The sequence below is a fragment of the Anomalospiza imberbis genome, chromosome Z (genome assembly GCF_031753505.1).
Source record: "Anomalospiza imberbis isolate Cuckoo-Finch-1a 21T00152 chromosome Z, ASM3175350v1, whole genome shotgun sequence".
NCBI lineage: Eukaryota > Metazoa > Chordata > Aves > Passeriformes > Viduidae > Anomalospiza > Anomalospiza imberbis.
The window spans coordinates 9187230-9240444 of record NC_089721.1 but is presented as its reverse complement, the minus strand read 5'-3'; the positions used below and the strand labels follow the sequence as shown (position 1 = coordinate 9240444).

Sequence of the window (53215 nt, the reverse complement as noted above, 5' to 3'; positions counted from 1 at the left end):
GGGGAACAACACATAGGCTCCATCAGGCCTTGCTGCCCCTCGCATGCTTCCAGTCGAGCCCCTGCGGAACATCCTGCGGGCTGTGTCCGACAGCCGAGGTCAGCGAGGAGCCCATCTTGCCCCTTCGTCCTGGCAGAGCCCACGCTGCCTGCGCAGTGCCTCAAGGGCAGACGCAGGGCTGGCACCACACCGGACGGGCTGTCATCCACGGCAGGATCCCACTCCACCGCCAGGATCCAAGATCCCCGATATCGGGTAAATGTGTATACAAAGTAAAATTAAAAGTATCTATAAGTCGTAGTCAAACAAATAAAAAGAAAGACAAAATAAGAAAAAGTTGGAATAGTCATAGTAACAACTGCCTTCGGTTTTAGAAAGTAGATAGTGGAAGCAAAGTGTTAAAGGCAAAAATCTATGGTTAGCAGATCTAGGAATGAAAAGGTAGACAAAAGAGTTCCCGGTTGTACTGAGGATCCCGCTACTAGTATTGTTTTGTGACTGTATGAGAGTAACAGAACAGAACTGTCAAGAATTCATGGAAAGCGGGATCTCAAGTTACTTGATGTGTGCATTTGGGGAAAGCAAGATGGTAGTCGTATGACATGATGCAGTCCTTTCAACCAGTTACACAGCAGTGTATTAAAGTCAGACATTTTAAAATCTGCTTGTTTAATTAACTTGCATCCGATAGTTTTAAAAAGAACTATCAGAGGACCGCCGGGACACTGGATTGCCGCGGCGCGGCTCCTTCGCGTCCGCATCTCCCCACTCCGCCGGGTCTGCCCCGGCTCCTTGTCCCGGTAAGACGTCCCGGTACGCGGCTACGGACTGAACTCCGTGAGGAAGAGCAGTGCCAGCAGGGCGAGGGGTGATCGTGTCCCTTTACTCAGCACGGAACGCTGTGTCCAGTTCTGGGCTCCTGAGCGCGAGAGAGACGTGGAGCGCCTGGAGCAGGTCCAGTGGAGGGTGGCAAAAATAATTAAGGGGCTGGAGTGTGTCTTAGGAGAAAAGGCTGCGCGAGATGGTCGTGGTCAGCCTCCAGAGGAGACTGAGACAGGACCTCACCAATGTCTGTCAGCGTCCGCAGGGTGGGGTCAGGGGGATGGACCAGGCTCTTCTCGTGGAGCCGAGCAATAGAACACGCGACAACGGGCCGAACGTGGTGCACAGGAAGTTCCACTTGAACAGGAGGAACTACTTCTTGACTTGTTCGGGTGACCGAGCACGGGAGCGGATTTCCCGGAGAGGCTCCGGAGTCTCCTTATCCGAGATACTCAAGTACTGCATGAACGCATTGCTCTGCCGTGTGCTTCGGGACGACCCTGTTCAAGCAGGGAGGCGGGACCAGGTGTCCCGCCGTGGTGCCTTCCCAACCTGACCCGTTCCGGGACTGCGGGACTGTGGCTGTGACTACAGCTCCCGGCGCGCTGCGCGGCGCCCGGGCGCTGCCGGGAGGCGGCGGCGGCGGCGGCGGCCGGGCCGTCGGTCGATCGGCGGGATGCGGCTGTCGGTGGCGGCCGCCATCTCGCATGGCCGCGAGTACCGACGGCTCGGGCTCAGCCCGCGGTCGCGCCTGGACCTGCTGCGGAACCTGGTGACAGCGCTGGTGCGCTATGAGCGCATCGAGACGCCCTGGGCGCGGGCCGACGAGATGCGCGGCTACGCCGAGCGGGTGAGCGGCGGCGCCGGGCCGGGCCGGGCCGGGCCGGGGGGTGGCGGGCGGTCGAGGCACCCTGACCCACCGCCTCCTTCCTCACCCGCCGCCTCTCTCCTCACCCGCCGCCTCCTTCCTCCCCGCAGCTCATCGACTACGCCAAGCGGGGGGACAAGGACGAGCGCGCCATGCGCATGGCGGATTTCTGGCTGACCGTAAGTACCCCCCAGCCCCACATCCGTCCCGGCCCGCCGCGGAGCCGGGGCTGAGCGTGCCGCCCCGCAGGAGAAGGACCTCATCCACAAGCTGTTCAAGGTGCTGGCGCCCCGCTTCCAGCCGCACCCCGGCAGCTACACGCGCCTGCTGCAGATCCCCAACCGGGACGGGCTGGACCGCGCTAAGATGGCGGTGATCGAGCTGAAGGGGAACCCGCTCCCGCCGCTCGTCCGCCCGCGCCGCGACTCCGACAAGACGCTGCTGAACCAGCTGCTCAAGGGATACCGGCAGGACGCGCGGCCCCGCGGCACCCCCGTCTAGGGCACCCCCGTCTGGGGCACCCCCGTCTGGGGCACCCCAGGGAAGGGAAGGTGTGACACGCAGGAGGGCTGGAGGGTGATGGAAGTTGCCATGGCCAGGGCTGAGTTTACTGGCTGCTTCCAGTGGTTTGAATAGACATCAGCAGGAGAAGGAAATCAAGCTAGGAGCCCTGATGATTGATATTTTCTGTGTAAATAAACTTTGTTCAGAAAGTGAGTTTGCTTGTATTTGAGTTGTGTTCAGAGAATCATTTAGGTCAGAAAAGACCTCTGAAGTTATCAAGTCCAGCCTATGATCAAACGCCACCGTGTCAACCAGACTATGGCGCTAAGTGCCATATCCAGTTTTAATTTTAACACCTCCAGGTGTGATTGGGACTATGACTCCACCACGTCCTGGGCAGCTCATTTGTGTCTTATTCACCCTTTCTGTGAAGAAATTCTCCTTAATGTCCCACATAAACCTCCCCTGACTCAGCATAATTCCTATGCTTGTAAGTTAATTGCTTATTCCAGAAAAATGGATTTGCTAACAGTATGTTCTAGGAACCAGTGTTCAGCATTTCAGGGCAGGCAGTTTGGTGAGAAATAAGATAATTCTGCTGTTTAAAAAGCACTGAATAGCAAATAGGATAGTAACACTGAGCTAAGAACTATAAAGAGACAACAAAGGAATCTTGTCTTAAAAGGTGGTGACAGGCATGAGTCATAGTAATCTAGCAAGAGCTTGACAGACACCACAGTGTCAGAGGCAGGAGTGCAAGACATCTCTATTATTCTACCGGAAACAAATGGGGAGTAGCAAAACTTTTTCAGAGTGGTATAACTACTGAGCAGTAAGAATCTTGATTTGTTAGCTTTGTCTTTAATTTCAGGCACAGCTAGTACTTGAAAGTCCTAACTGTAACTTCGAAGTGAAAAAAAACCCCAAAACAAAACCAACCCAAACATAAAACCACAGGATAGAAAACCCAGTTGGAAAGGACTTCAAGAACACTTGGCCCAACCCTTCCTGGCAAAACACAGTGGAACCAGTGTGGCTTCCTAAAGTTTGCTGCATTTCTTCCTCCCAAGTTTCACAAACTTAAGAGATTTAAACAAGTGGCCCTGTGTAGCAAGCTAATTGTATAGGAAGACAACCCCCATTATGTATTCTCTCTTCAAGACATTTTTCACACAGTACCAGTTCTGCTTTAATAAACGCCAGTGAGAAATTGAAGATGGGTGGTACTGCTTAAGGAAGAAGAAAAAACAGTAGAACCGCTACGAGGTCAGTGTTCAGACAGACTTTATGTTTCTAATAACCTTGAAATTGTCCTCTTTGCAGTTGGCCATATTCAAATAGATGTTTTCTGAACCAAACTGCTGCACAATTTCCACATTATTAAAAGTCCATGCTGAGGCTTTAACAAAATACAAAAATACCTCTTAAAAACATTTAATGAGGGAAAACAAGTCACACTCCCATCTGCTTGACCTTAAGTAATCTTGTACTAAAGTGCAAAAAAGCTGGAAGATTCTAAGCTAAATTGAAAATCCTTGATACATCAGGTTTTTTTGTGTACAAATGCATATTTTGCATATCTTTATGAACATTAGGGCAGCTAACAAAGCATTCATCATCTCACACAGTGTGTAGTCTTTCTCAATTCAGTGCTACTATATGTCCCTGAACATTTTAGGAGATTGTGGAAGATTCTGCCTTGAGGGTGGTTGTCCTGCCAGTCTGGCTTGTACTCGGGTGGGTCAGGCTTTCAGCTGCCTGTAGAGGAAAACAAAGGGGAAATGCACGGTTCATACGGGAAATCTCTCCTCATTATTCCCTTGTGTCCTGGCTGCCAGGATCAGGCTGCTTCCATCGCCCTTGTAACCACACACAGGTCCAATGGTCACTTCTTAAATCCTGTCCTCTTCCACATCTGGAACCTGGATGCCTACCTGACTGCAGCTGTGAGACTCCGGTACCAATCATTGATCTCTTGTTGGTTGCTGGACATCAACAGCAGTGTCTTGTGTGGAAAGGAAAGCTGAAAGACAAGCAGAATCTGTGGCATTCCTTGCCAAGGCAGCAACTGCAGTAAAAGGAAAATCATCACCACTGAATTGAGTCACTGCATGCTAATTTTTACCCTTTTTCTTCCAACGCAGAAAAATTTAGTCTTAATATTGAGTGAAGCCAGAGACTGTAGAGTACAGAACAAGTGCCAGTCTTGTCTGTTGTTTCCAGTCAAAGTTGACACCTCATTCTAACCTGTTTAGAGGTGAGCAATTAGAATTCTCCGCAGCTCATCCAGTTTTATACCATATTCCATGTCCCGTGGGGTTCTTTGACTACCATCATCTACAGGTCACAGCTTGCTGAAAGAGTTCTTTGTCATAGCCCACAAAAAAAGAGCTAATACAGCCACAGGTGCAGCCTTGGAGGAGCCAACCTTGAAACCTCTACAGAAGACTCTAGTCCCTGTCAAGGAATCTGCAGCCCTCAAGTGCACAACATCTGTTGCAATAACATCCACATCTTTTTCATTCTCGGTTTTTCTACGTGTTCAGTCTGTAATCAGTGTAATTCATTGTCACATGAGTGTGGGGCTGGCCCCCAAACCTGTGGCTCTGATGAGGGCATGTCAGAGTGGAGCCTCCTTACCTGAGCTAAGTGAAGCAACCAGCAGCTTGTAACCCCAGAGTGTGCAGAAGGCTCCACGCCATGAAAGGAAAAGTACCTGCATCACTCAAGAAGGGAAGGGTTGTCCTAACTCAGACTTGCTCACTGCATTTTGTCACCACTGTCATCATCTCGGTCCCTCGGCTGCTGAGACAGCTGGAGACCTGCTTACAGACCTGACTCCACTGGCACCTCTGCCTGGCACAGGTGGGAAGACTTACACTGAGGAGCCCTCCCTGGCTCCAGGTGTGGCCGAACACTTTATCCACTGAGCACTGGTGGAGCGGGTAGACAGCCTGGCAGGACAGTTTGTTGGAGTTCAGCAGGTGCAGTGGGTGGCAGGGCTTCGCTACAATGAGGATATCAGAGAACAGGAAGAACATCCTGCGCTTCAGTTCTTCTCCCTTTGCAGGCACCACCAAAAGCCAGCCTTCCCGGATATACCAGCGCCCTGGGCATGCCGGGGAAACAGAGACAGCTGTGAGATCTGAGGGAGGGCGGGCAGGAATAAAAAGGATGTAATGAGACAAACAGGAATACAGGGTGAGCCACCCTTGTAGGTTGCCGTGTTCTACATCAATTCCAGCCACTAGAAGGCACTGGATGTCAGCTGGGTCCGGCCCACCAGCACGGAGTGTGCCGTGCAGAAGCAGTAACCGGCCCAAAACCTTCAGTATATGAGGAGCAGCTGAAGTTATTATAAATCTGCTATTTTAACTAAGAGTATATTATCATATGCAAGTCTGTTTAAAGTGATCAGAACAAAAACACTGTTTGAGAACGTTATGCATACCTTTAAATTAACATAATCCTTCAGAAAACATAACACAAACTATCTCAAATTGTGTTGCCCGGTTGTTTGTCATTTGTGGCATAACAGAAACTAGCTTCAGCTTTGAACACTTATCATTTTTTCCTTGTTTTGTTTGTGTGTCCTAATTAAAAAAATAAGCTCAAAAAACCTCCCAAAAATAAAACAAAACCATATTTCACAGGTCATCTAACTACATACAGACCTCCAGTAGCCAAGAGAATGCAGATTGCAGACTACAAAAAGATGGAATTCTCTCTGTTCTAAAGAGAAGGCATGAAAGGAAATAGAAAATGAGGAAGGTCTGAATAGGCAAACTTATCAACCTCTCTTGCAGAATAGAGTCCAGTGTTATCCACCTGTGAAATTAATTGTGATAAGAGCAAAAGAAAGCAGGAATGAAATAATCAAAACAATTTGATAAACCCAGCTGTGAGCAGCAATTTAAAAAAAATAATGAAATAAACTAAATGAAGCAGGACTTCTTACTAAGATTATTGTGGAAGATAGCCATCAACTCATGGGAATTATGAGGACACCTGCCAGTAAGATTGTTATGAATGAGCACAAGAGGCTATCTATGCCAATTAGTGAAATTTATTGATTACAGTCTATGTATGAGAGCAGAAGCAAAAACAGCGCTGGACGGCAGGGGAGTCAGCGCTCCGCCAACAGCCGTGCCGCCCCCCCCCAGTCCGTCTCCTTTTATCCCGCCGTCTTTCCGGATACGCGCCAGTATGATCTGCGCCTGCGCCCCCCGTTGCTAGGTGGTCGTTCCTCTGCCTCTTGGTGGTCGCGGGATGAAGGCGCCTCCTTCTCCTCACGGTTGTCCTTGGAACCTGGGGATTTTCTCAAGCACATATCATTGCAGCATAGGTCCGCCCACATGCCTTTGCGGTTACACATTTACAGAACAAACTGACCTCAGTCTGTTTCTTATCTCAGCCTGTTTCTTGAAACATTTCAGTACGAACAAAAAGGTCATTTTCTTACAATTCCCCCCCCTTTTTCTTTTTTTAACCTTCTTTTTGTTCGTTAAAGCGGATTAGTTCTTTCCTGCTAAGTTCTAAGTAATCTTCACCCGCCTCCCCTGTAAGGGGTTCATATTTAGTATGAATCATCAGCAAATGGGCTGCTTCTAAACGGCTCTTCACTACGGCTACTACTTTATTAAGAATACAGGGGCCAAAGGTTAACGCCGAAATCAGTAAAATTACAGGTCCTGCAATTGTGGATAAGAGAGTTGTGAGCCAAGGGGAGTGAGTAAACCAGGTCTCGTACCAGCTTTGCTGGGACTCCCTCTCTTTCTTCCTTTGCTCAATTTGCTTGCGTAGCTCTGCCATAGTATCTATTACAATACCAGTGTGATCTGCGTACGTACAACATTCTTCCCGCAAGGCCACGCATAGGCCCCCTTGTTGTAAAAACAGTAGATCCAATCCCCTCCTGTTCTGTAGCACAACCTCAGATAATGATCTGACCGATTTTACCAGCCCATCTATTGCCTTCTCTATTCTGCTTAAATCCTCGTCTACTGAGATGCGCAAATTTCTCATACCTTGCTGTTGATTTACCAGGGAGGCTACTCCGGTCCCAATCCCAGCTCCCCCAACGCTTAACAATACAGCTACAGTGAGAACCGTCAAGGGCTCTCTTTTTACTAGGTGGTGCTCAGGAGTCATCTGATGTTCTAATACATAGTCCCTGGGGTGGTATGATATGCGGGGGACTATTAGTACTTGTATACAATAGTCTGAATCCTCATTGAAATGGTCTATGGACAAACAAGGGGTAACTCCGAGGGTGTTACATACCCACTTGGTATTGGGTGCAGGTAAAAGCCATTTGGCTGCTTTATTACCCCCTCTAATGTTGGTTGTTGTGTTGCATAAATGCTGCATATCCACAGGCACTTTTCCCACACATCTCCCTTTCCCGCTTACTTGTGCTAAGGTTACTCCTGGGGTCTTATCTTCTTTCTCTTGTTTCCACAAGCATTCTTTAGGGTTTATTCCGTTCACTCTTCTAGCTTTGGCGGAAATTCCTATGGCCTCATAAAAGGGAGGGTTTATCATATAGCAGAGCCAGCACCCCTCGGTGAGATTTGGATAGGTATGATTTAGGACAGTAAAGGTGGCTTGCATTACTTCCCACAATGCCGTATATTTTTTAGTAGGCACCTGCTGACCTGAACCAGTAGTGTTTTCAAGGGTACTCCCCGAACTTTTGTTACCACCTGAATATGCTTCTTTAACGCCTAATTTTCCATTTATTGCTGGGTTCGGACCCACCGGGCTGGGATCATGGGGAATCGGCTCTTTTTTTATCTGGATTAAATTTCCCAAGTCTGTTCCCTCTTGCCAATGTCTAATTCCCCAAGTTTTTCCTACCAACCATCCCACGTCATCAGGTTGGGTGACATTGAAATAAAAATGCGTGCAGTTTCCCCAACACTTGTCAACCTTCCCTACACAACCAGGAATCCATGCCGCAGGCTTCTTACATCCGAAAGGGCCATAACTGACCTTCAAGTACTTGTCAGGTCCTCCTCCTGGGGTAAACCCAAATGCTATGGTTTCACATCCCCAATAGGCACAGTAATAATGCCCTGGCCAATGACAGTACGCCTTCCCTGGGTTTGAAGCCGGGCACATATAGAACGATGTTATATTCAAAAGCTTCCCACAAGAGGGAGCTCGGGTCATGTTGCATACTCCTGCAACAAAGTTCGGAGCCCCGGAAGAAATGATAGATTGTAGTTCATGTAGGGTGTCATGAGTCTCCCACCTGCTTAAAGTCCATTTAAAAGGTTCATGCGATTTACAAGCACAAACATGCCATCTTAAGAGCAATATAACTAACTGCAGAGCTAGGTGGAATCCTTTGTAGGATATGGTCATTGGTGACATTAGCTTCTTTTTTTCCCTCAAATTCTCTCTTGTGCTATCTCTCTGTGAGCCTGGTCGGATTTCTATTATACAGGTCGACATTCTCCACTGGATAGAGGGGCATTTCTTTTCCCCACCGTGAGGTATCCCTCTGTCCTGCCTGTCAACTTGGTTGCTACAAGCTACAGGGTAAACCATCTTCTCGACAGCAGGGATATTCTTCAGGGGTTATGCCTTCCCTCTCCCACTTGTATCTTCGAGTATTCCAATTATGCTCTCTTAATTGTGGGATGTCACACCTGAGCTCTTTAAAGAGCTTCCGACACTTGACTATTACTATGTCGGTTAGGAACGGCCCCGAGGGTTCGTTGGAGTGATAGCAATGAAAGTCAGGATTTATTCCTTTTGTATAAATTTCCCACCAGGCAGGGGTACCTGCCTTTAATTCCCGGTTGGCTACTTTCCAATTTAGTACTTCCTGAGTTATTTTACGCTGCACCCTCCAGCAACGCTGACACACGCTTTTAGGAGCCCTCCCCCTCCTACAATGGGTCCACCACCGCTCGTTACAAATTTTGCAAATAAAGCATACAAATGGATAACAATTACAGTCTAGCCAACTACATTTCACTCTAATGTCGTCTTGATTGGCGTGACTCTCTCCAGTCCAAGGTTCCCCTCGGTTCTCTAGTCTTACAGGCCTATAATAAGGTTGATTTGCTAAATCTTCTAAATATTTACAATAACCTGGAGCTTCGGAGTCTCCAATGAGCCACTTCTGCAAATCCCAATTGTTCCCCACCCATAGGTCCTCAAAACCCGCAAGGTCCATCAAAGCTGTGAGTTCTCTCTCTGTAAGGTAAATTTCAAATCTCCTGGTCTCCCTTTAACTCTCCATTCCTTCTTTTGCTGGGATCTAGGTTCGAACTGGGTAGGATCCACTGGTCCTTTAATTCGGCTGGCATGCGTCTATCCTTTTTCTGCTGTTCGGACTGCCGAATCAGTGGTAATTAGGACGAGGTATGGTCCTTCCCACTTCGGAGTAAGTGAATCGTCCCTCCAGCCTCGGACAAGGACCCAATCGCCAGGTTGTACCTGATGTAATACAAGATCTAGTGGTGGTCTTTGAGCCCACATTCCTTTTTCCCATAATTGTTGTTTATATTTCATTAGTATGCTTAAATATTTATTGATGCTTTGATCTGCAATATTCGGATTGGTATGAACTCGTTCAAGGGAATAGGGCATCCCGTATAGCATTTCAAATGGAGATACCCCCACATCAGCCCGTGGCTGAGTTCTAATATTTAGCAATGCCAATGGAAGACACTTTACCCATGACATTTTAGTTTCCAATACTAGCTTAGTCAGTTGCTTTTTAATTTCCCCATTCATCCTTTCTACTCTTCCCGAACTTTGGGGGTGCCAAGGAGTGTGTTGTTCCCATCTTATACCCAGAGTGTCTGCCAGTAATTGTGTTATCTTTGAGGTGAAGTGGGGGCCTTTATCGGAGTCTATGGTCTGGGGAACTCCATATCGGGGTACTATTTCTTCTAATAAGATTCTAGTTACTGTTCGGGCTGTTTCCTTCGCCGTGGGGAACGCCTCCACATAGTGGGTTAAGTGGTCTATTATAACCAAAAGATACTTTACTCTCCCCACCCGAGGGAGTTCGGTGAAATCCACCTGCAGGTGCGCAAAGGGCATCTTTGCCACCGGCCTCCCTCCCAGAGGCAATTTCCTTAAATTTCTCCTATTTACCCGCAAACAAGTTGGACACCCCCTGGTGATGTTCTTTGCCAGGTCATGAAGACCGATGGTCATATATTGAGTGGCAAAGTGGTCTATGAGCCCTTGAGCACCCCAGTGCGTTTTCTGATGCATTTTGTTGAGCATTTGTCGAGCCACTGCCTTCGGCAAGACTTCTCTACCATCATTCAATTGCCATTTTCCTGATATCTCTTTTATTCCCAACTTTTCGAACCTGTCTTGTTCTTCTTTAGTAAACACAAGCTTTTCTTGATAAGCTACTCCCAAATCTCCTGTGGCTTCCCCTGGATTTTTTTGTTTTTCTTTTTTTAAGATGAATATCTGTAGTGCAGCTCTTTTGGCCTCCTGGTCTGCTGCATTATTGCCCCTGCTCCGGTAGTCCATCCCCCGCTGATGTCCCTTAAGGTGGACTATGGCTATTCTAGTGGGGCCCCTCAAGGCTTTTAGGAGGTCCACTATTAGCCTTTGATGCACTAAGTCTTTCCCTTGTGAGTTCATTAAGCCCCTTTCTTCCCACAGTTTCCCAAATGTATGCACTATTCCATACCCATATTTAGAGTCTGTATATATAGTGCCCTCTTTGTCTTTTAGTAATTCTAGGGCTCTCAATATTGCATATAATTCACAGGCTTGGGCAGACCAGGATTTATCTAAGGCACCAGATTCAATTATTTTCAAATTTGGCCCTCCCACTATAGCATATCCCGATTTTCTCTGGCCTTCGATTACCCTAGAGGAACCATCCACAAACAACTTCTCTCCCCCCTCCAGCTCTTCTTCTTCTAAATCGGGTCTAATTTTAGTCTGTTCTTCTATAGTGATTACACAATCATGGGACAAGGTGTCAGTTTCGGGTTCCCCGAAAAGAAACGAGGCTGGGTTTTGCAGGGAAGTGGTTTCTAAAGTGAAATTCGGGGTTTCCAGCAAAATTCCCTCATACTTGAGGAGCCTCGCATCCGATATCCATTTTTCTGCCTTCTGTTGCATTACACCCCGTATATTGTGTGGGGTCAGTACCTTCAGTGTTGCATTGAAAGTAATTTTCCTCGTTTCCTCTACCAGCATCGCGCTTCCTGCAACTATTTGCAGGCAGCCTGGCCATCCTCTACTCACAGGGTCTAAGATTTTTGATAAATATGCGATTGGCTTCTTTTTCCCTGCCCATTCTTGAGTAAGTACCCCATAAGCTACTCCATCTGCAACATTCACAAATAGAAGAAAAGGTCTGTTCAAGTCTGGAAGACTAAGAACTGGGGCATGAACCAGGGTTTCCTTTAGCTCTTGGAATTGGGATTCCTCTTCTTTTGTCCACTTAAGGTGTCCACCCTGGGTCAACTTGTGATACAAAAATTTTGCCTTTCCACTATAATTTTCAATCCATTGTCTACAATACCCAGTGAGCCCCAATATCTGCCTAATCTGTCGTTTGCTTTGTGGTAAAGGAAGGGAGAGGATCGCTTGTACCCGATCCGGGTCGATCCTTTTTTCGCCTTTCTTTAAATAATGCCCCAAGTATTTCACCTCTTCTTCTACAAACTGCAGTTTTGCTTTAGACACTTTTAGTCCTTTTAGTCCTAGGAAATTAAGTAATTTTATACTTTCCCTTCGGACTTTGTCTTCACATTTTCCTGCGATCAGCAGGTCATCCACATATTGAATCAATTTCACTTCTGGGTCTGTATTATAGTCTTGCAAAATTTGCTCCAGGGCCTGTCCAAATAAGTTCGGGGACTCGGTGAACCCTTGGGGTAATACCGTCCACCTTAATTGTTGTCGCCTCCCCGTGTCGGGGTCTTCCCATTCAAAGGCAAAAAAATCCCTACTGGCCTCATCTAGAGGACATGCCCAAAATGCATCTTTTAAATCAATAACACTATACCACTGATTTTCCGGCCCCAGATTACTTAACAGGGTATATGGGTTAGCTACCACTGGGAATCGGGCAATTGTTCGTTTATTGATTTCCCTTAAATCATGCACTAATCGATAAGACCCGTCTGCCTTTTTTACTGGCAGTATAGGGGTGTTGTAGGGGGACATACATGGTTCCAGTAATCCTTTATCTATTAACCTCTCGACCTCGGGCTTCAAGCCTTTTCGTCCTTCTAAGGAAATGGGATATTGCTTTACTCTGACTGGAATTTCAGGGTTTTTAATTTTTACCGTAAAAGGAGTTATTGCCAATTTCCCTACTGTGTCCGGATTATACCAAACCTCCGGATTTATTTCTTTTTCATCCTCCACCCGGAGCGGACAAAGTCTTATCATCAGCTCCTTTTCTACTACCTCAATTCGGATCCCTAATTCTACAATCAAATCCCTTCCCAAAAGATTAAAATCTGTTTCAGGTACCAGTAAAAAGTTTCCCACCCCCATTTTGGTTCCTGATTCCACTATTACTTCTTTAATAACAGGTACCTCAAATGGTTCCCCTTTTGCCCCAATTACGGTAGCAGTGTGACGGGATAGCTCACAACCCGGGGGTAGAAACCGAAGGGTCGACCTTTCCGCCCCAGTATCGACCAGGAATTCCATCTCCTGGCCCTGGGGACCCACTTTTAATTTTATCAAGGGCTCTTTGTGATATCTCTGGGTCCCCATAAAATAGAGCCCCTGACTCCCCTAATCTTCTTTGAATTCCTTCTCATCTCTAATTCTAACCCTACATTCCCTCTTAAAATGTCCTCTCCTGCCACAGTAGTGACAAGTCTTCCCCTCACCCCTTCCTGGCCTATCTCTCCCTTCCATCCCCTTCGGAGGGACCCGCTTCTCTTTCTCGTCTCCCTTCCTGCTTTCACGTACCGCAGCAACCATCATTCTAACTTGTCTTTTGTGTCCTTCCTCCTCTCTCCGAACATACACTTTCTGAGCTTCCCGGAGCAGCTCGGATAGTTCTCTTTCCTGCCAGTCTTCCAATTTCTGCAACTTTTTTCTAATATCATCCCAGGATTTCGACACAAACTGCACCTTGAGAATGGCCTGTCCTGCCGGTTCACCCAACTTTAATCCTGAATAGAGTTGGAGACTCTTTCTCAATCGCTCTAGCCATTCCGTAGGTGTCTCATCCTTCTTTTGCCTATCATTAAATGCCTTATTAATATTCTGGCCCCTTGGAACCGATTCCCGAATCCCGTCGATTAAAATGGTTCGGAAATGCTGCATATTAGCCCTGTGGGCTGCATTTTGATTATCCCAGTTAGGATTCTGGAGGGGCCATTTGGTATCTGCTGGGTCATTAGCATGTCCCGGTGCGGCATCCCAAACTCTCATCCCTGCGGTTCTAATCATATTCCTCTCCTCTGCCGTAAATAGAATGTTTAAAATGGACTGCATCTCCCCCCAAGTATACATATTCGGACCCAAAAACTGATCTACTCTTTCAGCCACTCCCAGGGGGTCTTCTAGCAAACTTCCCATTTCCTTCTTGAAATCTCTAACATCTCCCGAGCTTAGGGGAACAGAGATAAACCCTATCCCCGGTTGTGGCCCTCCCATTGGCATTTCCCTTAAAGGGTACAGTCCGCCTCTCGTTTGACTGCGTGTTACTGGGCCCCCTTCCCTCCGGGAGCCAGAGGGCTGATCATCACCTGAGTCTTCTTCTCCGGATGAGGGGGGTTCATTCGGGGGAGGAGGCGCATTCGGTGGAGGGGCATACGGCGGTGGGATTACTAATGAATCCTCCGCTTGTCTCTTTTTCTTATTCCTTAACTTTTCAGATAATTTATACACAAAAACTTCTGGATGCCCAACCCAGACCTGGGCATAACTCATCTCCTCTGGATTAGGAGGCTTTTTACTGGCCACCCATAAATTCAAGAGTTGCTTTACCCAGTCCTCCGATGACCCAAATATTGGCCAGAAGACTCTCTTGGAAATCTCTTTCCCTCCCCATATTTCTATACAGTAATGTATCATTTTTGCCTTATCTTTTCCCGGAGTTCCAGGGAAGTGTTCCCAATTATTCAGCATGAACCCTAAGGGACTATCCTTAGGAATTGGGGGAAGCTTTACCCCCGCCGGGGAGGGGGATTTACTCTTTCCCTGCCCCATATCCTCCGGAGTGCCTTCAGTCACTCAACAACACAATCGCTTCCCCTGGTTCGTGACCCAGGCCCTCGCGGGCTTAGGGAAATGCACTACTAAGGGTCCTCATTCGCTTGGGGAGTCCGACTGTCAGCTCCCCTCTCACACAACTCACACACTCGCCGCACTCCGGGATCCCACCCCCGCCCGAACGGATTCCGTTATACTCACGCGTCCTGCGTCTTCGTCCGGACTTTGTGCACAAACTTTGAAGGGGGTCTCCTGGGCCCGTTACCCTTCCTTTGCTTCCCTCTCAACGTTTTGGGTTCGTCAGTCGGGACGAAGGGGAAACCCCAAACTGGGCCCACTCAAAGGAGTGGATTTGGGGCGCCTCCCCCAGAGAGGGGTTCCCCAGGTCCACGATCCGAGTCACGGCACCAAATTGTTATGAATGAGCACAAGAGGCTATCTATGCCAATTAGTGAAATTTATTGATTACAGTCTATGTATGAGAGCAGAAGCAAAAACAGCGCTGGACGGCAGGGGAGTCAGCGCTCCGCCAACAGCCGTGCCGCCCCCCCCCAGTCCGTCTCCTTTTATCCCGCCGTCTTTCCGGATACGCGCCAGTATGATCTGCGCCTGCGCCCCCCGTTGCTAGGTGGTCGTTCCTCTGCCTCTTGGTGGTCGCGGGATGAAGGCGCCTCCTCCTCCTCACGGTTGTCCTTGGAACCTGGGGATTTTCTCAAGCACATATCATTGCAGCATAGGTCCGCCCACATGCCTTTGCGGTTACACATTTACAGAACAAACTGACCTCAGTCTGTTTCTTATCTCAGCCTGTTTCTTGAAACATTTCAGTACGAACAAAAAGGTCATTTTCTTACAAGATTATTTATAAAAATGTAAAGCCATAACAAGGTATTGCCACCTGATCTTGTTTAGGAAACATCTGTCAGGGAATTTCAGCCACTCTTAAATGCCTTAGCTTCTGCATGAGCTATAAATACTTTTTAGAATAAAAACTCAGTGTTGTTTTCATTGTGGATTGTGTCTTATTAGAATGCTATAGTCACCAACCAAAGAAGCAAGTGAATTTCTGCTTCGCTTACTCCACTGGAACCACTCCTCTTACCTGAATAAGAAACTGAGGGAGAGAAGGGCGAGGTGCAGGAATCAATCCAGGTTTAAAAAAACAAATGGGAGGAAGGTGTCAGAAGCATGGGGCTGGGCTGGGATCTGTTTCCCTCAGGCTATGCTATGATCAGACTCACAGGCTTACAATCTGACCCAGATTGTACTGGTAGTCTTGGAATATAGATCCATGTCCAAGATTCCCAGGTGTACAAGTTCTAGGAAATTGCTGTGAAAGAAGGGCAAGAAAAATATCCCAGGGGAAGCTCTGGATAATAGAACAATGTGCTCAATTAAGGAGGTAGTTCTGGCTGATACAGTATTTGTCCTGAATATGGAAGGCAGCAAGAAAAGCAGGGTCTCCTCACTGGGAGCAGAACATCTCAGAGACACTGGCAAATGTGAGATACCCATCTCCAACACCCCACCCTTTGTTCTGACTCTACAGCATTTTGTTTTCTCTCCTGTTCGTTCCTGGCAACAGGACACAATCTTAACTGTCCTTCAAAAGCTGTCTTGTTTCTGGAAAGCTGGCCCAAAACTAGCAAGCCCCAGTTGCCTCTTACATTTGTGCTTCTAATATCCAATGGTAACTATGTAACTGCAGCCAATGGAAAACACGACTACAAGAATTCTCTGTCCTAGATTATGGAAATGCCTTTACTGACCCTCAACACTCATCCTACTATGTCTCAGAATTTTCAGAGACCAAAATAATTGGTGCACTTTGAAACAATGGCCATCTCTGGTCTAGTTATACTGTTTTGGGGTGTTTGTTTCTTTTCATGGTGTTATCCTATTAGTTCTAACATTAATCAGAATAACTGATTGACCTTTTTACTTACACACTACCCCAAGTGTGCCCAGGCACCCCTACACATGCTTCTGCTCAGTTAAAGCAGAGCATACCTGTGTTAGCTCCCTTTCACCTGGCAGCACCAAAAGGATTCTAAGAACAGGAAAGAAAATGGTAAATTAATTTGCCCATTGACAATTTCCCTTTGAGCGTGCCTACAGGTGAAGCCCCAAATGACCATTTCATAATTGCCCAGACTGGGCACATTTCTCACAATATTTCCTACATAGCTCAGAGTGTGGTCTGGGCATGGAGAACACCCAGTCATGTAAGAGACCTAGCCATTGAAATGTTCTTACATGCCAGTGACTGTGGCTCTATCTATCTCAACAATCAACACAAATACAGTGATTTCTGGCTCAGTTTAACCATGCAGACAAAGAAAATTCTTCATATGAAGGGTGTGAGCAGAATCCCATTAATCTTGTAGCTTAATGTAAACAACAACACAGTTCTGGTGCCCTTGACACTCAGGCATCTATGGTTCCTGCAATGGAGTAGGGATAATGCCTCTGCTTACACTCTTCCAAAAGAATTTAGTGTCTCTCTCTCATTGCCACCCAGGACTTACACTCCTGATCCTCTTGGGTTCCTAACTTTCTAACCACATGTCATTAGCTTCTCCTGAGTGTCAGGCAATTAAGCTGTTACTTATCCTTACTCAAAAATTCTTAATTTAAAAAAAAAAAAAGAGTGCTTGCATTAGTACTCATACTCCTTTACCACCAATCTGTGGAATCTGGGCAGAAGGGGAAAACTGGTTAATGTGAGTTGAGTCAGAGATGAAGGAGAGCTTATGTACAGGTATCTCAGCATGGCAGAAGAAAAACAGAGGTGTCAGTAAGACCCACCTGGAGTTAAAACCTGAGTCTTTTGTCCTTTGAGCAATTTCTGAACCCGAAGTAGCTGCAAGGAGTTCTCTCTCTTATCAAAGATGTCTTGGACCCAGTGAGATACCTCACAAACAGATTTCACAGTCTCTGAAATTATAGCAGCATACTCTGAAGTTATCACAAATTAATGCGTATTTCACCTTATACATCTTGCTAAGAAAAGACAGCATGAAATTAAGAAGAAAACTTTTAAACCAAGTATCAACAACAGCTTTATTCAGAAATTTCTGTGAGAGATTGGACTAGATCACCTCTAGTGGCCTCTTTCCAACTAACAAGTCTGCAGTTCTAGAAAACATTTGCCAATGAAACATCAGAGAGAGGAATAATTTCCTGGATTTAGAAGCAAAACCAGGAAAATGCCCTACAAGTGGTGTTAACTGCTTGTAAAAACCACAGAAACATTTAGATTGGAAAAGACTAGTGAGATCACCTAGTTAACCTAGGATTGAACACCACCTTGTCAAGTAGACCATGGCATTGAGTGTTACTTCTTGAACATTTTTTTTCAGGGATGGTGACTCTACCACTTCCCTGGGCAGTCCATTCCAGTGTTTAACATTTTCTATTAAGAAATGCCTCCCAATGTCCATTCTGAACTTCCCCTAGCACAGCTCAAGGCCATTTCCTATCATCCTGTTGCTTGTTACCTGGGAGAAGAGGCCAATCCCCAGCTGGCCAAAACCTCCATTCAGGTACTTGTAGAGTATGATCAGGTCACCCCTTTTCTCCAGACTAAGCACCCTCACAGCCACATTTCACAGTTCCTGTGCTCCAGACCCTTCCCCAGCTCCACTGCCATTCTCTGGAATCGCTCCAGCACCTCAGTGTCTCTCCTGCAGTGAAGGTTTCAAAACTGGACATGGGATTTGAGGTGTGGCCTCATTCGTGCTGAGCACAGAGGAACAATCACTTCCCTGGTCCTGCTGGCCACATTATTACTGATCCATTCAGGATGTTCTTGGCCTTCTTAGCCACCTGGGCACACACAGTCTCTAGTGACTGGATATAGCATGAAGGACATGAACTATCCTAGAAAATTGAGGCATGTGACCAAGAGAGTCAGAGAATGATTTGGGTTGGAAGGGACCTTAAAGATCATCTTATTCTAACCCACCTGCCACAGGCAGGGACACCTTCAAATACATCACATTGCTCAGGACCATAGCCAGCCTAGTCTTGAACTCTACCAGGAAAGGGGCATCAACAAATTCCTTGAGCTACCTGTTCCAGTGCCTCACAAGCAGCAGAGTTTAAAACAAAATCAGAGCTGCCATTTCTCCAATATAAATATTAGGCCATTTTCACAGGCAGTTACTCTGTATTTTTATTCCTAATGTGTTCTCGGGGACATCTTGATCAAGATGGAGAAGGAAAATAGTAATCCACTAGAACTCCAGAGAGAGAGAAAGACTTTTTCCCTTTGGAACCAGGCAGTAGGTGGGAGTCAAAATATTCTTAGCAAGGAGTCAATTCTTAGCATTGATCAAAGTGCCAGCATTTACTTGCAAGTTTCTGGTACTCAGCAGTGTCTGGGCTGGTGTTCTCCAGCAGGTCTCTGAAGAAATGCTTGTACCTGAGGTGGAGAGAGCAGGTTTAATTCACAACAAGACACCAGGAACAGCAGCAGCACCTCCTGTTAGTAACAGCACAGTGAACAGCACTCAGCCAGGAGACAGAGTAAGCCTAACCAAGCAGCTTTGGTCACACTTCATTCATTCATTTTATCATCAAATGTCTCAACTAAAATAAGTATTTTGTACATCTACAAACCTTTGGCTTTTCCTGAGTATCCAACAGAAGCAGACTTACAAATCACTTAAGATCATGAGGCTGTCTCAGAATTCACATGTTTTGTTACTGCCTTCAATAAGCAATGAATTTCTCTTTGAACTATCTATTTTAATAGTGTATGAATGGTGGTATTCATACCATGTTTCCTGCCCACACAAGAAAATAAAGGCATTTCTATAAGAACTAGGACCTGCCTTTTTCTTTTTTCCTTTCCAGTCTTTACTGGAGAGGATAATATCTCTGCAAATGCTTTCTCTTAGTAAAGTCATACAGAAAGAACTTACCATATTCACAAAATGGCAGAACTCATATAACCTAGTGCATGTGTTAACAGAGTTTTAAAGAAATTTGAACATGATAGAACTGATTAATGAAAAAATTAGACTTTCTATCAAATAGCTCACAAAAATTAGACTTTCTATCAAGAAGCTCACATTTTTGAAATAGTTGGATGGTAACAAATATACTGCTGTTTTGCAAATTTAAGAGAATTGTCCAAAGAATTACTGTAAAAACCCACCAATCAGGTTAATGTTTACTTCTGCCAAGCTGATTAAAAACATTACATAAAGTTACATGAAAGACTGTGGTAGGATCTCTCCAAATTATTTTCAAAGAAAAGAGGTGCTCAATCTCTCAAATTTGCTTTAGTGTAGATAAGATCATGGTTGAAAAAACAGCTACTGCATGTATAGTAGCAGAATCTAGGTTCCCAGAAAACCACCTTTATTATCCACACACCCTCTGCAAGAAAGGGCTGCCCATGAGTGCATGCAGCACTCTCCTCAGGCAGTCAGTTTGCCTCTTCAATGGGGAGATGATCACAGAATATCCTGAGCTGGAAGGCATTCACAAGGACCATGAAGTCCAATTCATGCCCCTGCATTTTTAAGACAACTCTAAAAATCACATGTGTCAAATAATGTTTCTTGAAGACTGGAAGGCTTGGTGCCTCTAGAGGGAAATGCAGCGATCCTGAGTGGATCTGTCCAGGCTCAGACAAATATGAGAAAAGCATACGGCCTTGATAACCAGAGAGAGAAGAGAAGCTCTCCTTCATTAATCTAATTTCCCTCCAAAAAGAGCCATCTACAATAGTCACAATGCCCCAGGTCAGCAATCTGCATAAAAATGGAGCAAAAGCATCACTGACAGAGACCACCACTTCTGCAGCATTTCAGTCAGCTTGCTTTCATTCAGAGCCAAACTTCTGTAGCTTACTGAGACAGCAGAAAGCCTCCAATTCTACCCAAGAGCTAGAGGAAGGAGCCAGGGCTAAACACAACTGCCTTCCTGGATCATCTCCCATCCATGTACACTGCTTCCACTTTACAGGGCACATCCTTAGGTCTGTTTCATTGCTGTCTCTGTGCTCTAATTTTGTGACACAATAGGCAACTCTCCCTTTCATAGCAACAAAGATAATGATACATTCCTTTTTCCCTTCTTATGCTAATCCCTTGAAGACTCACAATTGCTTACTTACTGGTGCAGCCTCTGCAGGGGCAAAGGAAGCAGATCCTCTAGCTCTCTCCCTTGAAACTGAGGTCGAGTCTCCTGGAGTTTCTTAAACCGCCGGAATGACTTATTTTTCCTCACTTCCTCCTGTGTGCAGCAAAAAAGGGATTTAGCTTTGAGACTACAGAAAGAATTATGTGCCCTAGTCTGTACTTCAATGTAGAGTTTAGGACTCCAGTCCCATGAGCATCAACTTCTTTTGTGGCTATGGGCAAGCCATTCCCTTTCTCCTGATCATTCATTTCAGTGGGTAATGGAAGTGATATCTCCCCTCCATACATGAAATTAATGAAAAAGAGAAGGTTGATCCAGTTAGGAAAACAAGGAGTGCACTTGTGGCTTTTTGCCATGCCTTTCAAGAAAAAGCAATGCAGATCTGCATACTCATCACCTTAATACAAGTATCCAAAATGGCTTTTTCTCTTGGAAAACCAAAAGCATGAATACATGCATGCAAATTCAAGAGGAGGGAAACATCCAAGTACATTCTGCATCTGGGAACAAGCGCTGACAAAACTGGGAGTTGAGTGGTTTAAATTCCAGATACAGCTGTCAGGACTTCTGAATAAATATATGTTCTGCAGAAATTTCTTGAAGACAGGTTGTATTTGAAGACATAAGTGGGAAGGAAAAAATGGTCTTCAATATAGAAAAAAAAAACTGTGAAGGAAAAGGAAATCCCACTACTAGGATACAGTTGGTGGTAGTGGGGAAGACCAGGAGACCTGAATTGCTAGAAAGAGATCACTGTATCATAGTGAAAGCCTGGAAACTCTCTAGACTTGCCAGTTAGGAAGGAGTAGGAGTAAATACAGAACACTGTCGGAGAAAGCAGTGCTCACCATATGCACATACATACACAAACACCTGAAAAGGCATTACAAATTTGAAGCTCTAAATAAGTAGAGAAGTTTTCACCACTTTATTATAAAAGAAAGCCTGAATTTCATCAGGCCAGAAAAAGTAAAAACCCTGATCTCTCCAGAAACAGAAGACAAATGGAAAGATGTGGCAGTTTCACAGAATGGAAAAAGAGAAACCGTATGAAGACTAAAGTACACATTTACCTTCAATGTTTTATTTGCTTGCTCCAAATTCTCAGCATAGTGGCCATAAAGATCCAGACTCTGACAAAAATTTTCCAGTCCTAGTCCCAAGTTCCCTTTCTCCAGGTCAAGTGACAGAACACTGTGAACAAGGAGCAGAGATAGCTTGTGAAGGATATGTTACTGATGGCATTTTCACAGGTCCTTCTGATTCCTTCATTTGCTGGCCTGCCTTTACTAGTCTCCACCTCATATCCAATTTCTATACCAAATATGTGCTTGGAGGTCAGAGAGTAAGCCACAGAACACCCCGTGGAACAGACTTACTGAGCTTAAACCCCTATCCAGTAACTGGGTACCCAGATATGTGATACAGATCAGGAGTTTCCTGAGGACACCTCTAAGTGCCACCAAGGCTAGTGGTGCTAGAAGTGAATGCCTGTTTTACAAGGTGTTAGCCTTATTTCCCCAAATCTTACTTTCTCACCAACATAGAGTCCTCCCAATATAATTACAGGAATTACATCCTATATCCACTTACTGGCTGGCTGAATATAAGGACTCCAGGGGTCCAAATATAGTTTCCAACACAGCAGGTTTCAGCGTCCCTTTGGCCTTTAAAATTGTCACAAAGTACTAAACAGGAAAAAAAAACAAAACAGGTAGCATTCACAAATCATCATAGAATCACTCAATGGTTTGGATTGAAAAGGATCTTAAAAACCATCTAGTTCAAACCTGGACAGAGACACCTTCCAAGCCCCATCCAACCTGGCCAGTCACTTCCAAGGATGGGGCACCCACAGCTTCTCTAGGCCACCTGTGCCAGTGCCTCACCACCCTCACAGTAAATAGCTTCTCCCTAACATCTAATCTAAACCTACTGTCTTCCACTTTAAAACCATTCCTCCTTGTCCTATCACTATGTGCCTGTGTAAAAAGTCACTCTCCCTCTTTTTTATAAGCCCCCTTCAAGTACTGGAAGGCTGCAAAGGTTATTAACCTCTGAGGTCACTCAAAGGCCACTTGTGGCACACAGCAGAAGCCAGAAGTCACAGCCCAAACCCTTTGGCTTGGAAAGATATCAAATATTGTGACTGTCTACCTAAGATATCCACCATCAGATGTAAGCCTTACTTGTAGCTCTGACCATAACTGCAAACACATGGAACAGTACTACAGCACTGAGAAGAGTCTATTTCAGTATCTTCCAATGCATCTGTTTTTCACCATCTTGGTTTTTTTTCTTTTTTTTTTTTTCTTGTCTGTGTTCCTACAGTTCATACATCTCAGGCATCTTAGGGTGAGCACCCTATTCAATCAAAACTAAAAAGATTTATGTCTGTGTACAGACCAAGGCCAAAAAGCCAAACCCATGAGCTATTGAATATTACAGAGGAGGTAAAAGAAAAATAACAAAAAACTCTTTCAGCCACAGCAGGTGTCCCAGGCATTAGGGATGTACCACAATCTTGCTCTTGACTCTTCCCCATGGCAACACGAATAACTGTGTGCTGTCTGAAGACACCCACATATCAGAAGGGGCAGAAATACTCACTGTGAGCACGAAATCCAGCTGCTCAAGGTATTTGTGTTCTGTTTCCAGCAGTTCCTTGGCTGTCCTGCTGCGCTTTCTTTCCCAGAGAGCCCGCTGGTCTTCTACAGTGTTTGCTCCAACCACAAATGGCAGGGATGAGGCACTCATGGCAGAGTCAGGGTTGATATACAGGGAGGTAAAGGATCCTGGAGAGCCAAGCAAGATGGACACACAACAAAAGAATAACCTGCATTGCAAGATAGGATTCTGAGCTAAAAACTCAACACTTTCCTAGGAAATAAGGGCAGTCAGTTGCCAGCAACCATTATTAACAGTTTCCTTCTGCATTCCCTTCTGTGGGCACAGGGGCCCTGCATTCAAACAGAGAAACACCATTAGAGAGACCAGGATGTGAAAGCAATAGTGGTACATGATGATTCATCTGTAAGCAAATTTCAGTGCAAAATCCCACGTGTAAACTTCCTGTGCTTTGCCCTCCCCATTCTTTGTGTGAAATTCTTGCTAAACTCTAGGGTGGAAGAGGTACTGTGGATAGGAGTAGAAAATAACTAGAAGATTTGTCTTTCAGGGGGAATGTAGCAAGACTTCCCTCTGTGACAGGGAAAGAGAAGAGAGCACTCTCGCTTGTTTTCCCATGGAGGTTACTAAGAAGCCAGTGCTTTGCTTTGTCATTTTCTAACTGTATTTTGTGCTCCTGGAGGTCAGAGAGGCCCAGCAACTCCTGTGAATCACACCAGCTTTGCTCCTGCTCTGCTTTTTTGCTACAGTATCATGATTTTGTTGCACAGAAAATCACTGTTTATCACACTCAGAGAAAGAGGCATGTTTTAGCAGAATACCAGTTAGATAATGTTCTTTTGATGAAAAGGCGGTGCAGGCCCTCGCACACTTGCCCCAGTATCAAATGTGCCATTTTGCTGGAAGCTGAGCTGCCTCTGGAAAGTTCTGTTTCCCACATGGACAAGGTACATTAATACAGAAAGATGCGTCATCACAGAGAAGGAGATTTGTCAAACACCATCTTCCAGAGACATTTCAGATACGTAAATCAATGTCTGAAACAAAAGTTTCACATCATAGAGTACCAGGATGCATTTAATGAGCTGCCAAAAGTCCAGAGAGCAGAGGGTCATGCACAGTGTATTACAGTAGCAGCAGCTTCTCCTGAGCTTGCCCTCATATTCACTTACAGCACAACCACAAGCCTAGCCAAGACCACATCTTGGTCAAACAGGGCACAGACCTGGCGTGGATGGAGAGGCAGCACTGCAGGGAACACCACCTTAAGCTTAGCATTAGTCCAGAAGTGTTCAAGGCCAGGCTGGATGGGCCCTGAACCACCCTGTCTGTGGGAGGTGTCCTTGGGCTTTGCAGGGCTGCTGGAAGGAGATGGTCTTTAAGGGCCCTTCCAACCCAAACCATGATTCCATGGTTATATTCATAATATTCCATGGTTATATTCAAGTGCAGTCGCAAAGTACTCACCAGTAATGGACTAAAACGCTGCCATTCGCAGAGCACCTTTAGCCTGGGTAGACTGCAGTCAAGGCTTTCATTTTGCAGACTATTTTCTTTTTAACACATAATAATTAAAACAAGTTATACCAGATATGACCATCTACTGCTCACATAAAGAAGTTCTAACACTCCCATTATTGCACAATATATTCTGTGTAAGTTCTGCAGGGTGAAAGTTGTCTGCAGCCTGTGGGTACACTAAAAAACACTTCACCTAAAAGTGACAGAACTGCTCCAACTTGCTTCTCCCCAGCTCATGTTCAAAAATCACTGAACACCCTCTATTACTGTAAACTGCCTTATAATGCACCATGAGTAGCATCCCCTTCATCATTTCTAAATTTTTTGAGTACCCTCAAAAAATCTCCTTATTGCACAGCCTCTCTTGATGTCTCAGGAGTGTAAACACATGGTGGGTCAGCTCCAAGGGCCACATGGCCACACATCCCACACTGTGAGGTAAGAGAAAGGGAAGGGAAAGGAAGAAATTCTGGAGCCCACAGCCAGTCCTCAGCCACCCTGAGGAGTAAAGGAGTAAATGTTGCAGGAGTTAATACTGGAAGTAAAACCTGCACCTAGTCTTCCTTCAATTCGCCTGTGCTGCAGGGTACTAAAAGTGTATTTTGGATCAGGCAAAACCAAGGGTACTGTATTTTTTCAGCAGATGAGAAAAGATCTGTTAAAAGTCTTGCAGGATTGAACAGAAAGCTTTTCTTGACCAAAACTGAAGCATTTTACTCATTATCAGGGTTCTGTTTTGTTGGTTTTTTTTTAATCAAATGAAATATGCTTTAAATAAATAAATGTTTCCAGTAAAAAAAAAAAAATCATATGAGCACACTGCAAAACATTTACTAAACTTTAACCAAATGCTTTTCTCTGACTGTGACATGGATTCAGGAAATACTTGGTGGAATCAGGGACTAATTTAGCCAAAGGGATCTTTATGGGTCATGCAGTTGAGCTTTGTGCCCAAAGCGAGGCTACCACCAAAGTCAGGCTGGGCTGCTCAGGGGTTCATCCTGCCCAGGACCTTTCCACGGGTGGAGATCGGGACACGACACGGCACCAACACCGGTCCCAGGGGCAGTGGTGGTAGAGGTAGTGGTGGTGGTGGTGGCGGTCCCGGTTCTGGTCCCGGTTCTGGTCCCCGTTCTGGATCCAGCCCCGGCCCCACGCCGCCCCAGGCCGCCCACGCCGCCCCAGGCCGCCCACGCCGCCCGTTACCTGCCGGTCCCGCCGCCGCCCCGCGTTCAAACGGCGGCCCCGCCCCGGCGGGCGGTCCCGGGGCGGGGCGGGACGGAGCGCGGCGGGGCCGGGCCGAGCCGGGCAGGACAGGGCAGGGCAGGATAGGGTAGGGTGGCGATGGTGCCGCCGGGGCAGCGTGGCCCCCTGCCCGGAGCGGCCGGGGACCTGGCGGCGCTGGCCGAGCTGGACGAGGCGGCGCTGCTGGCCGGGCTGCGGGAGCGCTTCCTGCAGCAGCACATCTACGTGAGTGCCGGGGGCCGGGGCGCGGCGCGGCGGAGGGCGCTCGGCTGACCGGCTGTCCCGTCCCCACAGACCGACATCGGAGACATCCTCGTCGCCATGAACCCCTTCCAGCCGCTGCCGCTCTACGGGAGAGAGGTGAGCGCCGCACCCCTCGCCGCGCCCCGCCGCCCCCCGGCCGCTCACCCCTCTCCGCTGCCGCTTCCCCGCAGGTCTCCGAGCGGTACCGGCGCCTCCAGAACGACGTGCTGCCGCCCCACATCTTCGCCGTGGCCAGCCGCGCCTACCACGCCATGCTGGGCCGCGGGGGCGGCGGACCCCGCAACCAGTGCATCCTCATCAGGTGAGCGGCTGCCGGGGGTCCCGGGCCGGCGGGGGGCCGGGGGCGGCCCCCGAGCTCTCGCTGGCATTCCCTGCCTAAGGTTCGGGTGAAGCTTCTCTCCGGTTGTGTTGGTGAGTCAAAATCCATCTGTGCTGGCAACACATCCCTCATCCCGACCGCTTTCGAGACAGATTAGCGGGCACATCGTGAGAACGTGTAGGCAGAAAAAACTGGCTTTCCTGGAGCAGCTCGGCCAGCAATCTTTACAACACTAAAGATGCCAGGTTCACTTCTGATGGGGAACCAGCCACTGGAGTTCAGCTCTGGGAAAAGCCATTGGGTGCTCTGCCATGGTAAAAGCTGTAGTAAAGGTTGGAAGGATGATAATGGAAGGAACCATTTTTCACAAAGTGGAGCTTCCCAAGTGTAACCAAAGAGCAGGAAGTATTAAACTATGCTTTTCTGCTCTAAGACCTTTGGGAATCTGGTTGGGGAGGATCTTAAAGTCGTGGGCAGTTCTGTACTCTAGAAGTCAGGGGAAAATGGTTCTTTCAAACAAAGACTCTACCAGTATCACAAACATTTTACTCCATTTTGTCGCTCTTATTCTGCTGGAACTCTGCAGCGCAGCAGGTTATTTCTCTGCTAAATGATGCAGCACATCATTTAGCAGAGAAAGCATTGAGCAGTAAGGAGAAAGCCTTGAAACATTAACTGCCTCTTCTCTACAGCTGGGTGTTGTAGAGAACAGTTTAAATATCGTCTCAGTTAAAATGCTACTTGTCAGTTTGTTTGATTTAATGCTCCTTTGTGTTTGCCTGATAATTTTATCAGTACTTTTGGTCTACATAGTGTGGAAATCAACTGCTGAATCACTGCTGAGTGTTTTGGTGGGACTGGGAGCTGACTTTGAGGGGCACTTGAACCTCACTCATTTCTGTGCCTTCAGGCAATTGGTGCCTGTGCTGAAGTGAAGTGCTCTCAGGAAGCGGTGGCTGTGGGGTCAGCAGGTGCAAGAGGCACTACTGGTGGGGCTTTGGGGGATAGAGAACAGTCATTGTATTTGTCTTGGGAGGTAGAAGACAAGAAAGAGTAACCCGTGAGAATTTGTGGAGTGGTCAGTGGTCTGGTTGTTTTCTGCCAGCAGTTCAGTTCTGATATACTCCTGTCCTTTTACCTGGTCTGTGTGTTACTGTCACAGGAAGTTTGTGGTTTTCCTCTCTATGGGTGGTGAAACACTAATTAACAGGTTTTCCTATATGAGCACAGTTGGGGTGAACAGGGAAGATGAAGTCACTCCTGTTAGACCACAGTTCACCACAACAGCACAGGGACACACCAAGATCTGCTGTCCCTGGTGGTCTCTTTGGTGTCTCCAAATGAGTCTGGGAGGTCTGGATCACATTCTTCAGAGGTGATGTTGGATGAAGCAGCTGCTGCCAGATCATAAGTGTTCATTGCTACCAAATTGTCTTCAGCCACAAATTCTACTGTCTTTTCTTGCCTTCCCAGTCCCAAAGGACATTAGTCATAGCCTGCATGTGCTGCAGCACTTGGGTCACCTGAGGATGACAGCATTTCTTCAGAGCTGGGGGTAGTTACACACCTGCTGTGCATGCAGGGCCTTGTGAAGGTCTTGTGCTTGTTGGAGGGTCTAAGGTCAAGCTTGAACCATGGAAGTGCTGTTGGATATTTTTTTTTGGTGGAGGAGGAAAGTTACTGAAAAACAAAAATAAACCTGACATACTGAGCAGGTGCACTGGATGGCATGTTCTCAACTGGCAAAATGGTCCTATTTTGTTGGTATGTATTTGGATGGTGCTAGTCTGACCTGTGCTTGAGATCAGGGACCTGCTGTAGTACTTGAGACTTTTAGCCACCCATGACACATACTTGATATCAAGCGCAGAGCCACTGGCAGCTACAAAGCAGTAAAGCCACACCACACGCTCAAAGGTCGGCTCAAAGGAAAAGAGGACCTGCCCTCAAGTATACCTCCAGCATTTCCTGCAATTTTTTTTTCCCATGCATATGCTGAAATTCTCAGCTGGTGCCATGTTGTCAGTTAAGGACGTGTTGTCTCACTGACTGTACATGCCCTCTCCTCCTCAGGACAGGGGAAATTACACTTTCCAAGAGCTGGTTGTTTGACTTGGAGGTGGAGGCGCTGTGGATGTGTGACAGAACAGTGACATGGATGCGTGACAGCACAGTGACGTGCACTGCTAGCACTGTAGGAGTGTGGGCAGCTCTTCACCTGCATTCCCAGATGTCTGGCACATGGATGTGTGAAACACCTGAGATCTGAGACTGCCACAGCATCTCATTATCAGTATCCAGCTGTGGATGTGACGTAGATAGGGTAAATCTCTCTGGAGAAAGAGGAAGTAGGCTCCAGCATATGCAAGGGAGTTGATGTACCAGATGGCTTTTTAAGCAGAGCAAATGGTCTGTCTGATACATCCCATCCAGAAGTGACAGCCTGGGATATGTCTGTATTCCCTTGCAGAGGGGAAAAGTTCCCTGATGAAGGACCAGAACCACATGGTTCATGTGTAAAGCTGTGGCATGTGAGTTTTTACTCACACAGGTGATTTTTGCTGAAAAAATTGTGAAACTCTTGCAAAGCACTCTCAGGTGATGAAGCCCTTGAGCCATAAAGGGCAGGACAACTCTACTTATGTGGTTGATGGAATTTCTTTTACTTTTTCTTGGCAGCGGAGAGAGTGGTGCTGGGAAAACAGAGAGTACAAAGTTGTTGTTGCAGCACATAATGAACCTATGCAAAGGCAACTCACAGCTGGAGCAGCAGATACTTCAGGTAGGTCATGCAGGATGGTGCTTGAAGGTGCAGAAGCAACACTTCTGCAAGACAACTTCCATTAGGCTTAGGAAGCCAGCTGGTGGATCACCACTGGAAATCAGGGACCCACACATAAGATACATAAGAAAATAGTGGATAAGAATGGTGAGATATCTGTTTGTGAGTAATTCTGTTTGCTGGAGAAGATTCTTAAATTAGAAAAAACTATTGCAATCATTTATCATGTTCTCTTTTACAAGAGATTTGTGACATTTTTTAAAATAATTTCCTGTTTGAGGTAGAACAAGAACTTTCATTAGAAAAATGAGACCTTGTTTTGATGGTACAGAGAGATGAAGAATCCACACACCCTTTAGTAACCCATCCTTGGCTACTTATACTGTCAGGCACGTACCTGCTAGCTTGCTAGCTGCCATCCCTGCTCTTTTCATATATCTTTGCTAGCTCATTTTGAAACATACTTTACTCTTTGGTCTGAAATATTTCTACTTGAATTTCCCCCCAGGGAGTTCTGAGTTTTTTTTTAAACAAATCATACGTTAAATGTTCCATGTGATAGATTAACAAGAGTGAGTTCTTGGACTACTTAATTTTAAAGTCTTTCTTCTCAGATTTCCTGTAGAAACATAGAGGTCTTTCTTTGGTAGGTTAACTTCAACCAAACCACTCTGTCATTCCCCCTCCTTAGGTGGACAGGGGTAGAAAAACATAACAAAAACTCATAGGTTGAGATAAGGACTGTGAGATCACTCAGCAACTACTATCACAGACAAAAGAGGCTCATCTTAGGGAAAGTTAATTTAATTTCTTGCCACTTAATGTCAGAGTAGGATGATGAGAAATGAGAACAAATCTTGAAGCACCTTCCCCAACTCCTCCCTTCTCTCTAGGCTCAACTTGATTCCCAGTTTCTCTACCTTCTTCCCTCCAGCAGCACAGGCTGGAGGGAGGATGGATGTTGAGGTCAGTTCATCACAGTTTATCTGTGCTACTGTCTTCTTCCTCATGTTTTTCCTCCCCTTCAGCATGGGGTCCCTCCCACAGGAGACAGTCCTTCAGGAACAGACTGTTCCAGCGTGGGTGCCTTGACATGATGCATTCCTTAAGAAGCAGGCTGCTCCAGTGTCAATACCCTCCCTGGGGTACTTCAGGAACAGGGTGCTCCAGTCTGGTCCCCTCTACGGGGTACAGTCCTTCAGGAACAGGGTGCTTCAGTGTGGGCCCCCCACAGGGTCACGAGTCCTATCAGCAAACCTGCTCCAGCACGGGCACCTCTCCACCGGCCACAGGTCCTGGCAGGAGGGCTTCCCATGGGGTCACAGCCTCCTTCAGGCACATCCACCTGCTCTGGTGTGGGCTCCTCCAGGGGCTGCAGGTGGATCTCTGCTCCCCCCTGAACCTCCAGGGGCTGCAGATGGATCTCTGCTCCCCCTGCACCTCCAGGGGCTGCAGGTGGATCTCTGCTCCCCCTGAACCTCCAGGGGCTGCAGGTGGATCTCTGCTCCCCCTGCACCTCCAGGGGCTGCAGATGGATCTCTGCTCCACCCTGAACCTCCAGGGGCTGCAGGGGCACAGCTGCCTCACCATGGGCTGCACCTCAGGCTGCAGGGGAATCTCTGCTCTGGCAGCTGGAGCAGCTCCTGCCCCTCCTCCTCCACTGAGCCTGTGTCTGCAGAGCTGTTCCTCTCACACACACTCGCTCCTCTCTCCCTTCTGTGGGTGTGCAGCAGTTTTTATCCCAGAGGCGCTGCTATTGTCAGTGGTGGGCTCAGCCTTGGCCAGTGGCAGGTCTGTATGGCTCTCTTGGCTGGAAATGCTCTGTTGGACATGGGAAAAGTGTCTGGCATCTCCTCACAGAAAGCAGCTTTAGCTCCTCCTGTAACCAGTATACTGACCCGTAAACCCAATGCCCCATGCTGTGCTTTGGGCTCTGGAATGGTTTATTATTTCAGTGTGGTGTCATCCATAGTGGATCCAAGGTGAATGCCTGTGCTGGGCTGTGGGAACATGGCATTGGTACACCTGCTGTCTCTGCTTAGAGCTGGCTTGGGCCACAGTGCCAGGCTGCTTCTGACCTGAGCAGGTTCCTCAGGCAGGAGAGCTGTGTTTGCTCAGCAGAGTGCCTAGAGCTAGCTTGCAGTTCCTTCACTGGAAATAACTCACTTCAGCCCAGATAAGCTGCTATTGGAAAGCCTGGAGATGACAATGAAGAAATAATATGCATCTTATTTGGTTCCTGTAGGTATATCCAAGGACTAAGTTAGTCCATATGGATATTCTCAGTTCAGTCAAAGAGAAAAGGAGAGAGATTTCTACCAGGCTAAGTGTGGCAAAAAGTCCGAGAGGAATGTAAACTATTTATTATCTCTTTCTGTTCATATTGTTTATAGATATGTTCTACCACCATGTGCTATTCATAGTGCACCAATGGTGTGAAATGTTTTTACTTTAAGACCAATAAAATTAGTCTTCACTATGTTCTCTATAAAAGAGTAATGTACTTTCAAATTAACATTCATTCTCATTCTTTGCTTTCTGACAATGGAGTAATTTTATTCCTGTCCCTGCCTCAACAGTGACAAGTCCTTTGAGGGATTACCATCGTACCTTAAAGCTGTGTTCATCAGGCTGCCCAGCATCTACTCTGAGGCATTTTTTTTGCAGTTGACAGGCATTCTTTGCTCAAATACAGTAAAACTCTCATTTTGCCACCTTTGCATCCAGCTTAGCCAGTTGGTCTGATTGTTCTGTAATTTCTTTATAATATACTGTCCTTATGTCTACAAATTTCAGTAGCTAAGCTGTCATATTAACTGAGTGCCTTGGTGAATTTGTTTATTGCTGTTATATAGCATTCAAATTATCTAGTGATAGCAGATACTATGTGGAAATAGGTTGTACCAACCTTATCTTCTAACAAATGTCTCGGTGATCTTACTGAGATCCCATCAGTTCAATTGTACTGATCATCGTTTATCTCATGCTGCTTAGTCTTTGTGATATTTGCCTCTTTGAATTTCTCTGTTCAGGCAGAGATAAAATAGGTGCTCATCCATATTCACAGGGTGGTTCCTTTTCCAGCTGAACTCTGAGTAGCAAATGCTAAAAATAAATTTTTCAAAGTAAGTTAAATTGGATTGCTTAATCTGAAGAATTGTTGTTCTGCTTCTTCACTTGTTTTAGGTGAATCCGTTGCTTGAAGCTTTTGGCAATGCCCAGACAGTGATGAATGACAACAGCAGCCGCTTTGGAAAATACATACAGCTGCGTTTCCAGAAAAATACAGGTAAAGCCAAGGGCAGTCATTAGCTTGGGGAGTGGTTAGGAACTGGAGGGAGTGGCCTGAGTAGCCAAAACTTGTGGAGGGTAAAAATTTGGCATGTGCCTCCCTGTGGGAAGGGTGTGCAATTAAGTGAGAATATCACAGCAACCACTGTTGGATAGGACCTGGATAGAATCAGGCCTGGATTTGGACACAGTGGGAGTACAGCAAGGATATGGGGGTGAGAGTGCAGGGTAAGCGTTAGTAATACTCTGTGATGCCAGAAGCCTTTGTTTCTGCTAAAAGAGGTGATCAGAAATCTCTAAGACCACAGGAAGCATGGAGAAGCCCATTTCCAGTGTACTGGGCAGCCTAGAGGGCCTTGCACACAAGAAAGTTAATTTAGACAATTCTGTGTTCCTGTCACCAAAGACGGTATGTGGGACAGCCCAGGCAGCTTTATGTCCCCCAGAGTGAAGTTCCCCACCCTGTCACCTTTTTGTGTGCAGTGCAAGGTGCAAAACTGAGTGAGTACCTGTTAGAGAAGTCACGGGTGGTACACCAAGATACTGGGGAGAGGAATTTCCACATCTTCTACTACATGTTTGCTGGACTGTCTTCAGAGCAGAAGGAGATGTATGGGTTATTGGATCCTTCACTCTACAGGTGCGTCAAAGGCAGTCTTTATGATGGGTGGTGAAGGGGAAAAGAGCATAATGGATTTTTTTCCTCTGCCCTGGGGTTTTATCTGTGGATGAGTGGAGCTACATGAAGAGAAACAGACCATCATGGAAGCTGGGAGGTCAGGGGTCTCTGCTGCACTACCTTGGAAAAGTTTCTTTCCCCTTCTGGTGACTTGCTTTGTTCCCATCGAGGACAACTGAGTTACAGTGCCGATTGTGTGACAGTTTTTATAGGCTATGCACTTTCTTAGGTACATAAGAGGACGATTTGGTACACAGGAAGTCACTGAACGCTGGAAGCACAAATACCAAGAGGTTTGCAATGCCCTTGACATGGTGGGCTTCGAAGAACAGGTTAGTCCTGGGGCTGTTTCATTTCCCTCTGTGCTTCCTGCAGGAACAGGGTTTCTTTCTAGCTCCTCTCTTGAAGCTCAGACCTATTTCTTTCTCTAGATTTTCCATGTTACTTTCAGACCACCTGAGTCTGCCAGACTTTGTGGACAGCTTTTTCCCACAGGTTGCCTGTGCCTCTTCCCTTAACCTCTCCAACTTCTGGGTCGTCTGTCTTGTACATGCTACATGCTCGTAGGTGACTTTTCAGTCACCTTTCTTTTGTGTTTTAGGAGCAAGTGGACATGCAGGCTATCTTGGCTGGTGTGTTGTCTCTGGGCAATGTGACCTTTGAGCCTGAGGAGAGCAATGGGTCTGTGAAGGTCAGTGAAGCCTCCCAGGGATGGCTGAAGGCTGCAGCGGTGAGTCAGAAGAAATGTTGACGAACCCTTATGGGTACTATGTTCTTCCCCAGTGGCTGTGTGACTGCAGGAGCTGTTCCTGCCAAAGGATGTTTCTGCCTCAGAATGTGAAGGTTTCTAAAGAACAAGGATTTTTTTTTTTTTTTTGAAATGTACAGTTTGACCCCATGTCAGCATTTGTGTTCACTGCTATTCATACCCAGAGAGATGTGTTTCAGCTTCTGTTTCTTGTGTGTCTAGAACCAGTGTCTTGCATAGTCAGCGTATACCTTGCTGACTTCATAAAGCACAAGCTTTTTAAAACTACATGTTTTATGTTAATGAGTTTGATGATGCCTTGGAGAAATTCAGGTATGCAATATCAGCACATTTGTTCTGTGTTTTCATCAAATTTTGTCCAAGGATACCACCCTACATGCTGTCATTTTTTATTGGTTATCTTGAATTAAGCTTTCTATTATTTTGCATTAAGTTATCACAGATTAAGAAGTATATATTTCCCAGGACCATTCCGTTTTTCTTATATGGGATGGAGAAGTTATCCTGCTTTGTTGACAACACAGGACAGGAAAAAGTAACATACTTCTTCCCTTCCTATTTCTTTTCATTTCGACCTGTTTGAAATCCCAGCACCCTTGCTCTTTGGTTTCACTCCCATCTCTTTGCTTGTTTAACTCCTATACCATACCTGAAAGAACCACCTACGTCTGTTCAGCAGCCAGCTTCTTTTTATCTTATTTCTGAAAGCCTGCTCCTCCTTTCTTGCCCACAGGAGGGGAATTCCTGTTAAATCACTGAGGGGTTCCGTGTGTCTGAGGTTTGCTTTGTTTCCTGCTTCTCATGTGGGTTCCTGTGACTCTGAAGCTCAGATGCTTCAGCACCTGCACAGTAACCTCCGTGTGGTGCTGTTCAATAAGTCATTAAACTGCTCAGGAGGGACTGGCGTGGCTCCCAAAGAAGGTGAAAGGTGGCAGCACTGGAAGATCAAAACAAAAAGCGATTGAGAGCGGGTGTGTGAGGCTGGTCCCTGCCAGGATGGAGCGGATCAGAGCCCACATCTGACTCTGGTGCCAGCAGTAGCACTTGCCTTACAGTGGGGCTCAAAGGCCTGAGCCTGAGTCATGACCCCATTACACACAGACAGACACAATCCCCACAAGCAGAGCAAGGGTGTAAAACTGACTGTCCTCTTCTCTTTCCTGTTTCCCAGGGTCAGTTTGGAGTCCAGGAGGACGAGCTGTTAAAATGCCTGATTTGTACAACATCAGTGACCCGAGGCGAGCAGATCCAGCGTTTTCACACCCAGCAGCAGGCAGAAGGTAGGAAACACAATGAATTGCAGATGTGCTGGATAGAAAGACTGGGCTTTAATGGAAGGGTATCCCCACACATGTGTAGCTTGTTGGGAACAAAGATGTCCTTCTGTGCCCCTTCATTCCTCTCCTTTCTCAAAGAGAAAGTATGTCAGTGTTTATCTGTTTAGTCTCTTACTGACATGGAGGGCCATGAATGCTGCTTTTGTTTGGTCTCCAGGAGACTGCAGAGATTAAATGAGAAACCAAGGAATTAGCTTTGCTTTCTGCCTCAGTCCAGCCCAGAAAGAAACTCTGGGTATTTGTGCAAAAGAGGGGAAGGCTCCTGTTGCAGAGTGCTGGCAGTGTGCAGAGCTCTAGGTATTAGATGGAGAAACAACCATAAGCACAACGATGTCACAAGTGTCAGGAATGGAGTGAAAGGAGTAAAATAGCAAGCACAAGCTGTTAATTTCCCTTTCCATAAAACAAGAAAATAATCTAAAATAATCTGTACCAAAAAGTTCATTTAAATTATAGTACTTTAAAAGATAATTAAAAAGAGAGGTTATTGCTTCAAATAAATCAAAGAAGAAAATGAAATAGGATTAGATAGTTCTTTTTTACAAATTTCTCTAGACAATAAAATAAACATCTCTAATCATAAGTCATGTTAATTTGGTCTCCTTAGAATGTCAGCAAGCTTTCCATCAATTGTGTGCTTTTCTTGCCTACAGCATTTAAACACTTAGCAGCTATGGGCTAGGAGGAAGAGAACCATCCAGTTTTCCAAGAAAAATTTGGAGCTTCTACCTGGTTATAGCAGTGAGGGTATCCATACTTAGTGTATCTTCAGAAGGGAGAGCAAGTCTCTGGGTATTCTGAAAGGTGGCATGACTCAAAAATGCCCTGGTATGGCATGGCTGATCGTGTAGAAAGATAGTGAAGATTTTTAAATTAAAGAGCTGTTTTTACAGTTCCCACTTGCAAAGGATGGGGACAATCCAATGTTCATCTGGTCTTTAAAATGGCTTCATAGAGACATTGAGCCAGCTTGTGTGCTGTGTCCCCTGCTCTCCTGCAAAGCCCGTCGGTGAGCTGCTGTTGTTCCCTCTGTGCAGATGCTCGGGACTCCATTGCAAAGGTGGCCTACAGCCGAGTGTTTGGCTGGATTGTTTGCAAGATCAATGAGCTGCTGGCTGAGAACGTGGATCCTGAGGTGGAGCTGAGGGAGATAGGTGAGTTCTGCCTGCTTTGCTCCTGTTCTGTTCTCAAATGTGCATCCCTCAGCCACGATGAAGGACAAGGCACAGCATGAGGTTTCACAGAGCTTGCCTGCTGGGATGCATTATCAAAACAGTGATCCTGCTGGAGATAAGAGTCAGCAGCATGAAGTCGGTGGGGTTTTATTCAGCTCGGAGTAGTCAGTTGATCTGAAGCAACTGTGAGGCTGTAGTTCTGGGGCACTCTGGCTCAGCAGAGAAGCCGGAGTGGGTCTTCTCTTAACTAACTCTCCAAGCTGTGGAAGAGCTGCCACTGGTGTCTCTCTTGGATGCATTTTCCCTGTGCCACAAGAGCTGTGTGATAAGAGATTCAATTCGTGTTGGTGTACATAGTAATCTGCAGGGATGGCCTGCAGGCTACACAACGTGCTCTTCTTCCCTGTTTTTAGGCATCTTGGATATTTTTGGGTTTGAAAACTTTGCAGTGAATCGTTTCGAACAGCTTTGCATAAACCTGGCCAATGAGCAACTGCAGCATTTCTTCAACCATGTAAGTCTGCTGGGGGTGACCTCACCTTGTGCTGCAGAGAAAGCAGAACACTGCTCTACCTGGCACATGCAGGAGAGCTTGGGTAAAAGCATATCTATTGCCTGGAAGGACAGAAATAGTGAATAGTGAAGCACGATAGAGAGCAGCAACCTTCCCTGCTGGGGCAGGGGAGCCACTGGGACAGGAAAGGAAAAGCTAGACGGAGCAAGCAGTAATCAAAGTCATAATAGCAGGGACACTTACACTCTGGCAAGTGTTCTGCTTTATGCACCAGTACCAGTGAGTGCCAGGGTTACAGAGAACCATGGAGAACAGCAAATACATCTTGGACCTCTCATGCTGTGGCTGAGTGCCACAGCTATGTCCTCTTGTTCAGGGCAGAAAGGAAGATGTTTAGGGTTTGTCTAGTCAAGTCTGCTGGGTGCTTCAACCTCTTTTTTCTTTATTTCAGCACATTTTCCAGCTGGAGCAGACTGCCTATAAGGAGGAAGGGCTGCCTTGGGAGACCATCACATTCAACAATAATGAACTTATTCTGGTGAGTAAGAGGACTGACAGAATATAATCGCTCCATCCAGTCAAGAGAAAAGTCTTGCTCTTCCTACCATGTGGACGAGATGCACCTGGGAGGAACATCTGCAAAGGATAGTGAGGGTGAGAGGGGATGTCCTGCACTGCTTTACAAATGTGCCATGCATCTTCTTTCCTGCAGAATCTGCTCCTGGCCAAGCCACTTGGGCTGCTGTCTCTTCTGGATGAGCAGAGTGCATTCCCTCAGGTATGCATGAGAGAGGAGGCAGAGAAAATAGTCTGGGGGAGGCAGAGAAAATAGTCTGGGGGCTGATATATCAATGAATATCTGGGCTACAAAGAAAGCTCTTGGGTTGGAGTGCAGGATGAACAGAGATGTCCCCATGTGTGACTTCTGAGACATCCAGACATCCAGATCACAGGCAGTCTAGTGGCATTGGCATCCCTGATAAGGGTCAGAGAGAAGGTACAGCAGAAGACTATTGCACTCCCAAGGATACTTCCAACACTTTGTTTTGAATCTGTATGTCCTCATCAGGCCTTTGTTGCAGCTTATGAAATCTGCTCTCTTGCAGGCAACTGATAAGACATTTGTGGATAAACTAAACAGCAGCTTTAAGGGGAATTTACACTTCCAGCCAGCACGAGGCCGTGTTTTGGGCTTCAGCATCATTCACTATGCTGGGAAAGTATGTACTGTTTGCAGGAAGAGTGCTGAATGTTTATGTTGGAGGGGGTGGGAGTGTTGCCTGACAAATAAGGCTTTGATGTTAAGGAATGTGTGGTCTGAGGATGATACTAACAGAAGTGATATGTTCCAATGGATTGCCCTACTAGAATTCCCAGGGATTTATGAAAAAGGTACAAGAAGAGAAGACCCCCTCAGGAAAGTGGGGTACCTCTCAGAAGTGTAGGGCATTAGAAGAATCTGCTATTCTTCTAATCACCGTTCTATTAGGACTCTAGTCCTAAAATAGTACTTTATAAATTACTGTGTCCACTGTGCAGCACCAAAGGACAGGCTAAAGGCTTTTTCTTTACCTATTGGGTTCCAATAGCAGTGACTATTTTTTTGCAAACACCTGGGAACACTGTGTAAACAGCAGGGTAATTAATGTTTTGAAAGTGGAGGCAGTTATTTACATGTTCACTGGTATCTAAGCAGCTTGAGATTTAGCATTATTGCATGTAACTTTACTGCCACCAGTATGGAAAGCATTGGTCCACATTAAGTTGAACTGATTGGAGATAATTTTTGGAACAGGAGCAGCTATAATGATTCAGGTCATTGTAAATTGCAGTTTAATAATCTAATCTCAGCATTCTTGGCTAAATTATTATTTGTGGCATTTGTTATTATAAAAAAATAACATTTAACATGTAAAAGGTGGACGTCTCGGTGTTATGCTGCACTCCCGTGGTTCTGATGCCTCTGGCATGTGCATGGTTGCGTTCCTCAGGGCTGGCATTTGAATGGGGTGCATGTGTGTTTAAAGAATTCATGTGCAAGCCAGAGTACAGTCAGTTTAACACATGGTCATCCCCCAGCAGGCTATGGAAGGGGCTTTTACAGCCAGCCTGTGAGCACTGCTGTCCTTTGTGACCTGCTGCCCTTTCCCCAGGTACAATATGCTGCCAGGGGCTTTCTAGAGAAGAACAGAGACACCGTGCCAGCCAACGTCCGTGGGCTCTTCATCAACAGTGTCACCCCCTTGCTCAGTGTGCTGTTCACAGGCAAGTCCCTCTGCATAGCCGTCATGAGCCAGGGCCCACCTTGGCGAGAGTTAAGTGTGGGCATGAGGCTCATGTGTTTCACAGCTGGCAGCGCCAGGGCGACTCTGGGAATGCTGCAGCCTGGAGTGGTGCTGCTGGCATCTACAGAGCTGTCAGAGTGACATGTTTATTCCCTGCCTTGGAAAGCAAGGTAGATTGTATCCCCTTCCAGAGAATTAGCTGCCGCTCAGATGCCTTCCCATCTTCTCCAAGGCCAGTGCAGGACTGTCTCCACTGGTCCTTTCTACACACTCTGTTCTTGTCTAGAAATGAAGCTGGTCAAGATCATAGATGCTAAAAATGGAGCTTCACAGCTTGTTAAAAAAAACTCTCAGGCCACGCATTATTTTTCTCCTACCACTACGCTCCCCTTTTCCAGTTATCAATAAGCCTTCAGATTCTCTAAGGCTTCTAATTAAATTAAAAATTTAGAGAAAGGCCAGGTGGATACTTCCTTGGAAATTGGCTGGCTGGACTCAGTGCTTCTGGTATAGAAATTTTGTAATTTTTTGTTCCCATTCAGTCCATGCCACTTTCTGGGATTTACAAGAAATGGATTAATTTAATTTCTCTTCTCCACTGTGTTTTTCAGCTACTGCTTAAGACTATCTTTCTTCGTTACCATTTTTGCACTGTTACTGAAGCTACCTAGCCTAGTCCCAACTCTTTCAAAGTTCATAAACATCAGACATAACCTGTTCTCAGGTCAGTGTTCCAGTCTGGGCAATGGCTTTAGGTGCTGAACAAAGGGTTTGGTCCAGACGATCTCCAGAGGACACTGCTAACCTCATTCTGTGATTTTATGATTCACATGAAACCATTGCATCAAGGGTACACAAGACTCTTACTAGATCCTTTAGTAAATTAAACTTCCCTGATTTTCTCATCCTGTCACTGAATTAGTTATAAGCTACCTGACTTTAAATAACCACCTGAGTGCTGTAGGTGAGCTCCCCATTTGTTGCCTGTGCCATTTTTTCTGCACTGGTAGATGCCCACTGATGATAATTCTACTGAAAGTCATTGAGGTTTAGTTAATAACCTGATTGTCATGTCTTCTCAGTGGCAGAAATTAGGAATGCCTGCCTTGTATGCTTCATACAGTATTTCCACTTGGTGAAACCTAACACCCTGTGACTCACTATTTGTAAGGACGTTTGTGCAGGAAGTGAGGTTTGAATTTTTAGCCCTAGTAGATTGCAAAGGTACAAAATCAACTAATTGTCTCTGTTCTTCCAGCTACGATCTCCAGGACAGGGACCCTGATGCCTCATGTGAAAGCCAAGGTATTGCACTTCAGGTCCACATCACAATTGATAAATATTACCTGCTAATTATTATTTCAGAAACTATCTGAAAAGGGGCAGGCAGAAGTTAGTTTAAAATAAGAGCAGACAGCAATCAGCTTGCAACAGTTTCTCCTTTGTTTTTTACCATGTTTTGTGCTCGCTTCTCCCATTTATATGCTTAGCTGGTCTTCCCTCCATTACATCCATTCTCCCTCGTTTTTTGCCATCTGCCTTCCAGCAGTGCTCCTTGGCTGTCAATCAAGCACTTCTTTCTGGGGCTGATCCCTTGTTTTGGTCTGGTTTCAGGTCATACCAGGAGCAGATGACAAGTTCAACAGCACACGGAAACAGTCTGCTGGAGCTCAGTTCCGGGTACGGTACTGCTGCCTGAGGTGCCCTGTGAGATGAAAGCAGTGATAAAATTACCACTGCACTGCTTGCAGAGTGCTAAGCATGGTTAAAGCAGACATTATGTAGAGAGGGGTTTTCCTGATTGCCAAGCAGGGCTGATCATGGTGGGATGGGCCCAGTTGTTGCCAGAACCCAGGAAGTTGCTGCGGGATGAGAAAACAGTTCTTGCTGCAGGATATTGCACATGTGGCAGTGCTTTGGCTTGATGGACTGTTGATCTTCCTCTGCCCTTGCCAGCATTCCCTGATGGTGCTCATGGAGAGGATGTATTCTGCCAACCCACACTTTGTGCGCTGCATAAAGCCCAACAGCCAGAAGGAGCCAGGTGTGCTGGACAACCAGGTGGTGCTGCTGCAGGTGAGCCAAAGCAGTGTCCTTTACAGGGCCTTCTACCACATCTCAGTGGAAGGGCAGATTCCACCAAAAGGCTCTGAAAGGTGACTCAGTTCCCTTGCAAGAGAAAGAGTGACCACATTCTTTATATATGTGTAAAGATTCTGAGAACTTGGTTGTCTTTTTGACACAGACTGCTAGGTCCAGATTTTGCAATCTTAGATCTCTCTCATTTCTTTTTCATGGATGCAATGAGATCTGCTTGTTAGGAGCTAGGATTCATCTTTTTATCTCCCCCTGGATGGGACTGGTTTAGACAGTACTCTGGAAAAATTGCTTCCCAGAGGAGACTGTTCTTACCCATCAGCCAGCGCAACTCTGAATAGAAACCAAGATGGGATTGCTTTAATAGGATCTGAAATGCACTGATATGATTGTAGTTGGATATGCTGTCAGGTCTGAGGTATAGATGCCTTAAAGAATACTGAAAATGATGGGAAGAGTTCAAAAAGCTCAGCATCCTCTTGAATATATATGAGAAAGGATAGGATTAAGAGGAAGTTCATTCATGCCTCAGAGTACTTCTGTGTCCAGATTTGGAAATATGAAGCTATCCTCTAAGGGACAGAAACAAAGCAGTACCCATGGCTGGAAGGTGAAGTTATTTCAGTCGTTGGTTTTTATGGTTTCCAACTTCTAACTCAGAGTGGTTAATCATCAGAGTTACAGGATGAGGTAAATTCAGTTCTTTACCAAGGAAACGTTTTCAGAAAAAACCTTTTTAATTTTGAACTGGAGAAGGTTAGGGCTGAATGAAGTGATTTCTGCCTACAAAGGAGCAAAACCAATGTCATAATGACCTTTTCTCTTTGTTTCTCTGATCCTATTTGTGGTGCTGCTTCAGCTCCGGTACAATGGGCTGTTGGAGACAATCCGTATCCGAAGAGATGGTTTCTCCTGGAGACCCTCCTTTGAGGAATTTGCTGAAAGGTCTTTTAAAACCTCTGAATGTTTCTTGTTAGATATTATTTGGGAAATTACCCTGATAACCAGATATGGGCAATGAGTGAAAGAGTCTCTTCAAAATTCATGTGGTCTGAGGTCATGGGTTGATTTGCTGTGGGAGGCTGAGTGGGAAAGAGAGTGATTAGTTGTTTGCTGTCAGGGTGATAGGGATCAGCTCAGCCCATCAAGGATGTGGCTTTTATTGTTTGTACTGGTTTGTTTTCCACAGATATGGAATTCTTCTAGTTAAACCTGGTGCTCCCCTCACAAAAGAAAGGTAGGAATACTAACTTTGTTTTGTGCAGTCTGGTTTGTTTTTCATAGGCTTTTACTCTGAGTAGCATAGGAAACCGAGTAAAAGGGACAGAAAAAAGAGGATGAGATTTTGTGGTGATGGGGAACACAGATCCCAGGCAAGGACATTTAATGTTTAAGGAACATTTGGTACCATGATGAATTAAATCTTTCTTGAGCTGTTATGTAGCAATTAAATTTACTTGCTGTAAAGTGGTGTTGTGCTGTGAAATGAAAACTGGCCCATGTATTTAATTTGGGAGTCACAATAGTGGTCAAGGGTGTCCACTGAACTCAGCATGGCAGGCACTCAAGTACTGCTATCAGGGCCCTCTCCAAGCTTTTTCCTGATGGCCGCATGGGAGAAGAAGATACAGACAATGCTGAACAAGCAGCCAGCACTGAATGTCTCCCAGGCTAGGGAAGATGTTTCTAAACCAAGAATTTTGACTCTGTACAGGCAAAATATACTATCAGCACTTTTAGAACCTGACTGTTACACACATAAACATCCTTTCAGCTCTGCAGAGGAACAGGATTTTACCCTGCCAGCCTTTTCCTTCCTACATCTAGGGCAGCAGTTCCCCACCTCCTCTTCTCCACTTTCCCAGCCTCTCCTTCCTGCCAGTGTCAACTGTGATTGATAGTGAGAATGAATCATGTAAAGAAGCCAACTGAGGGGTTTTTTTTTAGTCATTTAAGAAAAGGGTTTGAATGATCTCCTGGAACAATTCTCTCCTGGCAGTAGCTCCTCCTGCCTTCACAGTGCTTCCTTGAACTTCCTGATGCTTCTGAATAGTAAGAGTTTCAAACCCGACTGAGGTCACAAGAGAATCTCATAGATGAAGGAGAGATTATTGTAAACAGGCAGTGTGGTGTGCTTGGAGACACAAAAATCATGGGATGCATTTCAAAAAGAAGATCCTGTGGATATGGATTGTGGCACTGTGGAAGTTGGCTGAGATAGAAGGAAAAACACTTCTGCTTTCCTGTGTGAGATATTAGCAAAAAGTGCCACTATGATTTCGCAGCCTGGATTAGCAGGAGAGAGAGGAAGCTGTCTGTGTGTTGCAGCTAGAGCTGCTTTCAGTTCCAAGTGTCAGGGTATCTTTCTGAGTGACCCAAATTTTATCACTGGAGTCTGCAAAATGAAACTGGAATTGGAAAACAGACTTTCTCCCAGAAGTCTTGCTGTGCTGACCTTGCAACTTGTGTCCTCCAAAGGGCTTGGAAACAGAGTGAGGAAAAACACTTCCAAGAATAAAATAGGCTCCACAGAATTGCCTCCCCGGGAGCTGAAGTAAATCTGCCTCTGGGAACCCCTTTGCAGATGTTCTTCCAAAATGTGATCCTAGCTGTACCTCAAGGTGCATTAGAGACTGACAGCCAGTTTACTGACTGTTGGGAATTGCTGAGGCACTTTATGCCCCTTCATGCAACTAAAAAAAATTGTTGTTTGCTTCGGCTGTAAAATTGTTTTTTTCGTCTCTTTCAGCTGCTTGGAAATACTGCAAAGTACAGAGCTGAAAGGCTGGATTTGTGGGTAGGTGTGGATCACTGCTGTTGGGAATGGGAAGCCTAAGATTTTACACATGTAAGCTGTCACCTGGTTCTCTTCAGGGAGAATTCTGTGGTTGTAGGAATGGGCTCTTCAAAGGACGATGGATAAAAGTTCAGACAGTATTTCTCACTGCATCTTTCTCCTCCAACTTCACAGAAAGTCTCGACTTTTCTTTAAATATTGGCATCAGGAACAGCTGGCAAAATATGTGGAACGACTGGAAAGAGCAGCAGTTATCATACAGAAAGGTGAGCACTGGGACAGGAGCTGATCTCAGACCAGGGGAAGGAAAACCTTTTCTGTAGTCCCTTCTCCACCTCTGCAGAGGACAGAAGGGTAGGGCAGGTGCCATCTCTGTATCAAGGTCGAAGTCAAAGTGCTTATTGCAAATGCCCATATTCCCAGTGCTCATCCTGAATCAGGGAGAGAGCCCTCAGTGTCAGCCTTGGAAAGGGAAAATGTGTGCAGGAGAGCTGGGCTGAGCAGGGCATGCACACGATTTGGCCGTGTCCTGAGGTCTGGCTCACTGTCCTCTGGAGTAAGGATTTTTTGTGAGTTGTGTTGAACTGGGGAGAGAGAAATGAGTGAAGCAGATCTCATTGCTGCTTCCAGAGACAGGCAAAAGGGGGTAAAATTTTCATCTGGTTTGGTTTTTTTTCTTACCTTTCCACGTAGCATCTGCTCTAGCAGCCTGTCTGTTCAGAGTGGCTGTGGGCAGATTGGTACTTCCCTTTGCACAGGCTACATGAGGACTGTGCAGCCAGGAGGAGGATGCTGTCACCCTGCTTAGCTCCCCTCTGTTGCATTTTTCTTCTGTAAGGATTGTTGCACTGCTGGAGCATCTGAGCAGCTTCCAACTGTGCACCATACAGTGTGACAGGCATCGGACAGTCACAAGTTGTGCACTGTTATCATCTATGGGGAACATGTGTGGGTAGTGGGAAATGAGAGGGTGCAGCTTTCATTTCATGTGTTTTAATAACTGGCAGAGTAGGTGGGATGACACAATGTCTGTAATGCTCCTGGGTGAGCCCTGTGATGGGAAAGGTTTTCCTGTGGGCTGGCATCAAGGAAATCCTGTCTCCTTCATAGTGTCTAGAGAGACATAGAGATAGATGGTTAACAGGTCCTTCTGTGAAGATTTCTTTTTAGGTATTCAGTGCCCTGGCATTATGGATGAGCTTAGATCTGTAATTTGATTTCTATAAATCTGTGATCTGGCAGCTTAGAAAATAGAAGACAGTTCTCACAGGGTTTTGGCTGTCTGCTCACAGTAGAGTTTCCATTGCTCTTTTTTAACATGATTCTGGTGTTGAGGGCTTTGTACTGGATGAAGGACTATCACCCAGTGTTCTTCTCCAAGAGAGGAGCACTCTCTTCTCTGAGAGAATTACAAAGGCATGAACAGCATTTTTTTTCTAACCATGGCTTTTTTCTGAACAGTTTTTAGGGGATTCAGATGCAAGAAGGGTTTCCTAAAACTGTTGACTGAGCTGAGAGCTCAAGCACAGCGGCTACAGGACGAGGCAGAGAGAGAAAGAATCCAGCAGCTGGCACTGGCAGCAGAGGCCCAGGGTGAGTTGTTCCCACTCGCACTGACCCAGTGCGTGTCCACTGGTGTGGCGATCACCTTGAAGTGCTGTAAGCTCCAGATCATGATGGCCTGCCCTGGGATGGGAATTCCATCAGTGTGGTGGGCAGGGAGCTGATGATGTTTCTGCTCTTTGGAAGTGTGGCATTGTCTGTGGGGAGTAGAAGCAGCATAATAAAAGTCATTTGCCTGTCTGTGCTGGAAGGAGGGCCAGGCTGTGGTTTTACCATATAATCCATGCAGCAGAGCCTATCCCAGTCCTAGGCCTGTGCAGAATAGATTTCGTGGATCTTGGATGCTAGAGTTCACCTACTTATTTCTTCTTGTTGCAGAAAGAAACTCGCTTCCAGTCCCCATGCCACGAAAGAGGCGCCCTCAGTCTAATCCTCATCCTTCTGATCAGTCACAACAGCCACCAGTGCCACGGCCACGCAGCAAACTAACAAAGGTAGCAATACCGGCACTGCTGGGGGCCCTTAGCCAGGTGTGCTGGTTCCCTGCTCCAGCCACCTTCTGCACGCACATGTTCTCCTGCATGCAGTCCCAAGAGAATGTTATCATTCTTGTCATGAGAAGTGTGAGTCCTTTCCTACTGTGGTTAGATAAAAAGCATGGTCAGGACCTTTGAGGAACTGAAAGCAGCTTCTAGTAGCTGGTGACTGATCTTCTCTTAAGGGACTCAGGAATGGGGTCACCTGCTGAGGTGGTCTTTTGAAATGTCCCCTGTCTTTGACTCTGCTCTCATGCTGACTTTCCCTCTCTCATTGCTTTCAGTCCACTCCTTTTGATAACTTCTTGAACCCTTCTGTGCCTCCTCCTGTTCTGGGAACTGAGGAACAGACTGGGGAAGAAGCAAAAGTGAGGAAACTCAAGAGAGGAGCAACTCTGCGCTGGTTCACAGAGACACAGGCCCAGAAGGTCATGCAGGGTGATGGGGCCTTTCCAAGCTGGCTGCATGAGATGATCAGTCGGAGGTGAGTACTCTGAACACAGTGACCACAGGAAGACAGCAGTGTGTCCTTGGGACTGTGTAGGTTGGATTGGCCAGGAAGGAAGTGGAATGGGAATGGGAGTGACCAGCATAACTTTTCCCTTTTAATCTGTGAGCGTCAAACCCTTAGGGGAAAGCCTGGGAGTCCCTGTCAGAGCTTGTAAATGCTGAAACTTTATGTAGGTCCATGGAAAGACAATGGAAACTCACAGTACACAAGTCCACTGCGTCCCTAAATACAGATCCTGTGTAGGGATGGGAGGCTTGTAAAGTAATCAGATAGGAAATTTACACATGCACTTTCCCTGTTCTAGACCATTTGCAGAGACATGAAGATGAACTTTTTGGTTGATACATTACGACTGTTTTTCATATTTCAGTATAGGTCAGGAGAGGACCACAATTTACAGCAGGAGAATATAGGATTCAGTTTACTTTTATTTTAAAAAGTATTAAGAGGGGCTTTAGTGAGTACTCAATGGCAAAACTCCACCAAAGCCCTTTGCTACAGGAAAAGGAAGGGTTTTTGTTAGTACCTCTGTCCGTCTAAGGAGGGTGCAGCGTAGGTGGCATTTGCTTCTGCTTAGTCTGGGAGGGATATCCACTAAGCCCTTCTTTCCTATGGAGTTGTTTGCAAGATTTTGTTTAAATGCTTGAAGTTTTTCTACCAGGTCTGCCTCACACTTCACTCTCTTGGCTGAGTCAAGCACTACTTTCTGAGTCAAGCAGTGGCATAATCAGAGAAGTGCCTATGATCAGACATTAGCAGGATGGCCGTATGGTCTCACCTATGTGCAAATTGGTGCTCCACACTTGTTAACTGCCAATATCCTGTAATCGGTGGGATTTCTTTGTCAATGTTGCTGCCATCTGAACACCCTCATCCTCTTGCTTCAGTTTCTAACTTTTTTTTTTCTGTTGAAACTGCAATTCTCCTTCAGTCTTATTAGATGTATGTTCTTGGATTTTTTTCAGGCTGTCAGTGTGAACATTTACTCAGAGACATTACACAGCACATTAGCTTGGTAAAGGACACTACAGTAGCTCACAGCTCCCTTGTAGCTGCATTTCTTTTTAATTTTTTTTTTAAAGATAGTTATTGAGGCCCTAACCTGTAATAATGCTTTTGTCCACAGATGAAAGAATGTAGGAGAGGAATTAGTGTCTGGAAGACAAAACAGTCTAAATTCAAGTACAGATTAGCCATGAGCACTGCACAATGAAGGAAGTTGCAGATCCTTCCCAAAGACATTGGTGCTTAAACAGAGACTTAAGTTTTCACACAGCAGTGTAAGCTCATCTTAGTGAAATGGAGCAGTCAGAGCAACCCCAAATTGCACGGGTTATTTGCAGTCACCTTTAGCCTGGAGCAAGGCACATGACAAGCACAAAGCAGAGCTTTGTCTGTTGGGCAGAGAAGGGGAAGACCTCCTTCCAGCAGGAAGTTTAGAAAGCCAGAGTGGTGTAATCCAAGCTGATGTTTTTCTAAGGTGCTGGGCTTACCCAGTACCCCACAGCATCCTGACTTCTTCATTCCTGGACCACAGGAAGTGCACACATGCAGAGATTCCTCATCTCAGTGATGCTTTGTGATATGCTTGATGCTGGAAGACAGATGTTGCTATTGCACAATCAGACTGCTGGAGCAGGTTTGGAGCAGCCATGCTTGGAGAGGCTTTGGCTGAGAGTGTGGTGCTTCCTCAGCCTGTTAATGCCTCCTGCACCACCAAGCCTGAGTCAGGAGACCTGTAGCCAGGAAAACATGGGGCAGATGCTGCGCTCCCTGGGACACTACTGCGCTAGCACATGAGATAGGATGCAAATCCCAGCAGTGTGGCAAGGCAGCTGCTGGCTCTCTGCTGAAAAACTCTTTCCTGATTCCAGGGAAGCTGAAAATTTGCTGATTGACAAGCCTTTGGGTTGCTTCCTTGTTCGGATCAGCCAGAGCCGACCAGGCTACACCTTGACATACCGGTAAGTAATGGGCAGAGGAGGCTCAGGGGAGACATTACTGCTCTCCACAGCTCCTGGCAGGACCCTGTAGCTAGGTGGGGGTCAGCCTTTTCTTCCAGGCAGCTGGCGACAGGACAAGAAGATACAGCCTCCAGCTGTGACAGGGTAGGTTCAGGCTGAATGTCAGAAGGAATGTCTTCACAGAAAGGGATGTCAAGCACAGGAACAGGCTGCCCAGGGCATTGGTAGAGTCACCATCCCTGGAGGTATTTAAAAAATGTGTAGATGTGGCACTTGGGGACATGGTTTAATGGTGGACTTGGTAGTGCTGTGTTAAGGGTTGAACCTGAGAATTTTAAAGGCTTTTCTGTCCTAAGCAGTTCTGTGAAATTGAGCACTGCGTGATTTTCTGTGATCCTGGAATTCTAGAGTCATAAAATTCTTGAATTCTGTGATTCTATAAAACTGCTTGACTGGAGGAGATCACCTGCTCTGGAGGAGCTTACTCCTGCGGAGGAGTCCAGTGAGGATCATGTTCAGCCTCTCCTGTAATTGATGCCTCAGAGAGTTTCCAGTAGCAGATGGGATACTGCAGAATCTGTCTCTTGCTGAAAAAAATAGACCTGTTTGTGGGTGGGGTGCTGTGGCTCCAAGGATAGAGGTCCTGCTTAGGTGTACTCTGTGGCTGAGAGGGAAAGCCAGGCTGGAAGGAGATTGCAGCACCTATGAGCACCAGTTAGTGCACATGTCCTGCCTCTGTGTGGTACTTATCACTGAGGATCCTGATCACAACTGGCTTCTGGAGACCACGGGTGCAGGAAGCAGGAACCAGGTTCTGACACACTGAGGCCCCATGTCCTGACTCTTTCTGTCCATCCCTCTCCCCAGGGGCGAGGGGCGCTGCAGACACTACATGATCCAGGTGCAGCCCAACGCACGCTACGTCATCCTGGGGGAGGACCGGGCTCATGCCTCGCTCACCGAGCTAGTGCGGTATCACCAGAGCGTGGGCATCCAGCCCTTCATGGAAATACTGACTGTCCCCTGTGAGCAGGTGAATATCGAGGGTCTTCAGTGGGAAAAAAGGATGGGGCATGGACTCTGACTTGAGTGGGTGGTTAGAGACACTGCAGCAGCATCTCTTATGTGTTCCTGTTGAGTGGTGTTCCATTTTGGCCAAGCAGCCTGGCTGCTTCTGCATGCACTGGGAAACACTGCTAGCTGGGGAGTCCTGAGATGGGGGAGAGGCACTGGCAGATGATGACAGCCCACTGCCCCCTGAATGTCAGCAGTGGACACAGCTGGGTATTTGTCTTCGTTGTGCTGTTCAGTGTGTGTGAAGGGTCTGCAATGCACTGCTGAATCCACTTCTCCTTTCTCCAGAAAAGTAGTGAGAGCTTGAATTACAAAAATCTGGAGAGTCTCACACTGAATTCACCAGCAGACAAGGGAGAGACCCCTGCAGAAAAGCAGTCCTGCCCCTCCATGCCTTCCAGCAGCACACCTGCTCTGCAGTGGTTCAGGAGGACCAAGAATTTCCAAAACCAGCAGACCCAAGACAAGAGTAGAACAAAGCCTGGCTCTGGAGAGAGCAGCCAACGAGCCTTCCCTCGCCTCCGCTCTTCCATACGCCTGGCAATGCAGGAAATCCAGCAGGTGAGCTGGGGCATATCCTCTGCTAAGCCACAGCCCCTCTGGGACTCATGGAATTTCCCTGCCCAGAGGCAGGAGACACCAGTGTTCCACAGCTAGCACTTGGTTTCTTCTCTCCTGGGTCATAGGTTTTATTTGGTGGTCTTGGGATCAAGACTGTATTCCTTGGAATATTCCTTGCCAGCCTGTGCTCCCCTGTCAATGCTGTTTCTCTGCTTCTCACCACAGTTCAGTTCCACTCCCATGAACATGTCTAAAGAGAGGAGCTCACTGCACTGAGGATGTACAGCCTGGGTGACACGGTAAGAGGAGGTGGTGTACAGGAGGGAAAACAGCAATTGCTGTTTCCTGGGATGTGGAGGAGAAAAGGAACTCTTCCCTTCATGTTCCACCTGTAGGATCTCTTGCCACAAGCTATGTAGAAACAGAGCAGGAAAAACAGAGAGCAGCAGCCAGCTTCCATCCCATGACTACACAGAGACCAGGGAAAATCTGCCTAAGTTTGGGTTCCCAGCAGCTGTGATGCACAGAGTGCTTGCAGTACAATGGCCAGGCTGCTGGAGGGAGCTCACAGTTTGTTGGAGGGCTAGGGCTGGGGCTGGAAGGAGCAGGGCTACCAGAATGCATGCCACAGTAGTCAGCTACAGTGTCTTCCTGGGTTGGAGAGGCAGTGGTGGTGGGGAGCCTTGCGGGGTGGCAGAAGCGGCGAGCTGAAGATGAGGCTTAAAACTGTGGAAAAGGCAGCAAGTTTGTTGCTGTAAAGAGGATTTTCAACAAAATCTCAGCAATGGAAACACAGCTAGAGACTGAGATTGTGATATAGTGGGTGGGTGACACAGGTCTGGCATGGGCCAGAAGAGGCCTTTTCACTGACTGTGCCTTATCTGAAGTATCTGGTGGATGTGCAGCTCTCCTGACCTACTCAGCTGCTGAAGGCAGGTGGGAGCTGTAGTGGTGCTGTAGTACACTCTGGAAGCTCTGGAAGAATCTTAGTATGTGTCAGCTGAGCGTGGAGAGGGATCAGAAGACCATAGCTGCTGACCCACTGCAGTGCTTCCAAGCACACACCAAGATTGCCAAATTTCCTGCGTGGTTGTGCTGCCATGCTGGAAGTCATACTGGAGCAAAGCTTTTTAGATGGGGCCTGTCTTGTCTTTCTCTTCATAGTTGAGAAAGACAGGAACTCTTCAATAGCTGAAAAAATCCTCTCCCTGAAGTGTTTGGCTTAATTGCTTCATTTCTCTGTGTCCCACTCATTGATGTACCCTGGGGATGCTCTCTGTGTCAGAGGGCAGACAGAAGAAAGACAGAACATGGTGAGCTGCGTAGATAACTGCCGGCTTGTTGTACTGGGATACCTAAATGTAATACTTTTGTATCCTCCGGGGCGTTGTGTTTCTTGACTGTCTTCCAGGTCCAAGTGGCTCAGATCTGTCCTCTTCCAGTGCTGTTAGGCCTTTTTTTTTTTTTTTTTTTTTTTTTGCTGCACTCAGCTGGCCCTGTGCTTTCAGACAGGGCTGATGCAGAAGTTCACTTTCCTCAGCACTGAGCAGTACTGTGCCTGCAGTATCCGGACCAGTCTGATCCTGGCAGAGGGAAGAGGATGGGAACAGTTACACTCTGCACAGACCCACAGTGCCTGACAGGCTGTGTGTCAGTACTTCCGTGTTCCTGGAGACTCCTCGCCTAGCACTGTGAATAGTCACAAACTGGGTATCTCCCAACAACCTGTTCTGTCACAAGTATCTGATTACCTACCTCTTTCAATATTCTCTTGGTCTTGTGTATCTGCTGCTCTGGGAGCCAAGGGAAATGGGGCTTGGGCAGTAAAAAACAAAACTGAAGTGTCCTTTTTGTTGAGTGCAGGAGCACTTCAACAGAAGTTGAGGCAAGGTCAAGAAGATCTTTCTTGTAAAGGGGATTCACTGCTCTTGCATCAGTGTGCTGGCACACTCCTCCACAGTCCTTAACCAGAGCTAAAGTCAGGGAATCATTGGTGAAACCTTATCACTCATCCTGGCTGAAATCTCTACAAGTCCAGGCTGGACAACATGCTGCTTTACACTGAGGGTGGGTAGAGGGCTTGGAATGTAAAGGACCATACTACTTGCTCTGTTTCTCCTACCTTTTAAAATAAATCTTATTTTATTTTTTTTGCCTGCATGGAGAAGCTCAGTGTTTTCTTTATTGTTGTTACCTGCAGTCAGTTCAGCCACGAGTGGCAAATGAAAGAAAGCAGCTAACACCTCTGCGGGCAGACATGGGATCATGTGAAAGTGTCTCAGTGGAGAGGCTGAAGGCACGTGGTGCACTAACCCTGACATACAACTGCTACCTGTAACAGCCCCTCCTCTTGTACTTACTTATGCCTGAAGTACTTCAGGAGTGCTCCTCACTCCGCCTGTAACATCTCTCCTCCCAGCTAGCCTCATTTCCCTGTGGCTCTGTTTCCCTGGCTCTGCTCCAAAGGACAGCCAAGCTGCCCACCCCACCTGCCCCTTCCCTGGAGCATGGCTGTGTCCAGCTGGTGCTGTTATCAATGTGTTACAGGGTGTGGGTTGCAGTGTCTCAGCACTGCCTTTAGTCACGGGGCTATTTCTCCTCCCTCCCTCTGCTCTGGTGCTGAGCTGTGCTGGATCACAAGGCAGCGCTGCTGGCTGCAGGACAGGGAAGCAGTGGCTGTTCCTGGCTCTCCCCAACACTGCCTTGCAGCGTTAACACACCTTTTCTCTTCCTCATGTTGGGTTTTGGCAGCTGCTTTGAAGCTGTTCAGGAG

The 53215-nt window shown here is 46.5% G+C and overlaps 4 protein-coding genes across 6 annotated transcripts; 3 read left to right on the top strand and 1 right to left on the bottom strand.

Moving 5' to 3' along the window:
* The first annotated feature begins 1444 nt into the window (after positions 1-1444).
* On the top strand, positions 1445-2405 carry MRPL17 (mitochondrial ribosomal protein L17). The gene is made up of 3 exons (XM_068177520.1): positions 1445-1672; positions 1801-1869; positions 1940-2405. Exons 1-3 carry the CDS (start codon positions 1499-1501, stop codon positions 2189-2191), a joined length of 495 nt encoding a protein of 164 aa, XP_068033621.1. The 5' UTR covers positions 1445-1498; the 3' UTR covers positions 2192-2405.
* Positions 2406-3477: 1072 nt separating this feature from the next.
* ARHGEF39 (Rho guanine nucleotide exchange factor 39) lies at positions 3478-24708 on the bottom strand. The gene is made up of 10 exons (XM_068177157.1): positions 24626-24708; positions 23141-23325; positions 22124-22218; positions 21604-21724; positions 20505-20623; positions 18730-18800; positions 17183-17311; positions 5074-5303; positions 4129-4217; positions 3478-3952 (listed from the first exon to the last, which is right to left on the bottom strand). Exons 2-10 carry the CDS (start codon positions 23285-23287, stop codon positions 3937-3939), a joined length of 1017 nt encoding a protein of 338 aa, XP_068033258.1. The 5' UTR covers positions 23288-23325; positions 24626-24708; the 3' UTR covers positions 3478-3936.
* A 1235-nt stretch (positions 24709-25943) lies between these two features.
* On the top strand, positions 25944-39480 carry LOC137464857 (myosin-IIIb-like). Its single transcript, XM_068176412.1, has 15 exons — positions 25944-26149; positions 26219-26284; positions 26359-26489; positions 29187-29289; positions 32476-32578; positions 33064-33220; positions 33489-33591; positions 33861-33989; positions 35200-35308; positions 36403-36519; positions 36954-37054; positions 37506-37592; positions 37767-37832; positions 38161-38274; positions 39208-39480. Exons 1-15 carry the CDS (start codon positions 26024-26026, stop codon positions 39478-39480), a joined length of 1785 nt encoding a protein of 594 aa, XP_068032513.1. The 5' UTR covers positions 25944-26023.
* Positions 39481-40239: 759 nt separating this feature from the next.
* On the top strand, positions 40240-51899 carry LOC137465235 (unconventional myosin-X-like). 3 transcript variants are annotated; one of them, XM_068177155.1, is made up of 15 exons: positions 40240-40644; positions 40954-41019; positions 41296-41415; positions 42296-42381; positions 42626-42673; positions 44186-44233; positions 44408-44499; positions 45695-45826; positions 46175-46290; positions 46617-46816; positions 48718-48807; positions 49675-49840; positions 50170-50442; positions 50668-50741; positions 51425-51449. In XM_068177155.1, exons 1-14 carry the CDS (start codon positions 40624-40626, stop codon positions 50716-50718), a joined length of 1509 nt encoding a protein of 502 aa, XP_068033256.1. In that variant the 5' UTR covers positions 40240-40623; the 3' UTR covers positions 50719-50741; positions 51425-51449. The 3 variants fall into 3 exon arrangements, with proteins under 3 accessions (XP_068033256.1, XP_068033255.1, XP_068033257.1); XM_068177154.1 differs by lacking the exon at positions 51425-51449 and adding an exon at positions 51854-51899 and having other exon boundaries at positions 40242-40644; XM_068177156.1 differs by lacking the exons at positions 40240-40644; positions 40954-41019; positions 51425-51449 and adding exons at positions 41848-42046; positions 51854-51899 and having other exon boundaries at positions 41292-41415.
* The last annotated feature ends 1316 nt before the right edge of the window (positions 51900-53215 follow it).

Coding starts and splice junctions, on each gene's coding strand:
- LOC137464857 (XM_068176412.1), top strand. CDS start 26,024: ATGGTGCCGCCGGGGCAGCGTGGCCCCCTGCCCGGAGCGGCCGGGGAC. Junction 26,490..29,186: donor AACCAGTGCATCCTCATCAG/GTGAGCGGCTGC, acceptor TTTTCTTGGCAG/CGGAGAGAGTGGTGCTGGGA. Junction 33,592..33,860: donor TGGTGGGCTTCGAAGAACAG/GTTAGTCCTGGG, acceptor TTTGTGTTTTAG/GAGCAAGTGGACATGCAGGC.
- LOC137465235 (XM_068177154.1), top strand. CDS start 40,624: ATGCCTCATGTGAAAGCCAAG. Junction 44,234..44,407: donor CTGAAAGGCTGGATTTGTGG/GTAGGTGTGGAT, acceptor CCAACTTCACAG/AAAGTCTCGACTTTTCTTTA. Junction 46,817..48,717: donor CATGAGATGATCAGTCGGAG/GTGAGTACTCTG, acceptor TCCTGATTCCAG/GGAAGCTGAAAATTTGCTGA.
- MRPL17 (XM_068177520.1), top strand. CDS start 1,499: ATGCGGCTGTCGGTGGCGGCCGCCATCTCGCATGGCCGCGAGTACCGA. Junction 1,673..1,800: donor TGCGCGGCTACGCCGAGCGG/GTGAGCGGCGGC, acceptor TCCTCCCCGCAG/CTCATCGACTACGCCAAGCG. Junction 1,870..1,939: donor TGGCGGATTTCTGGCTGACC/GTAAGTACCCCC, acceptor GCCGCCCCGCAG/GAGAAGGACCTCATCCACAA.
- ARHGEF39 (XM_068177157.1), bottom strand. CDS start 23,287: ATGAGTGCCTCATCCCTGCCATTTGTGGTTGGAGCAAACACTGTAGAA. Junction 21,725..22,123: donor TCCTTATATTCAGCCAGCCA/GTAAGTGGATAT, acceptor CCTTGTTCACAG/TGTTCTGTCACTTGACCTGG. Junction 20,624..21,603: donor AAGCAAATAAAACATTGAAG/GTAAATGTGTAC, acceptor TGCTGCACACAG/GAGGAAGTGAGGAAAAATAA.